The sequence below is a fragment of the Argiope bruennichi genome, chromosome 3 (genome assembly GCF_947563725.1).
Source record: "Argiope bruennichi chromosome 3, qqArgBrue1.1, whole genome shotgun sequence".
Taxonomy (NCBI): Eukaryota; Metazoa; Arthropoda; class Arachnida; order Araneae; family Araneidae; genus Argiope; species Argiope bruennichi.
In genome coordinates, this window is record NC_079153.1 from 138,317,537 (window position 1) to 138,378,484 (window position 60,948).

General features: G+C 32.5%; 1 protein-coding gene across 2 annotated transcripts; it reads left to right on the forward strand.

The window, feature by feature from the left end:
- The first annotated feature begins 21,575 nt into the window (after window positions 1-21,575).
- On the forward strand, window positions 21,576-52,446 carry LOC129963646 (cytochrome P450 3A41-like). Of its 2 annotated transcripts, XM_056078138.1 has the most exons (14): window positions 21,606-21,911; window positions 24,235-24,331; window positions 30,306-30,361; window positions 32,985-33,081; window positions 33,979-34,095; window positions 34,531-34,619; window positions 38,088-38,233; window positions 41,063-41,187; window positions 41,710-41,854; window positions 43,360-43,520; window positions 47,387-47,475; window positions 48,459-48,602; window positions 51,935-52,070; window positions 52,270-52,441. In XM_056078138.1, the coding sequence occupies exons 1-14, from the start codon at window positions 21,850-21,852 to the stop codon at window positions 52,363-52,365; spliced, it is 1,560 nt and encodes a 519-aa protein (XP_055934113.1). In that variant the 5' UTR covers window positions 21,606-21,849; the 3' UTR covers window positions 52,366-52,441. The 2 variants fall into 2 exon arrangements, with proteins under 2 accessions (XP_055934114.1, XP_055934113.1); XM_056078139.1 differs by lacking the exons at window positions 38,088-38,233; window positions 41,710-41,854 and having other exon boundaries at window positions 21,576-21,911; window positions 52,270-52,446.
- The last annotated feature ends 8,502 nt before the right edge of the window (window positions 52,447-60,948 follow it).

A 60,948-nucleotide genomic window follows, 5' to 3' on the forward strand; every position in this document is an offset into this window, starting at 1 on the left:
GTTAAATAATCTACTTACTTCAGTTACTGAATGAGGTTTCAGGATATATCTCGCTAGTTCACTCGATTCAATTCTGCAAAAGAGTTCCTGCTGAATAGCTTTCAATCCGCGAGCCACCATCACATGCTCTACCTCCGTTATTCGCTTGTCTGAGTTTTCTGATGCCGCATCTGAAGCCTCTTCAATGTCTAAAGGAATGGCGGAATTTTGAGGCGAAGATTTTTGATTTTTAATGTCAGGTGATTCAATCCACAAACTATGGTGGGCAGGATATTCATTTTCCATTTCATCTAACACTAGGAAATGGAGATAGAAAAGTACAGTTATTATAGACTAAAGCTGTTGATATGCAATTTCTCACAATTCAAACAAAATTGCTAAATTGCAAACAGCTTCTCCTCGATTTTGAAATTTATTGGAATTGCAGTGTCAATACAGTTGTTATGAATTTCAGTGCTTTTAAGAAATCAGAAGAACTTCTTAGAAAAGTTGCTTACAAAGCGAATGGTGTTCGACTTCAAAAGCCAAAAGATAAGAGGATTTTGACTCGGTAACAGTAGCAGTTCGATAAGTAGCTTTTGGGAATTGCGAAGTATAATGAATGAAAGTAAATCAATGGGAGTGCACTTTCCCACATACTCTCTAATAAAGATAGAATCCCCTGCATAAAATCTTGGATAAAGTTTGTGAATACTTAGATTTTTATTTTTGGACTCCAGCACATAAACATTCAGTACTTTGTAATGAATAAAGTAAAGCGAGTTTAAAATTTAAAGCATTTAAAAAAATATTTGAAAATAATTTTAGAGACTTTTTTTTGAGCCAAGAATTAATATACAGCGACAATTTCAATAATAGGTTCTCATATCAAATTTCATTTTGTGATGGAATATAGATCATTATGATCCGTGCAGAGAACATTTATTTCATAATCGCATTCCACACTAAACAAACACAAAGACAAGACATTCACGCGTGCAGCTTAACAGAAAGCATATCATCTCATTTTAATTACAATCGCAGTGCACTATGGGACGCGTACCTAATCAAGCATCGCCATCTATTATCCAAAAGAGAGTAATACAACTGCTATATCTTATTTAATTCGTTGCTATTTCTAACTATCGGCATTTATATGCATTAGGATTCACCGTCCAACAGACAATCAACCTTTTGACAGATTTGATTCCAAATTTAATATGGATCTATCATTTAGATGCTAAAACTGTGTACCAAATTTTATTTATCCAAGTTGCGTTATTCAACCACGTTTACATGTATGAGAAAGTACAGGCGGATAGCCTTTTACAGATTTAGTTCAAATTTTATACGAATTTCCAACTTAGACTTTAAGAATCTTCACTTTAGATGATAATTGTGTACTATAATTCATCTAAATCATTGAGTTTTTGTATTCTCGTACTTACTTGCATGCAAATGTGCTGACGGGCATTGCATACGCATCACCATTTTAGATGCCAAATTTTATCCATTCAGTCATAACGCCTTGTGATTATCACATTCATTTAGCGATATGAATGTTATAATTCTAAAACTTATTTTGTAATTATAACTGGACATTCTGTTTCGGAAAGAAAGTCTTCCTGCAAGTGGATTTCATCCCGACTCGAACGGATATTCATATTCGGTGTAAAGAACACATTTCGAATTTCTTCCGTCACATTTAAAGCAGTTTCAAGTTGTTTTCTTGGGTCATTTGTTATATAACTTCGGTATAGGTCATAATCATAAAATTATGGGCAAGAAATTTTACTGAAATTTAATGCATCTAATATTTCTAGCGAACCAACTGGACACTGAACGCGGAAAGTTCATAATAACAGCACGATGGAACGAGTAATAAACCCTAAATTTCCATGGGATGAATGGCCTTTTAATTTTTCTCTTTTACATAATACTAACCGCTTCTGGAAATCATTTGGTTCATTAGAAATATTAATTATACTTAATTTCAGCTATATCGCATAAACGTTATTTTATATCCACGATTCCGTCAAATTGTGAGGTATTGAGATCTTTCATACAAGTTGTGTTCATTACGTAAATGAACATTTTTAATGGATATCAGTTCCATGACATCATAACGCTATTCAAAACACAATTGTCTGGTTCATCTAATTTTTGCGGTATTGCAAATTCATTTCGTATTCAACTTGTTAACTGCACAGATATTAAGTAAAATTTTCTACCTCGGCTTTCGATAGTGTATGAAAATATTTCGTTTAAATATTTGATGAAACAATGAAATTGGTTTAAATTTCAGATAAAAAATATAAAATATTATTGGAAATTAGGAAAAGAATATTTTTCTAAACATTGTCAAAATTAGTAAAATTTGATCTATTAAATTGTTGTTATTAAAAAATTTTTGAAATTTTGAAATTATTAAAAAAAAGCATTTTTGAGTAATAATATTTTTGTAAATTATCGCGAGAAAAAAAATCAAAATTCAGCCTAATTTTTTATTAATTAAAATTTTAATTAATTTTCAAAAAATCATTCGAAAGTGCACTTTTCTATTCGCTACGGTATATGTGTGGCATCTGTCATTCAAACTGTTTGACTTGTAAAACCCCAACAAGCACACACAGAAACCGAAATGTTCAGATTTATCTTTGTACTTGGTAGAAATCGAGATTAATTCAATAGTTTACGTTTCTTTGTAAATCCAAAAGCCTCTTTTCCATTACCGCAAGTGTGTTCATCGCAAAGAAGTTCCGAAGAGGAAGGAGAACTGTTTGTGTTGCTTTCATCTGCACTTTGAGACCCATAGGTCTGTTGCGATGATGAAAACTGAATACAGGATCTGAAACGATAAAAAAAAAATAAGAAGAATTAACGAATCTAATTTTTTAAAAAAACTCCGTTTGAAATGATTTTCTGTACATAATATCGCACAATTTTCTATTCAGTATTTCCGGACGTTGCGTTTAGGATAAGAATTCTGAACTTTAAATTGGATTAGCTAGGTCATTTCATATTTTATTAACAAGTAAAGCACAAAAGAAACATCAGCTAATTTTCAATTATGAGGAATAAATTGCATTATTCACCTGATGAAGTTAGACTTCATCTTTAAGACTTCTAATTTACGAGATATTGGAGTCGGGTTGTATACACGACCACAAGCTCTTTCGCTCCCCGGTGTCCAAAAAGATAAGTCGTTTGCTTCTTCGTCTCTGTACGAACTGCCAAAATCTGTAGCATACGAAAGCCGATGGGTTCTGCGATGGAACGCAATCTCATCGAAATTTGGTAAGGACAAGTTAGCTTTGAGGTAAGCTAAATGATAAGGAATCGATTCAGTTGAGACCAGCGAGTCCGTAGACTGTGATCGCTTCATTTCTCTGGCAATATGAGAGAGGGATGAAATATTTGGACAATAATCCGCCAAATTCGATAACTGCTTTGGAGTCTCTTTGATCTTTTCGCCATCCTTTAACTGTGATAACTTATCTTGTGAGCATTTTATATCTTTTAAAGCCACTTTTTCATCTATTAAATAGTCGAAGGGGCTCATTCTCATGCTTTCCGTCTTTAATACCCTTTTGGAATCTGCTGCTTCTTCTTCGCTGACAGAATCGGAATAACTCAAAGACAAATCAAAAGTGCATCCATCGGGTATCCCTTCTCCAAATCTACGAACTTTTCGAGTTTTTCTGGTCCCCTTACTACGTTCGACAATTGGCTTCAGCTCCAAACCTTTCTCTGTCTTATCGTCATCTCCAACTTTTTCAATTTCCAATGCTCCCAATTTCCCCGCAATGTTGACTTCACTTTCGAACGAAAGTCGATGTCCACTCTCAGATCTTTTACTAAGCGATTCTGTTTCAAATAAATGCTCACTTTTCTTATAAAAGCTTGACATGTCGTGGCTAGGTTTAAAATCAATTGATCGATCGTCTTCGATTACACTTTCCTGGAAGAAGAGAATCTCGGTTAGTAATTTCGGAGATTGCAAGAATTTTTGAATTCTTAGATAGTGTTGGACATGACTGTCCAGTTCTGTAAAACGAATCAGAGTCCAACGTGATGGATAATTGCAATTCTTTAAAGTAGTGATAGCTTCGATATTTCTCCATCTGGACCAAGAAGAACCGCATCCAAAATCTATAAGTAATTTGTAAAAACAAGTGAAGCCATTTGGAAAAGATATCTCCAGCTTTCTTCTTGGTAGCTTCTTAATTATTATACTGTTAAATGGGCACATATGAATGACAAGGCGAGAGTTGTTTCCGAGCTCCAATGTTTTCATTCTGAGATTTATTTCACATTTCAAGAAAATGAGATAATTCTGAGTAATACCTGCAAATGTTTTAAATGAATTAAATTATGAAATTATTTTTTAAATAACATAGTCAAACTTATATTCTTAATCTTCATGATGAATTCTTCAATTTCACAAATATTTTATTCGATTTAAAATACATTGAAAGATTTTAAATAGTCGAATACATTTCGTTTCGAGTCGTACGTTAACTTTCGAGTATCTACGTTTCTTTTTGTTTTTTGCACAAGTGAGTTCCACATTATTATTTTATATTAAATTTGATTCACCAATAATTTTTCAAATGAAAAAAACCTATACTCTGTAATTTCGCTAAATTGCATTTCCTGAGAGAACTTTTTCCTACCCGTTTGTTCAGTATTTCGATATTTTCTCATATTTTTAATACCATTCATGGGTAGGTGAGAGAGTGAAAAAAAAAATTCTATATGTTCAAGAAATTTAACACCGTTTTATTTCCACAGATAACAATCCATCGAGTAGCTTAATTTGTCAGTAATTAATTCTTTACAAGCGTGTTGATTTATTGCCAAAGTTTAGCACGATTTAATTACCAACTAAAATTACACATTCAATATTCTTCTGTATACAATGAAGCTCCTTGAAGTTCATTTGGTTCTGAACTGACCAACAGCCCGAAGTACTCGTAATAGATACCTACGAAATTTTTTCAGGAACAATTATACAGCTAATCACGTTGCTGTTAATTCTTTTAATATTAGAAAATTACTTGTTTGTAGGATCTTTAAAAACTTGAAGGCTCCGAAATATTAATTCCAAGACAATGATCCTATTTCTGAACTATTTGTTTCCAATAATTTTTTTCTCTAATGTACTCTTTTTTATACAGAAAGTGAGCTAGACCTCTTTGAATTAAAATAAATCGTGCTTTCTTTTTAATAAGTTATTCGGTTGGGTTAAAGTGCTTACAATGAAAAATCTCTGGACTGAAAGAGAAAATTTCTAATTTCTATATTAAATTTTGTTAAGCTATCTTACGTTTGTAATTAAAAGGAAATCGAATTGACTGTGGAAAAAGAAATAAATATAAAATTTTTTAAAATAAAATACATGGTATTTTTATTATTTAATACGATACTAATTTATTAAAAATATGAAACGAAATATAAAAATTAAAACGCTTGATACTCCATATTCTTATAAAAACCTGATTAAATATATTTAAATAAAAGTTGGGAATTTAGGTTATATCAGCGATCATTCTTAACGATAGAGACTTATACAAAAATTCTTTAAAACAATACCTATTTGTACTTTCCACAGGTTTTCATGCCCACTTGTTTGCTAAAACAAAAGATTCAATTTTTAATTCCTGAGATCAGAAATATTGTTGAAAGATTTATTTTTAAGTTCAAAAGAAAAGCATTTTATCATTAAATTTATAAAAATCGACTTTTTAATGCGTTTGTTAACATGATATTTGCATAGATTTTTGATTATACATAAAACACTAACGTGCGTGGCACAGAAAACATTCTGATTACTTATTGTCGAATGGCAACAATCAAAAATTCGCGTTAACAGTAAAACAAACTGCTGTGCGAATGTTTCAAATTGTTTCAATGAAAGTTTTTACAGCTGTTCTCAATTCAACTCTTCATTTAGTAAATCGATGGATCTGTAGAAAGTCATTAAAAATGTTCGGAAACGAGCTCGTCTTATCACCAAAGTTTCAATTCATTTATACTAAAAAATGTAATAGAAATCAGAGTGATAGAAATAAGTGTCAAACAGAAAATTCAATCTAGTGCAAAAGTAGTATGAACCGTGATCAAATTAGTAAGCGCTACGACTTGTCTATGGAAATTAATGTTCAAGTGATAATTTGAGATAATAATGAGTTGAGATAGTGTGTCTGAGATGTATACATTTTGCAGTGCACTTTATTAGAAACAAGAAAAGAACAGTTGCAAAAAATATATGAAATATATCCCAGAAGGCTTTTATTCAATCACCTGTTTTTGCCAATGTTAAAACATAAGATAAAAATTTACTTTTTTGATAAATTAACTCTGAAATAACATTTTTGATTCTGCTTTTATTTCTTACATACTTTTTAATTTGTATTTGCAGCAATTCGAAGTAGATAATTACGTTAAATTCATATCTTTCAATCTTATCATATTATAACGATATTTGGATATAAGAAACTCCGTTATTTATATTTACTTTCGTGATTCAATTTTTTTACTATTATTATCCAAAGTAGTGTTTCTGTTCCCTAGCTGACAAGATTCAGTTCCCGATGTAACTCAAGGCCGTATTAAAAAAAATTATAACTTTGTCTCAGCAACTCAACATGGCATAAACTCAACAAATCATTGGAAGTCCCTTGAAGAAATATTGAGTCATGCTGCCTCTATACAGACGTTTATAATTGTGGAAGTGTTGCCGGTGCAGATTTTGTGCACGAGCTAACTTCTAGATTATGTCCCATAAATTTTCGATGGGATTCATGTCAGGCGATCTAGTGGAAAAATCATTCACTGGAACTGTCAGAACGTTCTTCAAACCCAACGCGAACAGTTGTGGTCTGGTGGCATGGCGCGTTGTCATCCACCATTGTCTGTGCATATGAAATCCACGAATAGCTACAGCTGCTCACCGAGTAGCTGAAGGTGAAGGTCCGTACACTTGGATCCATGAAAAAACAGTTCACACCATTATGGGGCAAACATCCGCATGCACAGTTTCTTTTTGACAATTAGGGTCTGAGGCTTCGTGTGGACTGCGAAATTCTATCATCAGTTCTTTGCACTAACCAACCTCAGTATTAAAATTCTGACTCATTTGACCAAACTACGGTTTTCCAATCGTCTAGAGTCCAATCGAATCAGGTGAAGTGATGTTTATAAAGGCATTTGAGTCGGTCTTCTTCTGCCATAGCCCATTAAAGCCAAATTTCGCTTGACTGAACTACAGACTCGCTTGTCGTATTTCCGGCAATGATTCCTACCGCTATTTCATGCAGTGTTGCTTGTCTGTTGACATTGACAATTCTATGTTCATATCGCTAGTCACGGTCATTTAAATGGAGGCTATCGGCCACTGCATTGTTCATGATGGGAAGTTATGCCTGAAGTTAGGTATTGTCGGCCCACTCTTGATGTTGTGGATCTCAAAATGTTGAATTCCCTCACGAATTCAAAATGGAATGCTCCATGTGTCTAGTTTCACCTACTATTCAACGTTCAAAGTCTGTTAATTCCAGTCGTGCGGCCATAATTACGTCAGAAACCTTTTCACGTTATTGAATCATTTGAATACAAATGAGAGCCCTGTCAATGCACTTTCCATTTATACATTTTGTATGCGATGCTGCTATTATCTATATGCTTGCCTATTCCATGACTTTTATCACGTCAGTATATTTTATATCATTATTGTTTATATATTATTTTTTTATATGTTTATTATTATTACTTACATTTTGAAATGTTTTTGTGTTCCCCAAAGAATTATTTATATTATAGACAAAAACGAAATTTTTAAGAATGCATTTCGCATTAAAAGTTTTAAAGTTAGAAGAGTCGATATTAAGGACGAACAAGCTGTTTGCCATAGATCGCCGATTTCACGAAATTATTATTGTTCTTTTTTTTAACTATTTAATAACTATTAATAATTAAGTTATTAAGATTATTATTGTTCTTTTTTTTTCTATTTTCAAAACTGAATTTTAGTAGAAGAAATTAATTAAATAGTCTAGGAAATGGAGGAAAAGGATTTTAATAAATGTTATTTAAGATTTAACTACATAATTTTTTTTCTTTTTTGCTGTACCGATAAAGCAATCCCGATACAGAAGTATTTAGTTGTCTTGTTTAATCTATCTTAATCTTATATGTATGTGTGAAAGAGAGAAACTGGAGAAATACTTAACTGATATTAGAGAAATTTGTACCATTTTGTAGGGAATTTATTGGGAAAGGTGTTAATATACTGAAATCATATCAAAATAAAAAAGGAGTTTTTTAATTGCGATTTTAATTATTTTCCTACTACGATTCGCACATGCGTAAAACAGTAGTTTTTCGTACACCGCGCATGTGCGAAAACCTCAAACTGCGCATGCGAAATAGCAAGAGATGTAGTATGAATATGCAATACATTTCTTTGTTTACGTTTGATTTTAAAGAGCAATTCAAAAACTCATTATGCCCCAATAAATGAAATCCAACTTTGGCAGGAGCATATTAAATGCCAAAACGTTCGTTTGTTGCGCGATAATGAAAATGTAGAGGAAAGTAACATTCGGTTAACGAATATCAGAGAAAGAATGTCCACACTTAGGGTAGGAGAGTCTTCTGTTGAACAAAGTAATCATCTCTCTTTAAATGGAACTGCAATTTGGAATCGTGAAATGTTGATGACTGACGGGAAAATCCCCATTACAAATGATTTTTGTATTTCTGTTAGAAGTCTTCAATAATTAATGATTTAGGTTTATCCCGATATCAATCAGCTTCGCAAAAAGTATCTTGCCCGGTTTAAGGAAAGAGTAATTTTATCACTTACAAATGACCATGTTCAGAAAGTCAACAACTTGGTACTATCTTTACTCGATACCCCTGACCAAGTTTATTATTCAATGAACACAGTTGTGGATAGTGAAAAATCTATTCATTATTCAATTGAATTTTTAAATTCTCTTAATCCACCTGGTCTTCTTCCACACAAACTAATTTTAAAAGTTGTTGCTCCTATTGTACTTCAAACCCTCCAAAACTGTGCTATGGCACTCGATTACAAATAAAAAGTTTTAAAAAATTCCTTATTGAGGCAGTACTTTTCACTGGCTCTGTTGCTGGAGAATCAGTTTTAATACCAAAGATCCCTCTCATTCCAACAGATTTACCGTTTTCCTTTAAACGTGTTCAGTTCCCAGTTAGTCTCTGTTTTGTTCTAACAATAAATCAAGCCGAGGACAAACATTTCACACTGCTATAATTCACATAAGCAAAGAATGTTTTTCACATGGACAACTTATTTGGCACTTTCTAGAGTTGCATTCAAACAAATTCTTTTTGTCTTGGCACCCGGAGTATAAACATCCAATATAGTTTACAAAGAAATCTTATGAAGCAAGCTGAATTTTGTTTTCATTTTAGATTATACAGAGTTGATACACAAGTGTGGAACAGTGGGTACAATGACTTATTTGTATATTTTTAAATTTTAAAACAGCTTTTCTAATATATATTTTTAGTGAATTGTTTTGTCTACGAACATATCATATTTTTATCTTTTTAACAGTCTAAATATTTTCAAATGTGTGCTATAAAAATTGTTTTGTATTTATTTTTGAGGATTTCTAAATAATTTTTTATGCTTGTTTCTAAATATATTATTATGCGTGATATGCAACATCAAACAAACATATATGTCATATCGGGTGGAAGCTAGATTTAAGTTTGAAGCTAATTTTTGCTCTTGGATATTTTGCCACGGGCAACGTTAGTTTGTTACAAGTAACTTGGTTTTTATATGATAGCACTAACGTACGAATTTTAGAAGTTGGTAGAATAATGGGATCGCACACTACATCATTTAGTTTCAAAATTATGATATCATATTAAAATTGTAGCACCTCTTTTTCCCTTGAGAGGAGAGCTCCCCATTGTGGCGTTTTGCAGAAGACAATAAAATGGCAGACCTGCACCCTGAGGTCGACTTTTTCCCCATGCGCAACCCTTGCGCTAACGCCGAATGCTTTCGGTTGGAAACCGTGGAATCCCTCCACCATACTGCTCTTTAATCTAATTTTCTATGTGTGTCTGTAGTAATAAGTGTTTGTAAATTTTGTAGTGTAGCTGTGTTTGTGAAGATTAAAAATAGTGCATTTAAAACCGGTCAGTTCCTTAGAAAACCACAATACACCACTATAAAATTAGCTAATTTATCAATATTTTTTATGATCTGTACATTATAAATTCCCATCGCTGTTTTTCAGTCCTGTCGGGAATTGATAGATATGAATGTTATTCCTCTTGTCTGCTGTAAATAAAAATTTTAATGTGATCCAACGGACTCCAAAATGATTTACGTAATCATTTTCCCCTAAAATATAATATTAACACCATTGTTAGTTAATAATTTTAAAACATAAGGATGGTTTTCAATTTTAACCGTATGATATTAAAAATAAACTCTGTAAATTTAATATTAAATTAATATATTCAAGATTTTAATTCCTTTTTAAAAATATTTACATATTATTAAAAAATTATTAGCATAAAAAATCTTTTTGTAAAGACTTATTTAATTTCTATTAATCTTTTTCTGGTGACTTTATTCAAAGTTACAATATTGACGACGGAAGGAATTAAGCGTGTGTCTCTACTTACAATGAAGTTGAATGTATATGTTTACGTTGGCGCACTACAAAGCAGATCACTCGATCTATCTTCTTTGGCGCATATATATATTTTTTGGAAGTGGAAAGTACACTCTGGAGGGTTCTTTTGAAATTTTAAATAAAATTTTAATTAATTAAAAATTAAGTAGAATTGTAGCGATTTTTCAAGATAATTTCTGAAAATATTATTCCACAAAAATAAATTGTACATCATCTCAAAAATTTTAAAAATGTCTTTTAAATAATAGCAATTTTTATATTCTTGTGAATTTTTCCTGCATTTTAACAATTAAAAAAAAATTCCCAATTTCCAACAATAGATTACATTGTTGCCCTGAAATTCAAACCCTTTTCTTTCTTTCATCAAATGCTTAATGGCAGGAATTTTCTCCATTGTTGAAAACTAAAGAAAAAGGACTCTGTTTAACATCTGTGTAATTTACTAGTTGAATGAAAAGTGAAGTTACGATACCACTAGATATAGACGATTGATGACCCGGACAGAATAGCACTATGTTTTCATGGAACTAGTTTCCAGCAGAAAAGTGTACAATGAACAGAACTAATGTAAGACTATTAAAATAGCTCGGCTTTAATATTTGACGATTTGGCGGAATCATGGATCTGAAATTTAAATAATTTATTGAAAATCAAATATAACTAATATTCTTGGCGATCCAACCTGAGTTGACTAATTGGTTCGCCAAATATACAATATATTAGACTAGTAACGTAAAAAACCTTGGATTCAGACCGTCAAAGTACACCAAGTTACCTACTGCTTTATTGTCTGACATCTTGAAATTCCTGGCACAAAATTTAAGTCCATTTTACGTTTGTTAAGAAATGATATGCTCTGAAAATGGGCAAGTTGTTATTACTTTTCAATTTCAATTGTCTATAAAAAACAAATGTTACTTCCATCATAATTTGATTAAATGTCACCTATGTCGACGAAAGCCAAGCACATATCACTTTTTTTTTTTATCATTATGGCATATAACTAAATTTAAATTTGAGTCATATGCCATAACATTTTGTAATTCACTTTTAGGAACTAACAGACTAAAAGAATAGAAAATAAGAAAAAAAAGGTTTTGAATCTTTCAGCACAAAAAACAGGGATATGGCTAAATTGAATGAAATGAAATAAGAACTAAATTCATATAAAACAAATATTACATTCCAAAGTTATTAAATTGTATTATGCTTAAATTTCAAAGACTGTATAAAAAATAAAAATAAATTTCATAGATCTGATGATTCACGTTTCCTTAACTTCCTGCTTTTTTATGTCTAAGTACAGTTCGTACATTATATTCAGTTGCAGCATTTTGTTGATCAGTTTCATTTAAAGAAGATGGCATTTAAATTATTTGCATTATTCTTTTGGTATGGAAACAAGTAGTTTTAAACAAGTAATATATATAAAAAAATTTTAAGTCGATTCCTACTTATTTTCTTATATTATTTATATACAGGGTGTTTCATAAATGATGGGAGTAACTTTAAGGGGTTATAGTACACATCAAAACGAGTAATAGTAAATAGGAAACCAAGTGTCCCAAACGTCTTCCGAAGGAGATAGGCGCCATCCAAGTTTAGGGCCCTAAATTTCAAATGATGATAAAAAACGAAAAAATGGATCGATTCATTTGCGATTTTCGCTAAAATCATTCTTTAAATTAGCATTTTCTTAAAAAAAATTTTAAAGACAAAGTTTAAAAAATGCCGATAGAGGGCGCTCTAGACTTTGGAGTACCGAACAACTACTTTTTACCAGTATTTTTTTTATTTTGTTAAATGTTTACTAAAGCTTAGACTTTAACTTAAATTTTGAGCGCAACATTGAAACCATCGGGAGCGGTTAAGTGGCGCAACTTAAACAGCGTTCAGGGGGTTAAGTTTTAAACGCTTGTATCTAATGTGCAAAATAATAAATGATGAAGCAAACTTTAATAGGTGATAGTAAAACACCAAAACAATCAACTTTCATTAGAAAATGCATGATTCGGAATTCAAGCGCAAACGTGTTAGAACATCTTCAAATTTTATCCATGCAAGCGTTATAGCTGCAAGTTTCTGGAAGAAGAACATGAAATTGTGATATGGGGAAGAAGAAGAACGCATATCAAATTGTTATTAAGATAAAAGCCACTGACCCGAGTGTGCAAGTGTAAATCACGGTAGAAACGTAACGAAACATGCTGCCCTTCACTAATCAAGAAAGGGCTGATATGCACTTCATCTACAGAACTGCAAATGGGAATAGTGCAGAGGCGCGACGATTGTACGGAGAAAAGTTTCCCAACAGGCGGTTGCCCAATGATAAAACATTTGTGCGCTTGCACAGACAGTTGTGTGAGACAGGATCCTTTTTTGGTGCACGTTCAAATGCAGGCTGTGCGAAGTCTAACAGAACGGTTGCTGTGGAAGAAAAAATTCTGGATATGGTGGCTAATCATCCAAATACAAGAACGCGAGCAGTGGCTAGTCAAATTGAAGTATCACCCTTCACGACATGGCGAGTACTAAAGGATGAAAGTATGCATCCGTTTCATGTCCAACGAGTCCAGGAACTGACTCAAAAGGATTTTCCTCGTCGAATAGATTTTGCTCGCTGGTATCTGCAGAAGAACACCCTAAATCCCGATTTTGGTGCAACTGTGCTTTTTACAGATGAATGTACATTTACACATGAGGGTACATTTAACACCCACAATTCCCACCAATGGGCAGATGTAAATCCACATGCATCTTCTACACATGCATATCAGCAACGATTTTCCATAAATGTTTGGGCAGGAATAATTGGTGACCATCTACTTGGACCTTATCTTCTGCCAGAATGCCTGGATGGAAAAAAATATCTTACCTCTATGCAACAGTTGCTGCCAGAAATGATGACAGATGTTCCCCCTCGTATCCGGCGAGTAATGTGGTTCCAGCAGGATGGAGCACCAGCTCATTATGCGCCAGAGGTGCGAAATTATCTAAACGCAACCTTTCCAAATCAATGGATTGGGCGAGGTGGTCCTGTCCCTTGGCCAGCGTGATCTCCCGATCTTTCATGCCTGGATTTCTTTTTGTGGGGGCACCTGAAGAGTCTTATGTATGAGACTCCTATCGAATCTGCAGAAGAACTCGTCGCCAGACTTTCGGCCGCTGCAGGGGAGGTGCGCGATACTCCTGGCGTGTTTCAGAGGGTTCGTGAATCCCTTCTTCGCCGTTGTACCGCATGCATCGCCTTTAATGGTCAGTGTTTCGAACAGCTATTGTAATCATTTATAATTAAACTTTTTTTTATAAAGTAAATGTTCTTTGTTTTCTTTTTTGTCTCTTAAAACGAAATCTCTTTCAGCGCTCTCTATCACCTTCGGGTTAAAATTACGATTATGATTTCTTTGATGAATGTTGTTTGTTTTGGTGTTTTACTATCACCTATTAAAGTTTGCTTTATCATTTATTATTTTGCTCATTAGATACAAGCGTTTAAAATTTAACCCCCTGAACGCGGTTAAATTTGCGCCACTTAACCGCTCCCGATGGTTTTAATGTTGCGCTCAAAATTTAAGTTAAAGTCTAAGCTTTAGTAAACATTTAACAAAAAAAAAAAATACTGGTAAAAAGTAGTTGTTCGGTACTCCAAAGTCTAGAGCGCCCTCTATCGGCATTTTTTAAACTGTGTCTTTAAAATTTTTTTTAAAGAAAATACTAATTTAAAGAATGATTTTAGCGAAAACCGCAAATGAATTGATCCATTTTTCCGTTTTTTATCATCATTTGAAATTTAGGGCCCTAAACTTTGATGGCGCCTATCTCCTTCGGAAGACGTTTGGGACACTTGGTTTCCTATTTACTATTACTCGTCTTGATGTGTACTATCACCCCTTAAAGTTACTCCCATCCTTTATGAAACACCCTGTATATATTATGTTATTTATGATCGGGTGTCGCGTCAGTAATCTCAGAGCTTGGTGACAAATTGGCGACGGATTTGGTGATCAAATAGAAATTACTCGAATCATTTAATTAATTAATTAATATTTGAAAAAAACTGTATTAACATCAAGTGTCATCCACTACAAGTTTAAAAAAATGCATTTGAACTTGAGTGAATGAATAAAATGTATTTTATTAACGATAGAAAATTTGAACAAGATATATAAATATATGGTACGACCGGAGTTAATCCCCTGCTTGGCGCAATTTTCAAACATCTAATCATAGCACATAATAAAGGCGAAAGATAATAGGTTTGCCTTTGGAGCATTATGGCAACTTGCTCCATAATGCTCCAAAATGCATCGAAAAAAACAATCAATTTAAAAAAAAAAACCCTTTTCGATGCATCTGCATAATGCATTGAAAAAACCTTCAATTTAAGGGATTCCTCATTTGTCACATTCATACCAGCCATTTTACACCACAAGAAAAATGGACGAAAGTAAGAAAAAAAAATAATTTACAAGCAGAAGAAATCAGAATAAATCCAATCGTCAATTAATTGAAGAGAAAATCTTGAAATTCCCCACGAAAAGCTGCCAGCACAACAGAAATCGAAGAAAGTAAGAAAAAATACGTTACAAGACTTGGGGAGCAGTAGAAATTAGAAATTCCCCGCGAAAAGCTGCACTTATACCTAATTGGTTGATATTCAAAGTCAATTCATACCTGATTAGTTTATAATTACATCACCGACATCACCCCATTCTCTTCACAGGGTTGCCATACATTGCAGGCGTAGAGAGGTTGCCATATTGGCAACTTTAGCTTTAAAATTTGGCGCCAAACTTGGCGGTACCCGTCTCTAGAATTTAGCCGAGTTAAACTCCGTTTCACCTAAATATATATATAGGGAGAGTGTGAACAAATAGTAGGAATTGAAAAAATATTCACCGAAGGGAACAAAAAAATCTTTATTTCTCTTACCTGCATGAAGGTGCTTTCATGTAAAATATCTTCATTAATCAAATTGTACGATTTATTTTTCCATATCGTTTTAAGTAATTCACATTTATCCATTTCCATGTCATTGAAAGAAAGTCTTGAAAGCAACACACTTTTAAAACATGATCTGGATCTTTAAATTTATCATTTTTGCTTTTCACGAAAACCTGCTTTTACTACGCTTGTTTCGCTAACAGTTAAATATATTCGTGGTCACGTAACATTCATTTAGGAACTCAATAAAATCAGTCCAAAGAAAGAAGCCCAGGATTCTATTGATACAATTTCTTGCAAATTTTCTAGCTGTCCGAAAACAGCATGATATTTATTAGCTTGCCCCATGCGAATACTCGATATTATTCTGCATAGTCAAATGGGCTGAAATTACGACGAACAACGACCATGTTACAGCTCTACTTCATTTTTTTTGTTAATATTAAAATATCGATGTTCATAAACCACGTTAAACTTAAATATGCAAAGTTGGTCTCCCTAAAGTTTTCTTGCGTACTTACTAACAAATATGTTATTTCCGCGAGTTCGCAAATTGTACAGACTAAGTCTATGGCAAAGGATACCGACGTGCTCTGATTGGTTTAAGCCTTGGCATCTTTTTGGCAATGTTTTGCACTCATAATAGTCTAGTTTTCGCTTATTTGGCTCAAACTTTGTACGTTTCATTAGTTTCATGGAAGATACGAGTGAATATCAACACGATCTAATTTTTATTAATATAATTGTTTTCTCTAAATATTACTAGTAATACTATTAATACTAATTAATAATAATAATGATAAATATTACTAATAATACTAGCAATGCAAGTAACTAATGTTGTTTATGCACAGAAGTATAAAAACTATATGAAAGTAATTACTAAACATATGATGCAGCAATTAAATAATTCTTAGTTTTCTATGATTTTCATGCCTTTATAAGATAATTTATGCAGTAATTGAAACTTGTTTCTGAACGTTTGTTACTTTCCCATCAACTACATATGGGGAGATTATTACTTAATGCCCAAAACATATGAATATGTAAACTTTAACGGAATATGGGATTTCGTAGCTAATTTTTTTTAGTTTTATCAAAATAATATTAAGAAGAAACACATAAAAAATATTTTTAATAAATTGTAATTTTTATATTCCTGAATTTAGGTTGCAGGGTTTGATCTTTTCTGCTGTTTATGTGTTCCAGATCAATATTACATGCTAACCGTAAAAAATGGAGTGGAGGATAAATTCAGAAATCTTATTTATTTTTATAAAAATATATTTCGGTATGGCATCTTTTTGGCCAAACATTGCCCAAAAGATGCCAAGGCTTAAACCAATCAGAGCACGTCGGTATCCTTTGCCATAGACTTAGTCTGTACAATTTGCGAACTCGCGTTATTTCCTTTCTCATCGCATAAAATTGTGAGCTTCGAGCACGCCCGTGAATACCACGAGTAATCGTATCTTTCGAATCCTACACGTGGTTGTCGGTATGGTAAAAAAAAAAAAAAAAAAAAAAAAAAACTACACTTACGTTTTAATTTAATGGTAATTAATCATTTTTTCTCTTGAATCTACAATTTTTAGCGTTTGATCTTTGGTAATTAATCGCTAATTTATGGTTCATACACAAGCATTAGAAAAATCAAAAATATTTCAATTTTTTTTTCTGGTCGGTCGGAACCAAAGTTTCAACATAGAGCCACAACTGTTGTTGGGCACAAGTTCACATAATAAATTTCATTTATTTATGTAATTGCGGTTTTGAGTTCGAGCGTTTACAAGTGAGTAGAAGTGCAGACCCTTGATAGATTTCATTCCAAATTCGATATGAATCTATATTTTAAATTTTAAACATGTGTGCAATTTTTATCAATCAAATTCTATATGTTTTGAAGTTCCTCTGAAGGATTTCGTTCGAAATTTCATAAGATTCACAAATTTGGTCTCAAGTCCATACATAAAATTTTATTCACTTAACTCGCAACATTTTTGCGTTATCTTGTTTAGACAAACGTTAATTCCGGAAATGTGTTTTTCGGATTCAGGTAGGTCTGAAACACGGGAATTCGTCAGAATCACGAAAAGGAATTTTTCGATGATTGCAATTATCTTTCGAAACTCTTGGACATAGTTGTATAATTCCAAATGAAACATGCTTTAAATGGAACCAATAATTATATTTTAGAACAAAATACTTCGTTTTACTTAAAGCATTGTTCCATAATTGTAGTGCTGAAAAAATTATGGAATTTAAATTCTCCATCCTAATATTCAGATTTAGTGAAAATTTAATCACGAGAATCTATAAATGGCCGCATTTATAATATTCAAATGACCACTTCAGAAAGTTATGTTCTGCTGACAAATTTGATTATTATAACGATAATTCTGCGAATACCAATTCATTTGAAAAAAGTATTTTAAAAGTAATACTAATATATTGTATACAATATTAAGCGCAACAATTACATTTTAAAATTATCACAAAAGTGAAAAATCACACTGTTACTGCATGTCAAGCATTATATTAACATCCTTTTTATAACGTTTTACGGGCATGCAGGTAAGCATTCAATTGAAATATATATATACAGGGTGGTCAAAAAAAAACTTTCCCTATATATGAAACCCTAGCGGCCTATCCGCTCAACCAATCGAACCAAAATTTCAGACATGGTTGTTTGAAGGTATGCGCTGGAGATTGTGATGATTCTAAACAACACAGGGTTCACGGTTACGGTTACAGTGAGAGAATTTCGAAATTTTCGAATGGCAACACCCACTTTTTCCTTGCACAAATTAATCAGCGTATTGAAAAACCACAAATGTCGTTGGGACGATTAGCGTGTGACGAAAATTGCCGCCGTAAAGCATATGCAAAAAAGAGCATTATAAAGGACTAATGACAACACAGAGAGGAAAGAGAAAAAAAGTTTTTATTGGAATGGAAAGTTATAATTACAGGTTTTCAACGTGTTCATCTTCACAGGCGACAACGCATTGCATTCGTGAGATTGTGGACAACAATGCAGAACGTAAGAGAGTTTACAAAGAGAGTTTCTGTATAAAAAATGGTTCTCTTTGCAATTCTAAGTGTTACAGTAGTTTGCCTTGTCGAAATAAATATTCTGCAATAACGGTACTGCTTTAAAAATTATCCAAATAAAGTATCTTTTTTTCTTTAGTGATAGGATTTTTCCTCAAATACTATTTTACTAAGTATAATTTAATATAATAATTTTGGATAGATGCAAATAATTTTGTCTAAAAAATCAATCAAAACACGAATAAAATGGTTATCCCTAGCGCTGTTAATGATAACTCATTTTTCCTTGTTAATTCGGGTTTTGACTGATTTCGGGTTTTCACTGTAATATATATATATATATTAGATGATCGCCGATAAAAGCTATAAAACACCAACCATTCATTTCCTCAATACAATGTATTTCATTAACGTTATGAACGTTTGTTTGATCTCTTAAAAGTTAAACGTAAAGTGAAAAAAGTAATATATTTTTTGTCCTAAAGTACAAAAATGAAATAAAGAAAATCAATATTCATTTCGAAGAGCAATTGAGTGTACGATATTTTTTCTCAGTCCGTCTTTAGCCAACACAAATAAGCTCGATAATTTGCCCATGCGAGAACAGGCCACGTGTAAAAAACATGGTGTGCCCAAATCTAAGCCGCAAACAGACATCGTTTGGCCTTGCGACTTATTGATTGTCACTGCGAATGCGAATCTGATAGGAAATTGAACGCGTTTGAATTCGATTGGCCCGTCTGTGAGAATCATTGGAATTCGTGGCAGCAAAACATTTTCGGCTCGGAATTTACCATTCAAAATGGTGGCTTCGATAACGTTTTTCATCAATTTTTTGATGACCAATCGCGTGTCATTGCACATACGTGGTGGATTCAAATTCCGAAGTAAAATAACCGGAGATCCAACTTTCAGTCGTAGAAGGTGTGCTGACATGCCTGGCAAATCCAGTGACTTCAAAAACTCTGTTGGATAATTTACAGCGTCGTTAGCGTCACAAACTATTTTGATCAATTTGTATGATACCAAGTCGCCTGGCAACGACTGCTGTATCTTGAAGTTTATATCGTCGACGTCCACATTTTTTGCTGCCGAAATGACTCTTTCTGCCAGCCACGCATGATTTATGTATTATGTGCGTACATCAGGAAATATGGGGTCAATGAGAGCATTTTGAGAATCAACGATAGTGCAGAAATTAGTGGGTAATTTTATGCATCCAGTATTTTCATAGACAGCAACTATTCCATCACCGATATCTAACAATTGGTCCGAGAATGTGTCAGCAGACAAATCTTGTAGCATTTGAACGCGCGTGTTTACTTTTAGCTGAACTTTTTCAACATTACGCCACAGTGGCGATGATTTCAAGCAAGCGTTGATCTCCTCATAGTACGTTGAACGTGGATAGGAACACCCTAATTACATAGCGTTGTGAAATATACAATACGACCTATTCTCATATCTACCAAATACACATAAAAAATTTCATGAAAATCGGTCGAGCCGTTTCGGAGGAGTACGAACACAAACACCGTCACATGAGATTTTTATATATTAGATAAACTGCAGACAGGTGGCGCTGCCATCATAAAGATCTAGAGAACTCTGAAAGTTGTGAGTGAGAGAAAATGTTAGTTAAGATGCGCAAAGGATATAATATGTTGTGGCCAACTCTTTGGTGAAGTTTATGTGTTCGTTTCATTTCTTTTCCCACTTTACTATTTGTAATAATTGTAAATTTTAAAAATGTTCCTCTTTATAACTGCCACGTCCTTGCGTCTTACAATAGCATTATGCCTCGAATTAAGTTTATAGAACAATGACGGTTTTGATGACCAAAATGAGTTCGATTTCTTCAATGGTTTCCATTGTGTCATTAAAGAAATGTGGAAGCTTAGCCCTCCCATACATTCTTCTTCGTTATTTAAATTAGTTCTGGACAATTTATCCTCTATTATAAATTTTTGTCATTTATAAATAATTCCAAAGTCCCGATATTGATATCACAAGTAGAAATGTTCTGCTTTTCAAGAATACAGAGACAAAGACACAACTAAAATTTAAATATTTCAGAAAGAGGGAAATGACGTACAACCGAAGTACTGAGTTGAATTGATGATATTATTTGTCGTGGCTGGTTCGTGAGTGCTTTCAATAAATAGGCAAATAGAAAACTTAACAGATTTATTGCAGATTCGTTCGAGTTACTCTGCTCAGTAACTCCTTCTCCTCCAAGAGCCAACACTCGAATGACATCACTCTTTTAATTACACTCGCGCTAGTGGTCTAGCGCCATCTATGAACGTTTATTTCCTAACGCTTCAAAATCCAATCACTACATTATTATTACGATTATTATGAATGAGTCGGTTGATTTTTTTATTAGGATATCAGTTATTCGTTTAATTAATTATAGTATATTCCACTTGATGCAACCTGTAAATTAATAATTTTCGCACTATATTTGTTTGAAGTTTGTTTTCCACCTTATTATCTATCATAATAATTAAACGCTTTTATATGCAAGGAAATAATGAATAATTATGGTTAAATTTTCAAGAATTTAATTTCACGATGTACATAATAAAAAAAAGTTTAAAAATATATAACGGCATATGTTAAAATCTAATGAAAAAAATGAAAAACAAAAGAAAGCAAAAATAAATCGTTAGCATGATAAGGTTTAATAGTTGTGAAATTTTAAACTTAATGGATCCGTTTATTAAAAGTGAGCGTCACTGCTTGTTGTCACAAATCCTACTGCAGAGGAATATCAAACTGTTCGCTCGTTGAGATAAAAAAAAGTTCTTTGTTGCATTCGATATCAATTTAAATATTCATGATTTTTTATAATGGATGAACTCATTAATGTATAGGAGGAGACAGAAAGAGAAAGAATGTTTACATCTTGACCGTTGAAATGATTCGTTCGATTGCCTTCACAATTTACGTCATAAACATTTTTATCGTTCTCTAACTTGTGACCTTACGTGCGACATTGAAGACTGATTATGTGATGTGTTTCGTTCTTGCGTAACCCGAAAAAAAGTTGAATGAAAAGGAAGCGCAGTCGGGTGAAGGGAGCGATCGCATTTTGACACTTCGGCTGTCCGAAAAATCTGGATAACTTCAAGCACTCGCTCAGGAATAATTTAAGATGATTGAAAATGTAACTTGGACTATTGCTGGTGTTATAGTGGTCTTCGCTTTCATAAAATGGTAAGTAGGAAAAATAAAGTTGAAAATAATAATAATCAGTTCGTTAAAAACTTTTACAGTGCTGTAATGACTATAATTTGGTTCCAATTAGCAACAGTTTAGTCCTAGAGTAGTGTTCTACGAATTCTAGAACAGGTGAGTGCTCTGAAACTTTTATAATAGATTATTATAGCATTTTGATAGAGTAAAATAATCGTAAATACTAAATTTGTAATAAATGAATAAAGTTTATGAATATATTATAACAAGTATAACATTTTTAGTTCTTTGAGTAGAAAGAGTTTCATTCTCAGTGAAATAATTTTTTGTCAACTTCCTGATCCTTTTCACGTTTCTTTTTTCAATAATTTTTTTTTCTACACATCATCCATTTTACTTGTTTAAAGAATTCTAAATTGAAATTGTTGCTCCGAATATAAAATTGTTTGGACATTTTAGAAGCTGACAATGGATTTCTAGATGGATGAAATTTTCCACCTTGCTGTTGCACCAAGAATAAAGATTCATATCCAGCTATAGACAACATCTTGCAACCTAAAGATGTACTTAAAACAATTCTATTTCCATATACAAACAGATTTTTATAATCGCTTTTCAAAAAATAAATGCCATATTTATAAAATTTATTTTAAAACAACCATTGTCATTCATGTTATAAAAAGCCTTTTACATCATTGCATTTATTTGTTCACTTGTGAGTTTTCACTCATATCTAGATAATGTAAATACGCATTTTAATTGTTGCATTTATCCACAAGTGACACAATCTGGTGAAGACAGTCACTGAAATTATTTGTGTAGACATTATGGTTGACTAAAAACGAATTTTTCAAAATATTATGAAATTGAGAAAAAATAACCAGGCTGTAAAAGTGCCATGAAGGAATAAATAAATGTTCTATCAGTTGAAACATCAAAATTACAAATTGTCAATGATATTCCGTAAGAGGAATGATTTTTTAAGAATCTTAATGACGTCATTTTAGAAGTAATTTGCTAAGTATATCCAACAGAAAACAAATGTGTAAGCTTTCATCTATAAAAGATTGCCTTAAAGGAAAGCATGCAAGAAAATGAAGACGAAGCATTCTTAATTTTTCAGATTGTTAATGGCTCTTGACCGAACGTCTTTCGATTATTCCGTTCGTCCGATAGACGCTGCAGACGCTTCATTCACGATGACTTTTTTTTTATAAATGATTTTTTCCCCTTATAACAATTGGTGCAGGTATTCATTTTGATAAGATCCTTCTTATTATTGGTAAAAAAATAAAGGATTCATGGCAATTATTTCGGATGAAATAATTAAAGAGGAAAATGAGTTCATGTGCATATTCAGGAGCCTATTGTTATTTATCTATTAAACGAATTATTTCTGCCGAGCTGCTGCAGCAGGAATGAAAATTTACTTTTAAGAAATGAGGGGGAAAAATACATAAAGACAATCGAACTGATTATTTTATTTTCAGTTTAGAAATAGAGCAATAATTAAGTTTCCTTAGATAATGAATTTGACAGTTATACACAAAAAATGTCAAAATTATATATATAAAAAAATTAAGACGGATCAACGATTGTAGAAAAATGTAATTTTCTACACTCGTTTTTAAAGAATGTTAGGGGAAGACGATGGAGAATATTTTATTGCGTATCTATGAAGCCGAATCAGTGGCGGATTTTGACAATATGAGACTAAATTATTTTTGAGGCTTTCGAAGGTCAAATTTTTTGATGATTAGAAAGTAAAATAAGCTAAACTTATTTGCGCTTTTAATTTTACTTTTAGTACTGATTTTCTAATATTCCTTATTTAATTTGTAGGCAAATCCTATATTATTATTTTTCGCATCTATAACGTTTATTTTTCCTCGCATGTACGGAGAATAAACTTTATTATTGACAAAATATATGCCTTATGTATTTTTTAAAAAAATGATTGTACTCCATTGAATATTCAGCTGCTTCATTGAGTATTTTATCATGTGAATACATACTTTCACATGATAAAATATTCAATGAAGCAGCCTAAAATTCGTACGATAGTTTGATTATTGTTATTCAGTAATAAATAATAAGGACGATTTCTGTGCTACGTATGTTAGCGTTTTATGTATATAGAATATTACTGATTTTATTATCATTTTTTATTAGCACCATCATCGCATTACAGAACATCAATTAAATGCCAACAAAAGTAGATTAGGCTTAGAAAATATATCGGTTATTATAAAGATCATTTATACATATTTAAAATAATGAAAAAAAAATGTACTTTGAAACTGATAGCATAGCATTCACGTTGACAAGAAACTGATCTTTTCAGGTATCTTGGTAGAAACGATGACTATTGGGAGAAGAGAGGCGTACCTTATGCGCCGCGCATCAGTTACTTCGGACTGTTGTTCAAGCTCGCTTTTTATGTAAGTATTTTTAACAAAAAGGTCACAGTTTTTTTTTTTTTTTTTTATCAAACTTGTTATGCTTCTAGACCCTCACAAGAAAGGCAGCTATGCTTTTATTGATTGGATGTTTCAATGAAACAATATGTAAAGAGTGGCCAAAGTATTAGAAACACCTTCATACGCTTTATTGTTGTTGTTGTTGTTGCTAATCTCCATGACCTGACTTAGTCAGACCAAATCCAAAAATCCGTTGACAAGAAGAAAGTCAAAAACGAGGAAGGGAGAAGAATAAATTTCTCCTCAATGAAGTCGTAAACAGACTAGAATATGTTCAGCAGATGCCTGATGTTGACAACATTTCGGGCAAAGAGGGTAAAATTTTTCACCCTGAGAAAAGAAAAGACATTTAAGGTGGTCAGTGGCAAGGCGCGACAGACAAGTGTTGGTTTTTCTGTCACAAGGAAGAATTAAGGACTGGCCCAGTCTATTGGCTCTATACCAATCATGAGTAGGGGGAACCATCCAATTCTTCTTATTTAGGAATTTCGCCTGAGAGAACAGTTCTAAATATGTGAGCTCAGTAGAAAATGAAGTCGCTAGATTGCTTCCTTTCTTTTCAAGCCTGTCTGCTATTTCGTTACCAAGTAGATCCACATGAGATGGGATCCACTGAAAATGAATTTCATGTTGTAGTGAAATCAGCTTCAACTTCTGAAGAATAGACAAACTTGCTTTATCTCCAACGTAGGTCCAATTGTTAGGTGTTCCATTGAACTGCGGCTATCAGTAAGAATCCAAAGGTTCGTATAATTATTTTCGTGAAAAATGGTCTTAAGCCCTTCATCGATTGCTAGAAGTTCGCTTCTAAAAACGGAACAGAAGTCTGGATTTCATTGGCATAGAGAAAAATTAAGACTGAGGAGTTACAATATAGATGCCACTACCTGCAAAATTGTCGATTTTACTGCCATCAGTATACAATTTAATGTCACATTTACGGATTTTATTAATGACTTCCAAGGCCAATTGTCTAAGGTATTCTGACGCATTTTCCTTTTTATTAATGGAACAGGGAGGTTGAAATGAAAGGGAACCTTGGTAAGTCCTGCAGCTGAATTCATACAGGAGTGAAGAGAATGCGGCTCTACATTTTTAGGAATTATATTCTGAGATAAGACTTGACTAAAGGGACTATTTTTCTTGAGTCTCTGGAGGTTAGTCCAATTACTTAGGTATTTTGAAGTGTTTTTTTGAATGCCATAGCTGGAAAGTGTGTTGTAATATTTGATAAGGTTAGCATGTCTTCTAACATGGAGAGGTTTCAGGTCGGCTACATAAAGGACAATATCTGAGGGGCAACTTCATTTCAGACCAGTTATTATACGAGCTGCACTCAGCTGTACCTGTTCAAGTTTCTTCAAGTTCGAATCGGAGGCACAGCAATAAATTGGGAATCCATATTCAAGTAAAGGTCTAATGATAGCTAGATAAGTAGTTCTAAGGGTAGTCGCGTCAGCTCCCCAGTCTTTACCTGCAATATATTTAAGGATGTTTAATAGTTTTCTTGCTTTTGAGACGGTGTAATCAATGTGCTTATTACTTGTAAGTTCAGAATCCAAAACAAATTCTAAGCATTTTGTGTGTTTTTCATATGCAAATTCTTGATTTTCAAGCATTAATTTTGATTTGTAGTTGTATAAGTGTTTATTGGTTGTAAAAAAGGTAGTAAGTGATTTGGCAGAATTAAATTTGAGTTTAAGTTCTGCAGCAAACTCAGACAAGGCCTTCAAAGACTCATTGAGTTTCGACTCTAGAAGGTTTATATCGAATCCAGAACTCCAAAGAGCAATGTCATCAGCAAACATACCAATGCGTATTCCAAAAGAGCCTTTTCTGCTCCTGCTAAAAACAAAGAGAATAGTGTTAGACTAAGCACTGTTATCTGTGGGACACCTTGGCTAAGATGAAAATTGTTTGGAAGTGTCTTATTGAATCTAACCCTGATAAATCTCTGTTGTTGATAATCTGTGATCCATGTCAAAGTATTGCATCGGATGTTGAAGCTATTATGCAGCTTAATGATTAATTTGTGTTTCCAAACTCTATCGAAGGCTTTTGTAAGATCTAAAAAAAGCAGCCACGGTATGATGCGTTGGCTTGTGGTTATGAGCATCTCTGATAGTTTGTGCAAAGTAAAGAACTTGCTCAATGGTACTGTGGCCCCTTCGAAAGCCATATTGCTCACAAGACATAAGATTGTTTTGGTTTAGGAAGAATTGTAGTCGAATAAGGATCATTTTTTCCATAACCTTGCTAGTTGTACATGTAAGTGCTATTGGTCTAAAATTCTCAGGGGAGGAAGAATTCTTGTTAAGCTTTTTAACTGGAATAATGATGGCCCTTTTCCATTCCTGTGGTAAGCGTTCTTACTTCCATGATAAATTGAACAGGTCAATAAGTCTTTTTCCCCATACTTCCAAGGTATTCAAGCAAACGGCCAGAAAGTTCATCTGGTCCAGAAGACTTGTTGAGATCAAGAAAAGTCAATGCGATAAGTAATTCCCTCATGGAAAATTGTTTTGTTAGAGTTGGATCACCTAAATCAGTGCTGCGACAACCGTGAACGATATTTCTGACTTTACTTAAAATGGGTTTGTCTTCGTTTGCAAAATGAAGCCTGCCAGTCAATTGAGAGTGAGCGGCAAGGCCATTGACCGCTTATTTGTCGTCAGGGAAGATTTGTCCGTCGGTGCTCTTGATTGAATTGTATTCTTCATTTTGAATCTGTTCCTTTCAGATACCCTTGATGATTTTCCAAAGTTTAGTGTTTGGAGTTCTAGGATCAATTTTACTGCACAATTCATTCCATCTGGATCTGTTAAGATGAGCATGTCAGTTTGATCTCTGCATTAATTTTATTGATAGCAGTTCTTCTGTTATTTTCTACAGGCCCAGAGGCCTGAAGTAGGCTTTTTCTTTTTTCCAAGAGAGGCTCTAGTACGGCTGTATTTTTTGTGTAACAAGGGACATAGCGCTTCACATTACCTCTAGGAATGCATGCCTTGGCATATTTAAGGATAATATTCTTGAAATTATTCCAGTCATTATTAAGATTCCCAGTCATGGGTATTGCTGAAATCTCCTTATCTACGGAATCGCTAAAAGAAGCCCAATTCGCCTTGTTGAAGTTCCAGAAGTTTTCTTTGGAATGAAAGGTCTTTTGCGTTTTGTTGAGTTCTATAAGAATTGGTAAGTGGTCACCTCCAATGTTATCTAGTACAGACCAGGAACACTGAGGAACTAATTCTGCACTGGTCATGGCAATATCCAAGGCCACAGAGGTGTTATAACTGAAGGAAGAATGTGTATGAATACCATCGGTGAGGATTATAAATTCATTGCCATCCATCATTTGAAGGACATCAATGCCTCTGTCGTTATCACTACTACAGCTCCAAGCAGTATATTTTGCATTAAGGTCCCCGATAATGATAGAGTTCTTGTCCATAAAATTAGAAAAATTTGCAGCAAGGTTTTTATGATTAGAAGGGTGATAGACGTTAAAGATGTTTAGAGGCTTACCTCTCCACAAGATTTTAATACCCTGAATTTCAAGATCTGAAGTTTGGTCTGCAGGAATGTCAATGCTTTGGTACTTGACGTTCTTTATTAAGAAGGCTAGTCCTCCTCCACTCTTTGCAGTTCTGTCTTTTCTAAAGATGTTATATCCTCTATACTTAAAATTGTAGTTGCCTTCAATTTGGTTTCTTGTAAAGCAATTACTTGAACATTATGAACAGAAATTTTAATAGTTGATCTAATTTGGCCCTAGTTTCTAAAGTAGTTAGACCTTTGATGTTACATTGCAAAATTTTCAATGTCTTCAGAGAAAAAGGAGACTGTGTCTTGCTTATCAGACGAGGCCCTCTGCCTAAACCTCGAACGCGTCCCTGATTTAACTGCGCGACGGACAATGCAGGATTGAGATCATTTTTCAACCGATTCATGGGGAGGGAAGTGCAGCTTCTGCGAGTCAAAAAACTGGAGCACCAGGAGGTAAAAGACTGTCTTAGCTCCTTTGCCTTCAGATGTTAGCTGTGCATAGTGGAATCACGCTTTATTAATTGTACCAAAGTCCGGAACATAGACTTTAGCGACAGCAGATATTCTTCTAGGCGTGGACTCTGGGAAAGAACATAAACTAATATTAAGGAAATGATAATTTTTTTTCTCCCAAACAGGATAGTGATGATTTAAACTGTGAACAGATCATTTCTCCCTCAACACTTCCACACTCAAGCATGATGGAGAATAAATATACATTGTCATATCACAGAACCCTTTTACTTTCTCATATATGAATCGTCAAAAAAATTCCAACACGTGTTTTTCACGTTTTAGTCTTCTTTTTCGAAAAAAAAAACAGGTATTATGTCTATTTATCTGTGACAATGATAACACAAAATGGCTCGAGCTTGACGAATCAAATTTGGTATTCAGTCTTTATACCAAATTTGTGTGGGGAAAGGCAACGACCAGCATTAATATGAAAATATATTTATTATAATTAAAGGACAAAACATTACTATACTAACATAAAACACATAAAGATACATGAGCGTGAGCTGTACGTCTTACAGACTCACTGCCCAATTATCGTCTGCCAATAATGGCGGGAAGGCATCACGTGATCAATGACGTGACGCAACATGGCCAACATGGTGCCATACAGGATACGAGATCTGTCAGCACTTCCCACATTTGTAAATTTCTAGCAAATTTTGAGTAAATTCCTTTCAGATGAAGTCTGTCTGTCCGGCTGAACAGGATAACACAAAACGAAGAGAGTTAGATGATACACAGATTCAACAGCTATAGTGTAGACATTTCTTAAATTTTGAGCCAAACCAACATCTTGTTGACCGTCCGTTGATCTGCACTTTCAGAAACATGCTAACGCTTATAATTCAAAAACGAACTAACTTAAATATATCAATTTGGTAAGTGATTTTGTGACTACAACTGTAGTTCTATGGCAAATATTTGTTCCAATCAGTTGGGAAGAACTCGTCTAAAACACAAATTTGGTTTTCTAATATTATTAAGCGCAGTCGGGTCTAATCGCCACACAAATGGTCAAGAATCCCATGATAGATTCAGTAAAAATGCTGGATTCGCATCCAATGTTAATATTTTATAAATATTTTACGTCAATTCTATGCAAGGCGTTCTCTGGAATAAGAATCTTTATTGGAGAGTATGCGAGAAAGCTTCAGAGAGAATTCTTCCACTGGTTAATTATCAGATGCCCAATGCCAATAGCGGAACCAAAGGATCTCTTGCTAACTATTTAAAAACTATTAAAATTCAATAATTGAAACATCCTTTGAAAGAGAATATGGTTATGTTAGTGATACATTCAAACTGTTCTTTTATTTGTTGATTTGTAATTTTACTATCTCTATACACAATGGATGCCATAAGATTCTTATTTTTTTCTACTTTTCTACTACTTTTCTACTGTTCTACTTTTTGTTCAAAGTTTCGTGGTTCAGCTACCAGTGTCCTACAAAAAGGGGAAGGGAGGATTTACGGTTTTGAAAATAGCTGAAACTAGCTCTTGTGATCCCCCTTACAATCATGCCTTATTCAAGTTACTTAAATGTCTTGTTTTTTTATAACAAGACATTTCTGATTAGGATAATAATAAATCCATTTTATAATGCCAAAGTATATTCTGCGAGAAGAAGAAAATTCAGTGAGTTGCGTTTTTAATATTTTGGCCGTTTAGTATAAAAACCTAAGATGTATCGATAGCTTCTTATGATATTGTGAAGTTAGATGACATATGCAAATGCACTTACTACACATGTTGTAACGTTAATTGATTGTAAGGTCTATTTGTAATCTAAGTCCTTTCGGTTTTCTTGCAATTATAATCTTATAAGAATTGTCTGATCTTATTATTTATTAGATATTTTACTATTTCCAGGACATTACCGATCTTTTGAAAGACATGGCAAATAAGCCATTTGGAAAAGTATTTGGGTGAGTTAATAGAACATTTTTTTTCTGTAAGTTTCTGAAAAATACCACATTGCATGAATTATTTTTTGTTTACTTCTTTTGTTCTTTTTCCCTTTCCGATTTGGCATTCCCTTACTTGTAATAATCATCACTTGCACTCCTTTTGCACTTAAGCGTTACTAGATGGTAACGTGACCTGGATAAAAATGGATAATGAAAGAATAGTTTGAATTAATTAATTAATCTGGATAAAATAAATAATTCATGGAGTTTCTAAAAATTTGTTATATGAGTATTTAATTTTTTGACCAGCAAATAATAATTTGGATTGATAAAAATTAATAAAGTTAAAAATAACAAATTTTCATTTTAATTCGAATTATATTTTAATGGTTTTCATAAAAATGTAACAATTTTTTCTTAATACTATCTAGTTGTTTTAATTAATTCTTTATTTTTGATCTTAATCAATTTTATTTGCAATATTTTAAAAAAACCGGCCAAACGTAAGCAGAAACTGAATGATATTAATAAATTATACATTTTTAAATAAAAAAAATAAGGAAAAAGTTATGATATATCACAAACATTCGAAAGATTTAAACAAACCTTGGACGGGATAGATTTGAAACATTGGCATAAAAGCCTTTAATGCCATGAAAAAATAATTTTAGTACATATTATCATTTTATCATAAGCAACATGGGAAATTTCATATGGATCATATTTTATTCATATTCGCTTTGAACAACCTTCCATTGCACAACCTGAACTAGCCAATAGGCAAACGACGCATTCTGTGGTCTGTTCTTCAAGTTTCTGCTTCAGCTTCCTCAGATGCTGCAAGCATAAAATCACCAATAATGTTCTCATCTGGTATCGTGCTGATAGCGGCAGGCGTTTAAGCATATCATGGACAGGCACATTCAGTACCATATCTTCATATCAGTACTAATTCAAATTATATACAGGGTAGATTTAAATCTTCGTGATGGGATCGCACATCATTAACACGAACTAAAAGTGACTTTGCACGCATTTTAAGTATACTTGTTTTCTCAATGCTTTCAGCTGCATTTCCATTAAAAAAAGAAAGAGGCAGTTTGTTAACTGAAAGGTTAGCTAGGCTTATATATGTATGATAGAATTGAAAACGTCTAAAGTGCGATGAAGAGGTAAAACGATTCATTAAAGTAGAAAATGTAACAGAAGAAAAAAAACTATGAAAATATATAATCCTGTACATGTGAAGAAGATATAGATAAAGATAATTTGAAAAAATCGTCTAAAACTTAAGTTTTGAAATATCAAAATCTGATTAAAGTTTCATCCCTAATTAAAGGATTAAAAAAATATAAATAATCATATCTCGTTTTAGTTCCCATTATCAACTCTTAATCACATTTCAGAATTCCTTTTTTATTTAAATAAAAATGCTCATTTTGTTAGCAAAAATCATTAATAAAATTTCACTGTTAGTAAATCAAAAGGATTGGTATTTAAATCTAATATTTTAATGTTATACCGAGTTTCTTCTTCGGATTAAGCTTAATTTCCTTAAAAAAATAAAAAATAGACGGTTCATACGCTCTAACTTTTCTTTATCATGCTTTACACAAAAGTAAATTTCGCCATTGCAGATATTTTATATGAATAGAACTAGTTGGAGATAAGTAGTCAGATAAGCTCATTTAGGATGACTAGATATTTAGCCTGGATATTTACTCTTAAAATAAATATCCGGGTATTTTATAACATTGCTGAAAACAACAGCAACTAAGCATTTTTAAAATACTAAGTGATTTACATGAAACTCAAAATTCGAAAAGCTTATTTCTCGGATTTTTTTAATTTTTATTTTTACTAAAAATGATTGTTGTTTATGATGAATCATTTAAAGTTTTTCATTTCTTCAATAAGCAACAGGAATCATAATTGCTCATATTTTCGTCTCATTGTTTTTGAAATATAATTAGATTTCATTTATATATACACTCATACCTAAAATTATTTAAATAATTTACATACAAAATACTCCGTAATAAGAAAACGCTTAGATTTTATTAATGCCATTAAAACGAAGCCATTTCTTAGCCAATATTTAAATGAAAAGTTTTCACGTAACTTATATTTAATAAAAATTCTTTCTGTGATAATATACTTCTTAAAATGAAAATATTGCGAAATATTCATGTATTGAATATATATTGCATTCCATACCTGCTTTTAATTTTAAAAAATTTAAAAACCATTTGTATTAAAAAATTGCCATTAATTTTATATAGTTCTAATATATTCGCTGAAATTTAACTTTGGAACATTTGTTGTCCAGTATGGTTTCCAAAAGAAATATTGCCAAGAATATTTAAATAACAATATTTAATTTTAGAAGCTATTTTAGATAAGTTTTACTTTTATTCTTTTTTGAGAATGTTCAAATAATTTTGTAAGATATTAAAATTGGAGCATTAACAGAAGTGAAATTTGTAATTCCACTTATATTTATATAAATTTAAGGAAGGAGAAATAAGTATCATGTTTAATTGTGTGACCAATTATGTGAAATTTTAGCTTTAAAATAACTTTAGAATTAATTATGTATTTCTTATAACATGCATCTGAACATAAGTTTTTTTTTTTAAAGTTCATTCGAAGGCAGCCTGCCTACCGTTGTCGTCGCCGAGCCGGAACTTTTGCGGGATATACTTGTTAAGGATTTCCATATCTTCCCTTACAGAAGGGTCAGTTTCCATCACTTTTTTCTTTCTTGAAATTTAATGGAGGGAGATATTTTAAAGTTACTGAAGTTGTAATATAATAATATTTTAGACATGCTAGCAGACTCTGAACAATGAACCTGTTTTTGAAAAACCCAGTGGAAATAAATCTGGAGTATTTAACACGTAACCGCAATACAAGTAATAAATTATGGACTGTTGTTTTGTTAATCTAATTTTCGGCGATCTTGTTTGACATAAATCTAATTTCGGTGGTTCTTCAGAACTTTACTTTAAAACATCGAAAATAATCTAAACTATAAAAAGAATTATAATATTTAAGAGTTTCAAAATGAAGTTCGTTAGAGGCCATAATTTATCTTTTAGCATGTATTACGTTAAAAAAAATATCCAGAAGTGCCCAAACTTTGTAGAAAGGGAACTGAGTAAGCCAATTTATAGGGACATATGGACTATGTCTTTGGAAAGCCTTAAGAAATATATCGCCTATGTACATGATTGTAGCAGATATTTCCGTAAATCATACTTGATTCTGTTGTTTTGAAGGTAGAAAGAAACAGGGTACCGATAGTACTTAAATCGGAACTACTGAAGCGAATGAAAACTGTTTCAGGACTGCATTCTCAGGTTTGAACTGACTTCCCCCCTCTCGGGTTATATGACGTTTTTTTAAGTTTCAGCATGCTGGTGTTTAATTTGGTAAAGTTGAATAAGACTTTTCTCCTTGCCATGGATTTTGAGATATTACTTTATTTATAATGATCACCCCATGCACTCAAAGATGCACTTTTAGTGGGAAGAGAACTCCAGTAAGCTAATTTACAACTTTTATCATTACTTATGATTCACGTCGCTTGGACTTTTGACATAATACCTTACTTTTTTTATTTCTTATGCTAGCCTATGACCACCGGAGATCCTATTGCCGACAACATGGTCAGCCTAATGATTGGAGAAGACTGGAAACGGGTTCGAACTATTATTACTCCAGCATTCACTTCCAAGAGGATGAGACAGGCAAGGCTGTTCTCACTTTTTATTTCTTCTTTTTTTCTCGGAGCTCATATGAAAACAACTAGTTTAACAAATTCAAACATTAGGAATCGAATTTTAACAGTGTGGAAAGCTTGGAAGATACATAGTCATTTCATTGTAAACAGATATAGATATCTTTCTGAATGAAGAAAGATATCTCTATTCAGATGAGAAAGTAAGCAGGATTAGAAAATGTGACTGCTCGCAGTGCTCCTAGCGATGAAATGCGAAACTAAGTGATCTTACCTCTGAAATTACTCTTGGTATGTGAAAAAAAGATGAAGTTATTCCGTCATTAAATTAAATATTAACGATGCTTCGCGTGTATAAATAATTAGAACTGAAAATGAAAAGTAAAAGAAATTAAAACTCATATTTTTGAATAACTGCCACTTTTTTTTTCTCTCTCTCTTTCAGATGAGTTCTATCATAAATGAGTGCTCAAAATCAGTCGTGGAAGTGTGCGAAGAATATTGCAATAAGGGTAAACCAGTCAACTTCAAAAGGTTTGATTATCTATCAACAATGCATTTTGTAATTTTATTTATATAAAGAAAAAAATAATTTATATTTCGTTATTATGGTTTTATTCATGAAATCAAACACCTCGAATTGAAAAATAAAATTTTAATACTTATTTATTATGTAGATTACTATTGAATTTACTTCAGTTTTGGAAAATAATTAAAAATAAAGTATAATTAGTTTTTCAAACTTCAGTTTTAACACAGTAATTTCCATTTTAGACTAAATCAATTATCAAATAAGGTAATGAAATAGCGGCTTGCTTTTTTATATTAAAGTAATTTATTAAAATTATTAAAATAACAATTTTTATTTTTGGAATAAAATTATTTATTTATGAGACTTCAAAAGAATAATTTTTGGTTTAGAATCGGAACAAGAGAAAAGAAATGAAATTGCAATTTGTTATACAATTGCAATAATGTTATACAATTTTCAAATTAATTATTATTAGAAATTAAAAAATAAATTATTATTAGAAATTTAATTATAATTAAATATTAATTGAAAATAAATCATTATAAGAAATTTTTATTTCTGTATTAAAACAATTCGAAATTGCATAAACGTTATTAATATAATAAATAAAGTATTAATTGCAAAAATCAAGAAAATTCAATAAGTTTAGTAATAATAAATTGATTAAATAAAATTTTTAATCAATTTCTCATTACTAAACTTTACTCACTTTCTTTTGGGAAATAATAATAATTTAGATATATTTGAGGGTTTTTTTACTGATTTAATTTCATATTTTCTGAATGTAAATTTGTAATCAGTGATGTGGTAACGAGGGGTACCGCGAAAACCCCTCAATGACTCGGACACATGTTTCGGAAGAGAGTTTTTCAGCCATAGAACCAGAGTACGTTTATATCTTATTTTTAGAGTCGAATATGATGAAGGGACGATAAAAAAAAACTTTCTCTTAAGTATTATTTATCTTTACTATATCAATGTCTGAAATATTGTATTTGGAATATTCAAATTTTCAATAAAGATCGAAATAGTGAAAAGAATAAAAGAAAGGTTGATATTTAACATGTCTGAAGGTCTATTTGTCATAAAGTATGTATTGAAATTGAGCTAATGCAGATGAACTCTCCTATAATGGGACAAATATAAAGTTTCTGTTTAAAGCAACAAATCAACTTCAAAATTTTATATATGGTCAGAGTTTATTTATTTTTGAAAATTAATCTTTTAGCATATTTTTAAAACATGGATTAGCATAATTTTTTAAAACATGGAGAACCTGCATGGAGAATGTTTAAGTACCAGTATTTATTTAACACGATATTTTTGTTCCCAAAATGATCGGGTTGAAGGTTGGCTTCAGTTTCTTTAATTTAGAATTGTAGATACACCTATACTCTGTTTCACCCTAACTTGGCAGTAGTGTATATTCTAGGGATGCCGAATCGCAGTCGTTATCAGGGGAACTGGGTTACTTTAAAGTACAAAGTTACTAGAAATGCAAATCACTGGCGAAACTTTATCTCGCAAATTTTTCGCCAAATAGTAAATATTTATTTACTTTATTATATTATCACTTTATCGGAGAATTAATTGTTTCCTTATTTTCATTATTTTTTTAATATTATTGATACATTATTTTAATAAATCATTAATGTTATTTCATTTCGTTTCATCGTTTCTGAAAAGAAAACCCTAAATCTTTCAATATTCGGTAAAGCTTAGTTCGGCTAATGTTTTTCGAAAAGATATCTGTATAATCGTTCACATCTTTTAAAACTTTATCTAATGTTGGGATCTCATTTCTACGAAAATATGCATGGATTTTTCATCAAATACAGGATAATGTAAAATCATCATATTTTGCAAGACCTGAATGTTTGGCGGAGATGTAAAAGAAAAGCGCGCCAAATATTTGACCTTGAAGACCGGTTCTAGCCAAAGTGGAATTCATTATGTCAATCTTTTAGTTTTATTCGTTCGCTTTATTTACAAAATACTTAACATATAAGCACTTCTAACTTGAGAATAATTTTAAATACATATTGATAAAAAAAAGGATTTCTGTAATTTATGATATTATTTGATAAATTTCTGCGCATTTTAACTATTTTAAAGTCGGAATTGATGGGGAACTCTTTCCCAACGCGGAGCGTCACATTTTCTACCTTTTACAATACTGCCAAGTTAGGGTGAAACAGAGTATAGTAGTCTCACAGGGGCGGGGGGAGGGGAGGACATCGTAATCGAGGATGAGAAGCTTCCGGCATGTGCTTGGCTCTTGCCACCCTAGTGGGTATACGAAAAGGTGGGGGCTGACTACCTCCAATCGATGACGGGATGTACTTAATTAGGGAAGGTGTCTACTGTAGCCGATGATGGTCCTTAGGACTCGACCACAGTTCCCGCCAGTGTTGCTGTTGCGGCGGTCAGGTCATTCAGATTTTTTCGTGTTCCTTCCGGTGAATCGGAGCAGCCAGTCTGTGATTACACCTGGAATAAAAGCAAAGAATACTTTGTTTTATAAGAAAACTGTATATAAAAATTGTATGTAAAAGTTTTAAGCATTCAATGTAAATAATATGTGTTTGCCACTAGAAATTATAAAATAAAGTCAACAAGAGAGTCGAATAATAAGCAGCAATCTCTTCCATTATAAAGAAAAACGCTACAACATTTAAGAAGTGCCTCAAATATTTGCTTTCTTTCTTATGGTTTATGAAGTTTTTGAAAGATGAAAGATATATTTCATACTTCAAACTTGCTCTTAAGTTAAGGTCACCCAATTTCCGAATCTCAAATACGACTGAACATGAAAAAAAAAATTACGCAGAAACACCTTAGAAATAGAAGCTGCTTAAAAATTTGCGATTCGAAAATTTGCGAACTTTATTGCGATTCGAAGAGTTCTAAATTTTCAGAGGAGTGCAATTTTCAGTGAAAAATAAAGCTTTCCAAAGATTTTTATTCTTTGAAACGGTTCAGCATTTAAGATATACTTTCGATTTATAAAGCCATTTTATTATTTCTTGTTTTTTAGTCAGAAAATGACTTAGCAAACTTCTTTGAGGACTCTCCTCAGCGAAAATTTAACTGAATTCCATTCTGGCCTAGAAAGCCATGGATTTACGAAATATAGATTTTTTGTGTTCATACGATATATAAATGAAGAAGCTAACATAAAACTGACGCATTTTACACTGTACTGATATTTTGTTTTAAAAAGTTCATTAAAGAAGGAAACGTAAAATAAACTTTCTATTCGATTAGAGGGCCCGGGGCAACTGCTCCGTATGCCCTTGCCTTAGTGAGGTCTGCTTTTAGTTTATGATTTCTTCTCATGTCTTAATTTATATCGGCTTCACGATTTTTATGTAGACAAGTTCATGCCATGGAATTTTTTGACAAAAATATTTTCTAGTAATCACTAATCCCTAATCAGTATAATATTATTAAATAAGCAATCTTTTCAGCACCTTTGGGGCTTTCACTATGGACGTGATTGCAAAGTCAGCGTTTGGAACTCAAATAAATTCCCACAAGGACCCACAGAATGAATTTGTGAGAAAAGTTCGCAAAAGCTTTCTCAATTTCACCATCCCACGCATGATGCTTTCCAGTAAGTAACCACAAATTACGAGCAACAGAGAATGTGCTATTTTAAGTTCAAATAATGTGAATGAAATTTAAAACATCTTTTAATCACCGTGAGTTATAATTTAATATAATTGATGCATCGCTTATATTTTTCACTAACAAAATTTACCAAATCAAATGTAATCCATTCGCGCATTGTGAAATATTTCAATTTTTGGAATTCACTAAGAACTTTGCTATTAGAAAAAATACGATAACGCAACCGCGTGTGTGATAGCAGGTAACGAAGTGTAGATGTTCTCAGAGGCAAATTTTTCTTGCCATTCACAGTTTTAAAATTAATATCATTTTCCTTATTTAGACCACTAAGAGCAATAAATTTGATTTCCATATCTGAACCAATCTCTTTAGACCGCGACCATTCAAACAAGGAGGAAGAGGCGAAATTCCGATGTATCGTTAAATCTAGTTAAATAAATTGATAATATCCCTGTTGTGTTTAGAAATAAATCTTATATTTAATTATTTCCAGATTATCATTTGGAAGCACCATTAATCGATATTCTGCGTAATACATCTCAGTCTTCGAAAGTTACTTATCGTGCTACCCTTTTTTTAAATCCCTCTGGCACTCAGAAGTTGATACATTTTTCAATTGCGGTGAAGTCGCCATCAGCTTTTATGTAACGATACTGATTATTGTTCGCTCTTTCCTCTTTTGAATTCTTATTCATTTATTTTCTCGACTTCTGAACAACTCTTCAAGATTTTTTGTCATTATTTCTTTGGTATGTATTCCATTCCTAAATTTCTTTTTTCTTCTTTGTATGCCTTTTGTATACAAGATCTCTTCTTGGATGTCTGACATTTCGAATGCGATTCTAAATACTGCTTAATATTTTCGGAACATGCATCCTATAATGATATTTCTATTCTTTAAGACGCTCCAGCAACTTCGTTAGCAATATTAATAAAGCCACCAACATTACTTGCACAAAATTCTTATATAATGGTGTCCATTCGTATGATTTCACTACAGCATGACAAAATAAACTTCTATCGTCACGCCCTTTTTTCTCCTACAAGATGTGAAATCTGATGTGGCGCATTTAACATGAATGGATTCTTTTAATTTTAACGCTCCGAAATTCAATATTGGACCGCAGTGCGAAAATTTATACTTGTAATATAATTTTTGTTTTATTTTTTTCACAAATGGAAATTATCTTGTTAGGAGATATAGTATATATTTAGGGGCATGGACAGCCTGGTTGGTACGGCGTTGGGTTCGAATCCCGCCGGCCGAAGACCATCCGTGTGTATGGTGGCTGACGCACGCATAAATCTGTCGTTGCCAAAAACCCCTACAAGTCGAGATAATACCAGAGGGGATACTGGTTCAGAGGTGATAGGTCTCCAATTCGGGTCTAAATTACGATCTGTGGATGAGTGAATGAAACTCGCCCCGTCAAAAGGGCTATGACGTATGAGTAGCTAAGACTTGCTCTTAGCCTCAAATGGAACTACTTAAACAAGAGACGTTGAAACTCAGCTTAAAATGGCTGATTTCGTCATTGGCTGTTTTTGACCCGTGCCATAACAACAACAACGCATATGTTAAAAAATACCTATAAAATCAATCTCCCCCCGACAAGGATAAAAAATTATTGATTGCAGCACAATATAACTCTTTCTAATTGTGGCAACATCTTGGGTGTTATAGTAAACACAGGGTGATCAAGAAATAACAGGATGTGTTCGGAGCCCTGTAGCGTGTTATGCACTGGACGAAATATAACAAAATTTAACCACCATACACATTAAAGTATGCATTTCGATTTGTCAAAAAAAAATTAAATAATAATACAAAAAATGCCGATAGGGGAAATTCTGGCGCTGAAGGCGCATAATGTCTGAAAATTGAATGCATAACTGCCAATAGAAAAAGTAAATAACAACACGCCAAATGCCAATGAAAAACGTTTATTATAGCAACTTACAAATTTGGCTCAAGGTGAGCACCAGCCTGATGTTCGAATAACTGCATGCGGTACACTAGGTTTTTTACAGTGGCTCGCAGCATATCGGTATTTATTGTAACGTTATTTGATCTTTAAATAAGATAAGTTTAAGATCTGACATGTAACGTTATTTGATCTTTTAAAGTAGGAATGTCAGGAACATGTTCTTGATACACAATGCCTTTCAAGTAGCCCCACAACCAGAAATCGTCCTCGGCCTGGTTGCACACCAAGAATTCCTGTTGTTTCAAATCTTTCAACCATTCTTCGTAAGTTAGTTAATGGTCATCGGTCCTTTACGTAACTGTATTAACCGCCGGTATTCACCAAGAGCAGCACTGGCATTTTCATCCCGCTGATAAAACAACATGACTAATGAGGCTCGTTCAAGTAGTGAAAATGCCGTCTACTGGCGAATTCTTGCAGAATGACTTGTATTCCTACAACCCTACCTTTCATCCTCAATATCGTGTCACAAAGTGTCCGTATATTCAAATTACATAATGAAGTTTCCGATCGCAGCGCCAGAATTTTTCCTATCGGCGTTTTTTGGTACTAATTTTTTTTTCTTGACAAATTGAAACTGCATATTTTAATGTGTGTGGTGGCCAAATTTTATTATATTTCGTCCAGTATATAACATGCTACAGGGCTCCTCCTGTTATTTCTTGATCACTCTGTATAATTCATCTTTTTGTAAGGACATCAAAGGAAATGTTATAAGCTGGTGACTTATCCAGACAGCTCAGAATTTTTGCTTAAAACATATATAATAAATGATAATATTATAAATGTGTATATAAATGAAATTAACTTTGTTTCTCTTTCAGTCCTGCTGCCCAGCTGGTTATTGAAATGTCTTCCTTCCAGTCTCAACCCGATGAGGTTCGACAAGGACAACTTCTTCCGCGATGTCACGATGCGCATCATTCAAAAGAGGACAGAGACTGGGATGGTGAGTTCTCGTCCAACTGAGCTTCAATTCTGTGTCCTTTGTTCCAGAACGATGATGCTTTGGGAAGAGAATCAATCGTGTCTGCTAAAATACCTAAGTAAGCAAAGAACAAGGATCGACAACATCCTCGATCTAGTGGCCTATCGGTGTGGCTGAGCAGCAGATATGAAGTATTCAGGGAAATCTTATTCAGGAAATCTTTATTATAAATTATTTGGTATTCTGAACGTTCGTAGTAAAAGTAGTAAAAAATAGGCAATGACAACCTATATGTTTGCATATTTTCCTGAAGCAAATATAAAATTCGGAATTCAGAAAAAAATTATTGTTGGGGAATTTTCAATACTATTATGATGATTATTATTTACAAAAAACCTTTAATTGTGTGGTTACCACTCAAACAAATATTTCACATTTTGATGGTTTTAAGAATCACAGCTTGGTAATCAACTTCCTATCCAACCAAGTACATTCATATAAGCGCTATCTCCTTAGGTTCTTATTTTATACTTCCCCTTTTAGAGGTACAGCGACTTCTTGCAGCTCTTGATGGACGCGGCCGACGAAAATTCTCAAACCGAACAAGTTGAGGTTGTCGAAGATGAAACGGATCAATTCGGAAGCATCACAAGCCATAACGGATTATCGACTTCTGGCAAATACAAACGTAAGCAAACAGTATTCATTTCATTGGTTCAGTCCGGGCACTGCTCTTCATTCCGAAACTAATCATCGCACAGCAAAACTATAAATCCTCTCAATGTAAAAACATGTTCTCTATAATAATGTATGAAATATGTCTCCATAATTAGATTTACTCAAACTCAAGTTTTTTCAAATATTAACACCCGATTTTGAATACATATCCGTATATTTTCCAGTTTAAATAACTGGAGAATATAGTTAGTAACTACAACATTTTGACTCATTAGACCGTGAAAAGTGCAAGTATTTTCACAGTTCAACAATGTTCCAAGCTTAGTAATACAGTAGAGAAAATCAAATGTGCATTTTGGACACCTTTTTCCTGACCGACTGAAATCAAAATGTGGCGCATTTCGGAAACATAATCACATCCAAATTCTATTTATCTAATTTGATATGTTTCTCAGTTATCTTATTTACATCCAAGTGAAAGTAAAGACCTACTAATGTTCAATATTTTCTCGTGAATGGATTTCGATGAAAATATAATAGAAATATACAGATTTAGTGTAAAGAACACACACCAAATTCCATCAATCTAAAGAGCATTCTTTGAGCTATATCTGTGCTTGTGTTTGTACATTTCTCGTGTTCGCAGACAGATAGACATAATTTTAAAAAATCAAACTCAGAGGGACGCATAGAACGAAGATATTATCAAAATCTCGATTTCGAATTTTTTGACATTGCCATTTTCTTTTTCTAAGAAATCTCGCATTCTTCTTTCTAAAGCAGACTTCTCATCTTTGCTTTTTCACGAGAAGTTTTCAACTTTAATACGGAATTTTGGCAATAACTTTGCGTTCTTTCAGAATATTCCATGCCTTTTTTTAAATTCTTGTTTACGAGGCATTTAATATTCGCTCAGAATTCTTATGCGCATTTATATTTTTGTTTACGTTAACTTGTTAGTTTTAATTTGAAAAAAACGGTGTTATCTCCTCATATAAATTCGTGGACCTTGGGTAATACCATAAATATCTTGCATGGGAATAGTTATGAGATACTGATCTTTGACGTGAAATTCGTATTTTTACTGAATCAATCGTGTAATCCTTGCCATTTTTTTTTTTTTTTTGGATGGAGCCGATTTATCCTGCCATATGGATAGAAATCAAATTTATATTTTAGACTCGATTTTCCCATCTGACTAAAATTAAAATTCGATATAGAGCTACAAATGCAGTTACAATATCTCATATGAAATTTCATATATATAAGTCATTGCATTTTTGCTATATCGCATTTACATCTTTTAAAAGTACAGACCGACAGACAGTCAAACCCGTAATGAATCTGGTTCCAAACAGTAGCAGTAGAAACGGATTTATACATCATCAACACAGTGAAATTTTTGCAAAATGCATAATGGATTCCAGCATTTTCTGTGCAAACACTTTACGATTTAAGCTAAATAATGGAAGGGACTTTAATAGTTACTTTTTATTAACAGGTTTCTTTTCTTAGATCTATCTGAGGATGAATTGCTGGCACAATGCATCTTGTTCTTCATGGTTGGATACGAGACCACAGCGACGGTGCTCACATTCCTTGCTTATTGCCTGGCAGTGAATCCAGAATGGCAAGAGAAGGTCATAAAAGAAGTGGATGAAGCATTTCAACACCACGTGAGTGTGGATTCTGTTTAATAAAATCTATCTGTCATACAAAGGATGAAGTGTTCTACTATCAAAATATCTCAGTTTTTACACAAGGCGTTTACATAAGGTCAGCTGTTGCATGCAATAGGTGTATTATTGCTGTTGTTACAGTATTGCCCTAATGTGAACTGCCGAGACAATGTGATCGAAACAATGGCAATTATTTGTCCCGATGAGACAACTAATTGCCATTGTATTATTATTATATACCTGATGTAGGCGTGGTCTTCTATTGAACCACAATAGTTAGCCTCTTGTGAACGTTGCTTGTGAAGTGAAATGAGGGCTTTAATTACCAGGGTCATTCTCAAAATGCTCTCTTATTAACATGTGCAAAAGTTTAGCTTAATCGGCGACATGCGAGCTTAGTCTCAACGACTATAAATTTTCCCCCTAAAATTCATATTTTAAATTAAAAATTTTTGATTCTTTATTTTCTGATAGATTCGCATTGCTGGAGAAACTTTTTTCCTGTTACGTGTTTTATTCTGCTGAAATGTTTCTTTTCTGTGGCCTTGTAAACCATGGCGCTTTTTTGGTAGGTGAAGTTTTGCGCCAAGAGGTCGGTAACAGTTGATGGTAGTTTCTTGTTGCCTTTGCTATTTTCAAAACTATCTATAGTAGGTTAATTTGTTATTTCTTAGCTCTCTTTCCATCATATGCATTAAAAGTAATGGGATGAAACTAATAGCGATGGCTGTCCAATTAATATTTGTTAGGAATTATCGGCGACTCTCAGTCGGTCTGCTTTAGTAAATTGTTGACAACGTTAATTTTGGAGGACTGTTACAGTTTGGGATTTTAATAGTTATGACTTTTAATTTAGATTAGCGCTGGTTCCATGCTGATTTTTTCAGTTATAGTTGACTGTGACTCCATATTCGATTCATGAAGTGTTCTTGCAAGGATGTTTCGAAGACGGCTGATAGCCTTTACTTTAAATGTTTTAAAATTGTGAAAAATAAAGTTGTTGACTTTCGAGATTCTTCTTTCATGCATTTGCTTATATCAGTGGAGCTGTAACAGTTCGAGAAACATTGCAGTTCTCTACTTTAACTCACTCTGAAGTTTCTTTTATGCGCACAATCACTGGCAGAAATGGTATTTACATGTTGATGGATGAACAGAATGTTTTGAGCTTGACAGTAAGAACCTGGTAATAAATCAAACTTCTTCGAGAAAGAAAAACAGAGAAAAGAGAACACACAGAATTTAACCTAAACGACTGCCGAGATTTAGTATTGCACTGGGACGATAAATTGCTCCCAACACTGGCAGATGTTGAAAAGATTGGCAGATGGGAAATAATAATATTTTTTCAAGCCAAGGAGTGATTTTCGGGAGTCTCTGAATTCCTAAAATCTTCAGGAGAATAGGAAGCCGTGGGTATTTACTAAGCAGCGGAGAATTGAGGAAAAATTCAGTCACTTTGCTGCGATATGACAGCAAAAAACACAGATCAATAATTGGTGTTTTTACAAATCTAGAAAAAGCGTTCAATCGTAATCTGTTGTACCTCTTTTGCCATTGTCATATTTTCGAATTAGGGTGTTTCGATTCATTGATGAGTTCAACTTCTGGTTCAGATATGAGGCTTTTCAAAGGGAAACTTGACAAGAATATTTTGTTAATGGGAAGCAATGAAATGTCTAATCACGGATTCTAGGATTTCTTGAACAACATTTTTTCTGCGCAGAGATGAAAGATGATGATGAAGATGGCCGATAATTGTTGCCATTAACCATGGTTTTTCTTGTCAGTATTCCGAAGAACAGAAATCGTTTCACATGCAAACAGTTACGCTAGGTAGATGCAAAATTATTTAGTCAAGATTCAGCCATTTCAAGAAAAATTTCATTTATCTGACAGGAAGAACAGCTTAAAAAGATTATGTTTTTTTTTTTTTTTTTTTTTGCTCGAGTGTATGTATATGTGTTGAATCTAGTTTCTGTCATCAAAAACTATTAAAACACTTTATCACGATTTTCTCCTATTTGTGCATCTTTTGATAAATGATCGGGATTTTCATCAAGAATTCAATAAGGTTTCTGTTAATTTTTTTTATTCCTACAGCTGAACTCCTGAAACTGTGGATCGATGCTTATTTGATAAGAATGTTTCAACTACTGTTATAATTTGTAGTTCGAATTATGATGGAAACAGACAAAGATGAAAAAGATTAAGGAAGTAGATAAAACGGAAAAAGAAAAAGAATCAAATAAAGAATATATTCTGCCATGAAATATTATTTCTTCCTTTCCAAACAAAGAACTTTTGTCTTTTGTAACAACCGTTACAAAGACTTTCTCCGTGAGAATTTTAATCAGTTACGATTTCCTCAATAAAGACATTTCAACTTGGAAAGATTTCTTGAATGGTCGTAATTCCTGGAAATAAAGTGGAACTGAAAAACTGTTGGAAGGGAGTTGTGAATGATGCTACAAAAAGAGTCTCAAACTAGAGATGCATAATAAACGATTTTTTGAATAACAAATAATTTTGCTATTGTTATTTTTAAATATTTGTTCCAAATATCTGTTATTTCAGTCATATTATAAATTATTACTTAATATTAAATATAAAATTTATTAATTGTAATTAATACTTAATTTATTTTAATTACTTACTATTACTATAATATATTTCTTACTTTAATACTTAATTTACTTAATTTAATACTTAAGTAACGTGTGATTGAATTAACTTATCTGTTTCAGCTTACTTCTTAAATGTGATTCTTTTTTCAAAACTATTTATTTAATTTCTTTATTGGAGTAAACCATTTTCTGAAAAATTTGAATTAAATATATATGTCATTTCTTTAAATTGTTTACTTTAGTTCTATGTTCAACCGATAGATGGCACCCGTAGTCAACGGAATATATGCAAAGTCAAGTCACAGGCAATTAAAAAGGATTTGTATGGAACAGTACATCATCAAATGCGAATATCTGAAGGTCAAGATCACTCTCATGAAGTGGAGCGGCGACTTCACACTTTCCAGTGAAGTCACCGTTCCGATAAATTTCAGTGATATGCAATTCAATGATACGATAATTCCAAGAATAACCGGTCCCTTCACTTTTCAAGCCATTCACAGATTTCTCCTTTTCTGTTTCGTTCGAGAGCTTCCATTGGACAGATCGTATCGATTGTTACTTTCCAGTTTCCAGTAAATTTCAGTGATATAGTATCGATTGTTACTTTCTATCATGATCCAGAACCTGTAATCGAAATATCACCAGTAAGATCGTATCAAGGATTTGAATCACATCCCTCTTTGAAAAGTATTGATCACTGGTATTTGTGACTTTTTGATATTGGTTACGTAATAACCGCTCGTAAAATATTCGTCATCCCTATCTCAAAGCTATGCAGGACTATAACAACATTCTCACAGAAAATGAATATACGAAGCAATTTATTTTAAGATCGTCGTCGTAGACTATAAAAAATGCCATTACTAAATCTGTCTTAGGTAAAAATAATGTTCAATGTTCGTTCGTACACATTGTTTTCATAAAGTAATTTCTACCCTAAATAAAAAAGTGTTTCCCTTAGAAAAATTGTTGCATTCCTTATAAAAAAAACCCATTCTGTTGTAACTACAAGACATTTGAGAGGTCTCTAATACTTATCCGATTGAAATGAAATTTTGTACAGGCTGTTTTTTTTTTTTTTTTTTTTTTGTCGATTAGAACAAGACTGGACGGGTAAAGGAGCAAAATTTTAACTTTTGGAAATCAATTTATATCTAAGTGCTACTCCAATATATACAAATACATATGATTCAAAATTTCAAGTGGATATTGAATTTATGATTGCAATTACAGAAGGAAATGAGTTACGATGCTGTGCGAGACATGAAAATTTTGGATGCTGTGCTTTCGGAAACCCTCAGAATGCACCCACCTGCTGCATCGTAAGTATGACAACGAGCCTCTCTATTTCATTAAAAAAACTTCATGAGTTAATGCCATAAGCAGACAAATTCAATTTTAGTTCATCTATAATGGTGTTAATCAAATCGCGTAAAATGTATAAGTAGACCAAAGAATAACTGCGTCTAATGAAATAATTTTTAAATCTACGTCTAAAAAATATGCACATAACAGCCACCAAATCTCCCATGAGACAGCATACTCACGCTACTGCATCAAACTCGAGGACAAACCGTTAGCAACATAACGTTCTCATGCTGTGTTTTCCATATTAAATTAGTGGACAATGCAGGTGATGGCTTCTTATACATTTTGCTGATCCTTTCTTATAGTTTGTGAATATTTACCTTCTCAATTGACATGTGACAATTCCTCTAAGGAAGTTATTCGTCGAACATCAGCTTTTTGTTTCTGATATTTTTGCTGGAGTATTGAAATGTTACACTGAAAACGTATAAATAAATAAACTTGCAACTATATATTAAAAAAATTAATGCCTTCATTTGTAAGTGTTCAGAGAAAAAGAAAGTGGTAAAAAATCTTTAGTATTAAGATTATTTGTAAATATTTTAACTTCTTTTCTTTAGTGTGTTTTAAAAGAATCAGAAAAGAAATTTTATGATTTACTGTGACGTTTTCATATCATCGACTTATTTCATGTTTATTAGAAAGGAATTTTCTAAACGAAATTTTTACTCATAGTTTGATATACTAAAATTATTTAAAAAAATCACCTTTGTATTTCTGATAGCAGTATATTATTTTAATGTTTTCAGATTGCGACTTATAATCAGTTTATAAAAAAGTAATTTCAAGAAATTAAAGTATTTAAAATAATAAATAAAAGACTAAAAAGTAAACAAAATAACTAAAATGAAATAAATTTTTTTGCATAATCATAAAAAATATGCTTTTAAAAACTGGTTTTATTGAAATTATTTAAGTGAATAATTTTCGCCAACAGTACAGAGAGAACTTGCGTGGAGGACTACGAACTTGTGAATACAGGAATTAGGGTTAAAAAGGGTATGCGAATTGCGATTCCCGTTTATGGAATACACTACCATCCGGATTACTTCCAAGATCCGAACACATTTAATCCAGAAAGGTGAGTAATATTTCGATATTTTTTTTTTCTTAAATTTATCTTAATGTCCGACAGTCCATTATGTTGGTCTTTTCTATAAATTTGATCTTTTGTATATATTTTTCCCTCTCAGATTAAAGGGTTTTTATTCGAAAACCTGATATCCACATGAAAAACTGATCGTACTATCCCCTTTCACGGTAGCAAGCAAATGTAGTAAACTCTTTTGGACGGTCAGCCCAGCAATGTGAGCAGCCAATTTGCTATTGCGTAACTTTTCCACGTCAAATTATATACCGAGTGGACTAGGTGTTGTTATGCCCCGTTCTGCCTTGTTGCTCGTCGGTTTCAAAGAGCAAAAATGGAGGAAAAAGCCAAATGTAAAGTTTTTACTCAATATTATCGAATTGCCGTATAAAATAAATATGCTTGTTACTTTTATATTATTTTATACTTTTATATAGTTTTCCATATTTACCATTAAGTTAACATAACAACAACAACAAAAATTAATAAAAATGTTCATTTTTTAAATAATTACTGGAAATTTTTCCACCTTAAGGCGAACCGCATCCGGATCAATTGTTTGTATTTTGAAAATTTATTCCTCCTCCGGCAGCAGTAATCTAATTACGCGACATAGATTATAATGTCCATATTCGATTATTCCAATCGAACTTGGCCGACAAATCTTAATTCGTCATATGTATATATATAGGACCAACGAAAAACTATGGGGAATTTTTATCTAAATTATATGATACAATACTTTCAACTATAAAGAATATAACAACAACAAAAAAAACCTCTCCAGGATCTTATTTTTCTTTCACAAATTGAGAATTATTACTTAAATATTATAGCAATATTCGTGTTGTATTCTTATTTCTTGAATTAGCTTTCACATGGAAAGAAAAAAAAAAGATTATAATAAGTCGAATTCAGTCGCTTGGGAAATATTAAAAGAACTTTGAATTTGGAGAGAAATCGATAAATATCTGTCCAGATTTATAGTTAATTGTAAAAATGTTTAATTCATTTGCGATAAGACAGCTCCTTTCTTCTTTGTAGAAGTTGTAGGAAAGAGAAACACACCATCACTTAACCGACGAAAAAGTACTCCACTGAAAAAAAACTGATACATCGAAACTATTTAATATTTTTTTGTTATAATAAACATTTTAAGGTAATTTGAAAATGTAATGAATATACGAGTAAGTTGGATCAGTAATTTGTGGTATAAAATCTATAAAAAAAAAAAAAAAAAAAAAAAAAAAAAAAAAAAAAAACTCTCATGGCGTAGCGTAGAAATCGCTCTTATTATCGAATAGCAGCAATCAAATATAAACAAATCGCCGTAAGAACATTTCATACTGCTTCATCGAACATTTTTAAGGCTACATTTACTTTAATCCTTCGTTTAACTAATCAATGAATCTGCAAAATTTTTTTAAGAAATGCTCAGGAAAGAGACCTAAAGCTCCATTCAGTAAGAGGAAAGAATGTGTAAAAATAAAACGAAATGATAGAAAATGGAGTCAAGCAGAAAGTCTGTTTCAGTTCGACAATAGATTTAGAACATAAAAATAATGCTGTCAGAGGCGTAATCGCCACGACTTAGCTATAGAAATCGGTCCTATTTTTTAAAACCATTATTTCCCAAAAATAATTTTTGCATTATTTTAAATTTCAAAAAATAATTTTTTTAATGCTATCAGTTTTATTTCTTTACATTTTTTTGTCTTCATTTTTACTAATATTTTGAAATTATAGTTGATACTTAACCTATAACAACTTTTTTAAATGTTGCGATTTGATTTGGTTTATTTATAAGCTTCTTGAGATATGTATTCCTACTATTGCTTTGTAATAATGTGATAAAATTCAAACTCATCCATCAAAATATTCAATCTCGTACTTTGTCCAAAGTTAAAATTAAAATTTAAAAAAATCGATGTTTTTGGTTTCTAACTCCGAAGTAGGATTTCCACTTCCGCCTTTATTTCATTCTGTTGTTTTTCAGTAATATCCTGGTTCATGGTCCTTTTAGATAGCATATTTATTACATGCGCACAAACATATATGTACACAGAAAAGACGAATATAAAGAGAGCACGCAACATTTTCAATTCGTAAGCACGCAGTTCCATCAATAGTTAGAAAGAGAGTGAATGAGGCAAGAAGGGAATATAATTATATACATATTCATTCACATAAAGATAGTGCTGAAAAATAATTTGCTCGTTTCATCCCAATAGATACTATGTACACTTTTTAATTTAAAACAGTAGTAACAGTATGCGCAGTAATTCGCAATAGACTTATTCAATTAAATTCATGTTTTTCAGCCATTTCAAATAATTTTCCACATTAATCTTTCAACAATTTAAAAAAAATCAATTATCTGGGTGAACAAGCTAGTCGCTAAATGCGGCTAGTTTACACGGCAAAAAACTTTATTGGAAATCAAAGCTTTTTCGAACTTTCTCTAATATATTAATTGCAATTTTATATTATATTTACTTTTGTTTTATTCTTTAAAGAATTTTTTGTTATATTTCACTTTAATAATGAACTTTTTATCATGGTGCAGGAGGTGATAAAGAGAGGGGCCAATAATTTAATTTGTTTGAATTTTGAAAACTTCCAAATTTACGAAAATTATGAATAGCTCTTGATATACTCGCTATTAAATCTTTTATTTATGAGTTGTCTTTAGAAATAAATTTAAATAGTGTAATCATCTGTCTTTGACTGTTATGTCTTCGTACTTTTTTAAATGGAGGACTTTCAAGCTCTCAGCAAAGTTAATATTTTTTATTCTCCAATTTCATTTTTGTTTGAAAACTTCAGAAAAAAATCATACTAATTATCATCGCCATTGCTTCTTATAATAGTTATTTTTTTAATTATGACAAAGCATGAATTTAATAAAAGATTTCATCTCTTTTTTTCATTTTTAAAAATAAAAGCGAGAAATAATATACATAGTAAAAAATGTTAAAGACTGATGCCAATTTTAAACCAATCAATAAATAATCATCTTGATATCATAAAATGTGGTATAAAAATTGGTATAGTTTCCATATTTTGCTCATTTTTCCTATGTGTACAGAGGCGTATAATGAGCTATTTTTTATTCCCTTTTATGCGTCCATTGTTTGCTGGTTTCTTGTAAACAACTGAAAAAACTCACTGCGATACTTGAATATGTAATGTAGAAGAACAATTGCATAATACAAAAAGCTGCTGATCCCAATCTAGATTTTATTTTAGACATTCACGTTTCACCGTGGTTAAAAATATGAAAAAAAATAATAAAATAAATTGTACTTAGGACTTTCCAATTATAGGTTTATGGATTCTTATGAGCCAAAACATCATCCGTATGCTTACCTGCCTTTTGGCGCGGGGCCCAGAAATTGTCTTGGAATGCGCTTCGCCCTACTGGAGATTAAAATCTGTATCTGCAATCTTGTATCTACAAAAGTAAGATGGCTTCCCCTCAGATCACGCTCCTATCTTTCGATGCTCTGTCTTTATTTTTCAAGTAGGAACTAAAATATGTCTCCAAAAGAGATATAATATACTGTGTATAAGCATGAAAAACTTCATTTTATTCGTTTATCACCTTATATAAAAAATATATTTAAAATAAAACCGAATGTTTTTTTTCTCTCTTTTTTAGGTTCCCTTGCAATATCAGAAAGGAATGGTGCTTCTTTCTGTAAATGAGCTTCCTCTTCTCTTGGAGAGAAGAACAGATGTCAAGCAGAAAGTTTAGCATCAGAAACAACATGTATTTTAAACGTAATGCGTTTAAACAAATGTGATTACTATAAATCAATAAACGCAAAAATCTGGATAAATAAAATGTGTCATAATTTAATATCAAAGTTTCTGAATTACATCAAATTCTGGAATCCAACCAACGAAAAGAAATTCAGAATGGATATTCTGCTTATAATGCTTCCAAGTTATTCACAGAATGTGTAATATACGAAATAGTAGAAGTTAAACTCTTTTATTAATTTAATTGTACGCAAACAGTTCGCATTGAATGATTTCTCATCAATATTTACTACATTCATCTCCTTTCAGTCTAGAATAGCATTTTAATAGCAAAATTATTTGATTCATATTAATTTTATTTCTTGCTTGTTTTACCTAAGAGATTTTGTAAATTGTCAAAAATGCCTTTCTCTTTCTTATACATTGGCATTCTTTCTCCACGCCCCTACTTGGTTTCTGGATCTTCCCAAGACGATCAGAAAATGTGATCAATTTGTTAAAAATTTATTAGGAAAATTGTATCTAAACTGCTGAAACATTGCAAAGTGTTGCTTTAATTTTGAATCGGATATTTCAGAAATCCCATAAACAATCACAGACTAATTGTTAAGAAATAAATTTCTTAACAATTCTGAAATAAATTCTAATTACGTCTCTCAATTATAAGAAAATTCGTGGTGTCAGATTAAGCTTCTCTTTGATATCTAATTAATCTTTACTCTTTCAAATACTCCAAATTCACTAATGAATTAATTATTAAAAAACCTCGATTTGTGGAGTTTCCCCATTTTTCAAATTAGAGATGGATGAAATTGTAGTAAAACAACTCTTTAAATTTAAATTATAATGAATTATAATTATAATTTTCTTCTCATGTGAGAACATGATGTTGTTTTGGTTAGGGTGTTTTGAAGCTCGAAATCGCTCAGGCAATGGATAAAGCATAAAAGGCAATTTTTATCATCTTTTAATCGCATATATTTTTTTTACCTGCTTTTACCAGTATTGCTTTATTATTACGTATGCTTCTTTGACAGCAGATGCGTCTATAAAAGGCTGGCGTAGAACTATGACATCATAGCTGTTATTTCATCTCAAAATCGGTCGCGCTCGAAAACTTTATATATATATATATACCAGCAGCCTTTGGAGGCCAGACGATTTGCCAATCTTAATGTTCGTTAAAATTTTAATAATTAAATATTTTATGCAATTCCTACTTTAATAACTTCTTCATCACAATATTTTAAAACTTCAAATTTTCACATAATCATATAATTATGTGAAATTAATAATATTATTATAATCATAATATTATTAAGGCCTTTAGTCATAACGTGATATGTATCTCTCTAATTTTCTGTTAGCTCCCGTAGAATTTATGCTTTAAATGAAAGTGGAAAGGATAAATCTGCAATTAATATAATAATATTTTTTACTAAAACAAAGCATTTTTTTTATAATATGATTACTGAAAAAAGAATCACTGAGCGTTTAAACTTTATAGGCACTAAAGAATATCTTTCTTAATTTATATAATATCTCAAAAATTTGACAACAAAATTTTCTCAGATTCATCATAAGCAGATCGATAAATTTACAATGCTTAATTTTAAATGCATCAAACACTAAGAAAATAAAAAGAATTGTTTAAAATAATCGGACGAAAACAGGTTTAAAAAAAACTTCTTAAAAATCAATGTACTTAAAACTATTAGCAAATACAAAAAATATATACCTAACATAAATACAATTTAATTACAAAAGCATACAACTAACCTAAAAATAATTTAAATCAAGTCCGCCTCCGTTGATAATAGTTGTCAACAATCAGAACACAATGCGCATGCGTGAATTTTCAACACCAGTTATGGTAACGCAAATGCATGAATTTTTCTACGCCAGTTGGGGTAACGCTATGTAGATTACAAATTTTTAATTTCCTTTATTCTGTTTTATTTTAATTCAAACGTACTTCAGAATGAATCTGAAAGATTGATTAATTAACAATGTTTACTTTTAAATGCACCAAACATTAAGAAAATAAACAGAATCGTTTGAAATAATCGGCCAAAAAATGTTAAGCCTAGCCTCATTAGCGTGGGAAAAAACTGAAGCTTTACTGATTTGGCGGTGGGGGAAATATTTTTTGGCGGGAAAGTTAGTTTTTAATTAATAATTAAAATTCTAATTAAAAATTCAAAAAAAAGGACCCCAGGTGCACATTCCCGACCTCCAAGGTATACATGTACCAAATTTGGTAGCTGTAGGTCAAATGGTCTGGCTTGTAGAGCGCCAACACACACACACACATTGAGCTTTATATAAGTATATATATATATATATATATAGAGAGAGAGAGAGAGAGAGACGGGGGTGAGGAAGAGAGACCGATAGAGAAGTCTCGTGATTGTTTCAAACCGGTTTAAACTGGTTAATGACTTAAAATAATTGAGACAAATAGTGATTAAAAAATAATAATGTTCTCACATGATAACTTGAAATTAACAATCGTAAAATTCATTTTAATTTTTACATTTTTTTTCTTCATTTTGCTCATAAAAGGTTTATTTTTAAGAACAAAATGAAGATAAAGATATTAGTAATTAAAAATTATTTTAATTTATTTTGACCTTTGTGTTGGACACTAGATATCTTCCCTCGGGGGAGCCTGTAAACCCTAGAGGACGCGTCCCCAGGTGGAGGAATGGGGAATGCCTCCATTGGTTTTTCCTTTGGGTGGTAGAAGGGAAATAAAATACCTTCCGCGGACCAACAGGTAGAAGTCCAACCTCCCCGGAGGCTATGGCAACCCCCTCCCCCTCTTCTACGAGTAGTTCAACTTATCGAACTTGGGCTGGTGTTCCTCAGGACTCTCTTACATCAGTAGAGAAGCAAGTGTGGTATGCTATGCCGACGACGTGGCAGTCTGGCACACTCACCAGGACATTCAACTCTCACAAAAAAAATTCTAAATCAGTGAATGGAGGGTATTGAGGGTTGGTCAAGAGAGCTTAAGTTCACTGTAAATCCTGACAAAACAAATTTTTGCATTTTCTCGACTGACAATAAAAATAGAAGCAATTTTAATCTTTCTATAAATCTGTTTGCTCTGCAATCCAACGCACTAAGCATCCAACGTGCCTGCCTCACTCTTGATGATGAACTGAGATTTTCGCAACACCTTCAACAAATCTCAAACAGGGCCTTAAAACGACTTAACACAGCGATTCTCAACCTGTGGGGTGCGCCTTCTAGGGGGGCGCGAGCACACTAGAAGGGGGGCGCAAGAATATCCAAGAGAAAATATGATTTAAAAAAATTGATTAACTGACTGAAAGGAAAGAACACATACACATAAAAAACAAAATACATTTCGACATATTTAATAACTTACTTAACTTTAACATAATAAAACAATTTACTAAATCAAAACTTACTTAATCAAAATATACTAAATTTTAAAAAAAATTAATAACTATTAGTGACTTCCTTGGGCCTGTTTTGAAGAGCAAAGTTTTTCGAAGGAAGGCTTAATGTTAGAAATAGTCACTCTCAGATCTTTTTCTATATTTATCCGAGATCTATATTTTGTCTTCAAAGAAGCCACAGCAGAAAATCCAATTTCACAAAGGTAGGATGTTAAAAATGGTAATAGAATGCGAAATGCACTTGTTTTTAGTGCAGAAAAATCATCCTCTACTCCTGCCCAAAATTCAAATAGTGATTTATTACTAAATTGGCTTTTAGTTTCGCCACTTGTCGTGAAGTCTATGAATTTTTCTTCTTCATCCATTGAGAGTCCTTCGGGAGTCTTATGAAATGGATCCCTAACCCACTCGTAACTTGCTATCAGTTTGTCGTCAGCAAGAAAATAATTTTTAAAATTTTTTGCCAACATGGCTAAATGATTTTCAATGGTTACAAAAACAACTTTTACATGTTCTTCATCAGCCTTGTAAGTTTTAATACAATCCTCCACATTTGCAAACATTGTTAGGTTTTTTTTTGCTTTAAATTTCTGCTCCACAATTATTACAATTCCTATTTTCTACAAAAAGCATTAACTTTATCACTCGTATCCAACATAAGTGTATTTGTATCAGTGTATATAAGTGTATTTTGTATTAAAAGCGTTTTTGTTCACAGACAAAGTTTCTTTAAAAAATGATTTTTGCTTTTTATATGATTTTAATTTTAATTCGAAGAATTCTCTGGGTTTGTTGGTTTGTTGACGTACTCACTATGAAGCGTTTCCAATTATCGTTTACGTTTATTAGGTTTCATGCTGTCTGCGTCCAACATTTTGGAGCAAATGATACACAGGGGACTTTCTTCTTCATTTACTTCAGTATTGGTAAACCCAAAATTTAAGTATTCTTGAGAACATTTTCTTTATTTTTTTTTTGGAACCACGCTCGTCTGTGTACTTGTCTTAACTATCGTCTATAGCTCGCTTACTTTCGCTTAACAATTTATCCATGAGTCTACATAAATCTGCTGCCGTGAATATTTAATATGGTGAATTGCAATTAACACGAAAACATATATAACATACACATTCACGATAGATTCGATAGCGATAGAAGGATCGACTCAAATGAGACTGGCTGGAATTGAAGCTTGCGTTATCAAACCTTTTCATTCTTCCTATGAGAAAACATTTGCTCTGCGCATGCTGGAGACGACATCGGTCGTGTGGATTCCATTCCACAAACATTACTTATTTTTTTCTGTTTTGTTTAGTCATGCTTCTGTTCTATTTCTTTTATTATTCAAAAAAAAATGCATTCCCAGTTTCTAAATTTAGCTCACCCCATCTAGGTTAACTTTCATTAACGAATTTTTCTACTTTCATATTCTTTCAACGTTATCACCCTGTTTGGCTTTCAATATAATATTTAAATTTTTCCCTCTTTCATTCGCTTCATCTGTTCACCGCTCGCTTGACAAAATGCCAGATGTGGCATTTTACTCTTGTTTTGGCAGTTAGTTAAAAATAATTTAAAAACAGAATCCAAAATACTCAATATACATTATTGTTGTATACATTTTATTGTAAGCCGGGGGCGCGATGAAAATTATGATTGAAAACTGGGCCACGAATACTGAAAGGTTAAGAAACGCTGACTTAACATCTTAAAACAGCTGTGCTGTGCGTCTTGAGGCTCAAGACAGGCAACTCTTCTTAATACTTATACCTCGCTCGTAAGGCCTATTCTTGAATATGCTGCTCCCATTTGGACACAGGCCTCATCTTCTTCAAAGGACAAAATTGACACTGTACATTACAGAGCATCTAAAATCATCATTGGTGCTGTTTCGTCCACAAATAACTATACAGCTGAAACTGAGTGTGGCTTAGCACCTCTGGAAAGCAGAAGAAAATTGGCCACCATAAAGTTCACAAATAAAATTAGAAGCACAACAGATTTCCATATCTCAAGTAGGGCATTTAAGACATGGAATGTTAAGACCAAATTAAAACGGTATTCCACCCTTCAGTTTGACAAAGAAACTAGAACAAAAATCAGCTTACAGCATGAGGATTTTTCTTATATTCAGGAACCCACTTTCCCCATCATTCCCTCACCAAGGGCTAAAATAAATTTAAATCTTCTACAGCCCTGCACGAAAAAAGAACCAGCTGCAGTCATAAGGGTCTCCGCACCATCCGTGAGCTCTCAAATTCGACTCAAAATGTGGCCATTACTTTTACCGATGGCTCTTCAGACTCCAGTCTTGACCGGGGTGGTGCCGGCATCTTTTTGACCTATGCGAATGACAAATCTGAATCCCACAAAATACAGTGGGTAAAATTGCATCAAACTACACCTGTGAGCTGGTGGCTATAAAGGAGGCTTTGAATCTCTACTACACCAAAGCAATATAAAATTCTAATGGAATTTTATTATTCTCGGACTCTAGCTCTGCCCTCCAGGCCATATTAAGAGGAAACTCCCAGCTCACCCAAGATATCACCCTGCTCTTAAACGAAATAACTAAGGCCCAAAGAACCTGCATTCTCCGATGGAATCCGGCACACGTCGATATCGAGGGAAATGAGAAGGCTGATATCCTGGCCAAGGAGGCCCGAGAAAACCCGCAACTTTCTTACAGCCTGACCCTGACTGATGCTGATGCAATAGCCAGCCGCAGACTATTTCCTGCCTCTTTACAGAAGCACTCCATCCCTGCCCTAAATTGTAATCGTACTATATCCACAACTATTGCTAGATTGAGGAATAAACACTTCAGGGAAATGAAAATATCTTCCGATGGCCATCGAAGCTACATAAGTTGTCCTCACTGCATTGATACTGAACTCTCCCCCGACCCTATCTTTGATTGCCCAGCCATTTTAGCGAAGCTCTTCAAGATCCATCTCGATTCACCGCATCAACTCCTCTACTCTACTGGGGTTATTGATGTGGCCAAAGCCGTTTTAGACACTTTTGGACAGACTAATCTTATTTCAATACTGGACAAGACAACAACAACTAGATATCTTAGTTGGTAATTAATGATACTACTGTATAAACTTACTGCTGTAAGTTTATTTGGAATAACAGTTTCTAAATATAAGTGATTTTTTTTGTTTATTACAAAAAACTTGTTTGGATAGATCAACACATTAGGAATTGAATAAATTTCATTTTGTTGTTTTAGAATTCGAAGATATTCGATGACAACTCTTTAATAATCTTCAATCATAATAAAATCTTTTGCTATCATTAATCTTGGTTTTTCTAATCACAGACCATTTCGGAAAGTTGAGAAATTTTGAATTCGACTTTCTGAACTGTTATTGTTGTTCTTCCAGATGTTTCAACTAATTTTTTAATAATGCTAAGCATTACTAATTCTTTTAATCATTACGTCATTAGTTCCACTCATGAATATATCAATCTTTCGACTAAAAGAACTGTCCTTAACTCAGTCTAATTCAATTAAACTAATTAGAGTGAAATATTCTTAAAAAGTCATTCCTAAACAAAAATGAATGACTGTTTTCAGACAGAAAATATACATATAACAAAATTTTTGAAGTAGTGTGCTTCTGCATCTACCTGCACTGAATCTATTCTAGCTACAATAAAAAGTCAATGAAGTTCGAAAAATATTGACATACGGTATTTCAAAAATAACTTATTCATTTACGAAACGGTTTAAATTCAGTTTTGACCTTGAAAAAATGAAAATTTAAAGACCTGATTAATATTTCAAATGATAAAATTCAATCTCAGTGTCTTACCGAGAAGAATTCTCTGGCCTTGAAACGAAAAATAATTGCTGTTCAATCGTGGAAAAAAAAGGAAACACCCAACTGTTGCCAATTATCGCATACGAAAACTAAAAGTACTATTTTAAAAGTAGTGTAGCGGTTTGGCAGCAACAGAATTGAATTTTTTAAAACTCTTTAACTGTTTGACTGTATATTTATTTTCCAATTTTTTATTATTAACTGTATTTGTATTATTTCTACTTAAGCAACTTATTAACTGTAACTGTGACACACATTTTCACTTTTTCTTGCTTAACTATTATTTTATTCTTATTCTCTGTGGCGATCTTATATGGTCAATGCTCTTCGGACTTGATTAAAATAAATATTTTTGTAATTAAAACGATGGAAAAGCAAATTAAGTCTTCATCGTAAACTACATTTTAAGACGCTTTAATATGGGGATATTCATTTAATATTTAATATGAAGATCATAAATACCAAACTCCACAGTGATTATAAAAGATGCCATGCTTAAAATATACGTAGAGAATTTTCTACATAGTTAAAATTGCACACATGTTAAAATTTTTTTATGGCAACATCCTTTTTTTAATAATATGAATAGATTCCGCAGGGAAAAATTACCCAAACTACAAACTTCGGTTGACATAACCTGATATACATCCAAGAGATATTTGACATTTGCTGTTATGGTTTTTTTTTTTTTTTTTCATATGTAGATTTGTAAAGTTTACATATTATCTGGGCATCAGTAATAGTACTTTTTATTTTTATGATATTGTTATGAATTTTGTGTAATTAGATGTACATTTTGTAAATATTTATAAGTAGTTTAACTGTATAAAAATTATTTGCAATGGAAGCTCGCACCAGTGGGAAAAGACTGTTTTAAGGGGATTTCCAACAGAAGAACGCCATATTTGACTTACTTGGCGATGAGGTCGCTAACGGGTTTTACTACACGCTAAAATGTGCAGTGGAAGCTGAGAAATATAGATTTGTTCCTATGGAACGTTGGAGAAATTTCCACAATTGCCTGGAACGTCTGCGCAGTTTCTGCGTTTGCCCCGCCCACTTTAGAGGGACACTATATTAGGCGCGTTACCACTGGCAGCATGCCCACTCCCCCACTCCTACAGTAACAACCAATAGCTTCACGCTATTCCAAATACTACCCAAACCCAGCCAATCAAAACACTAGCTTCACCAAGTCACACAATAAGATTCTAAAATTTCTATATCCTAATAATTTCATGGCAATATACTAAAAGCAAAGCTCTAATCAGCCACATCAATAAGGGGATAGTCCTACTCCAAGGACGGGTG

Excerpts from the sequence above, each read along its gene's own strand:
- LOC129963646 (XM_056078138.1), top strand. The coding sequence starts at position 21,850 with ATGATTGAAAATGTAACTTGGACTATTGCTGGTGTTATAGTGGTCTTC. Across the intron at positions 34,096-34,530 it reads CTTCCAAGAGGATGAGACAG|ATGAGTTCTATCATAAATGA; the intron begins GCAAGGCTGTTC and ends TCTCTCTTTCAG. Across the intron at positions 41,855-43,359 it reads GACTTCTGGCAAATACAAAC|ATCTATCTGAGGATGAATTG; the intron begins GTAAGCAAACAG and ends TTCTTTTCTTAG.